At 40.3% G+C, this 65,445-nt stretch overlaps 4 protein-coding genes across 4 annotated transcripts; all 4 read left to right on the top strand.

Moving 5' to 3' along the window:
- The first annotated feature begins 2,109 nt into the window (after nucleotides 1–2,109).
- On the top strand, nucleotides 2,110–2,568 carry LOC139451779 (uncharacterized PE-PGRS family protein PE_PGRS36-like). Its single transcript, XM_071233087.1, has one exon. It carries the CDS (start codon nucleotides 2,110–2,112, stop codon nucleotides 2,566–2,568), a length of 459 nt encoding a protein of 152 aa, XP_071089188.1.
- A 4,225-nt stretch (nucleotides 2,569–6,793) lies between these two features.
- Nucleotides 6,794–16,690, top strand: LOC139452443 (uncharacterized). Its single transcript, XM_071233919.1, has 4 exons — nucleotides 6,794–7,187; nucleotides 8,642–10,198; nucleotides 13,313–13,873; nucleotides 15,748–16,690. Exons 1-4 carry the CDS (start codon nucleotides 7,100–7,102, stop codon nucleotides 16,011–16,013), a joined length of 2,472 nt encoding a protein of 823 aa, XP_071090020.1. The 5' UTR covers nucleotides 6,794–7,099; the 3' UTR covers nucleotides 16,014–16,690.
- An 11,720-nt stretch (nucleotides 16,691–28,410) lies between these two features.
- LOC139452427 (hephaestin-like protein) lies at nucleotides 28,411–40,019 on the top strand. Its single transcript, XM_071233900.1, has 12 exons — nucleotides 28,411–28,544; nucleotides 30,199–30,452; nucleotides 31,009–31,221; nucleotides 31,769–32,096; nucleotides 32,840–32,946; nucleotides 33,532–33,742; nucleotides 34,047–34,324; nucleotides 35,013–35,218; nucleotides 35,614–35,800; nucleotides 36,715–36,927; nucleotides 37,484–37,691; nucleotides 38,142–40,019. Exons 1-12 carry the CDS (start codon nucleotides 28,411–28,413, stop codon nucleotides 39,100–39,102), a joined length of 3,300 nt encoding a protein of 1,099 aa, XP_071090001.1. The 3' UTR covers nucleotides 39,103–40,019.
- A 2,932-nt stretch (nucleotides 40,020–42,951) lies between these two features.
- Nucleotides 42,952–59,829, top strand: LOC139451780 (ferroxidase HEPHL1-like). Its single transcript, XM_071233088.1, has 14 exons — nucleotides 42,952–42,974; nucleotides 44,807–44,923; nucleotides 46,392–46,645; nucleotides 47,814–48,026; nucleotides 48,498–48,825; nucleotides 50,697–50,803; nucleotides 51,901–52,168; nucleotides 52,854–52,974; nucleotides 53,465–53,621; nucleotides 54,420–54,631; nucleotides 55,436–55,616; nucleotides 57,161–57,373; nucleotides 57,867–58,083; nucleotides 58,831–59,829. The coding sequence occupies exons 1-14, from the start codon at nucleotides 42,952–42,954 to the stop codon at nucleotides 59,822–59,824; spliced, it is 3,405 nt and encodes a 1,134-aa protein (XP_071089189.1). The 3' UTR covers nucleotides 59,825–59,829.
- The last annotated feature ends 5,616 nt before the right edge of the window (nucleotides 59,830–65,445 follow it).

Raw genomic sequence — 65,445 nt, forward strand, 5'->3', positions numbered from 1 at the left:
ATTCTAATAAATCAGAGTATTTGCTTGAATATTAATAATCTCTCGGTGAAAGGACAAGTTCCATTATGTCAAAACATTTGATTTTTTAACTTTGTACAGCATCCAGGTCCCTAGTACCGCTTCCAAAAGTTGTATAGTAGCCATGTAATGACCTTTCTAAAGTTGTATTGTAGCCATGTAATAACATTTCTAAAGTTGTGTAGGAGCCATGGAATAACATTTCTAAAGTTGTACATAGCCATGTAATAACATTTCTAAAGTTGTATAGTAGCCATGTAATGACCTTTCTAAAGTTGACACATAAATGTCCGATGCGATATGTTCACTTTATCCCCAACAACTGGTATCACGATAACTTGATAGTCACTCACAATCATGAACTTCGGAATATATAGTCGGAATCGTATAATGAACTCTGCATTTATCAGAAATTTCTTATTGCGCGGATCGATAATCATGATGTCAGTCACTGGATTGTCTGGTCCAGACTCGATTATTTACAGACCGACACCATATAGCTGGAATATTGCTGAGTGCGGCGTTAAACAACTTGAAAGTGAAACTGAAACAGACATCTCTTATGATTATGGCAAGGAATTTACCCCTTGTAATTACACGAGAAGACATTTCGGACAAATATTCCAGCGCAATACGCTAAATCTTAAAAGTAACAAAAGCTTAAAGTAATAATCTTATCCTATTTATTTTTTATCAACCCGTTAGAGAAAATGTTTCAGGAAGTAAAATTGCATAAAGTCGTTAAACCTATTAATATGTCCGTGCATGGCTTTCAGTTATTAAAAGTAATCATTCGGAATTAGCTTGATCATAATCGTTTTGAGATGCCTTGGGTGATTCGATGCTGACTCAGCCCACTTTGTGACGGAGGCAGGCATCGGGCGGGGTTCCAATGAGCAAAAAGTGATTGATCTATTCATGAAGGGCTATCACACCATATCGCGCAATGGAACACGAAAGGAAGCAGTCATCAATCATCAGAATGACCACTTTTCCTCAATGTACATAAATACAGGATAGGGTTTTCAATTGCCACTTCACACCTCCTTCTTGTTGAAACCGTCAAGTGTAAGTATTTCTTCTTATATTTTCTTTAGTGTGTTTGTTTGTTGTTTAACGCCGCACTCAGCAATATTCCAGCTATATATGACGGCGGTCTCTAAATATTCGAGCCTGGATCAGACAATCCAGTTATTGACATCATGAGCATCGATCAACGCAATTGGGATCGATGGCATGCATGAACCAAGTCAGCGAGCCTGACAACCCGATCCCGTTAGTCGCCTCTTAGGACAAGTATAGTCGTCTTTTACGGGAAGTCTGGGTTGCTGAAGACCTATTCTAACCCGGATTTCCACGGGTCTTTATTTCCTTTAGACATTGAGGCGCAGGATAAATTGTCTCCAACAACCTTTAGCACAAATTTAGTATTTATGGAGCGATGCCTCTGGTTTTAAGGGAAAAGCGACAATGACTTTAACACAAATTGAAAGAAATGACTACATCAAACATGTCGCAGGAATGGTCCAAACACATAACGTGACACAATAACACAATGTTCTTAAGATGAGATAAAGAGCTTCACTAATGCTAGACTCCAAAGACTTCAAATGTTTGCTATTACCTATTTATAACTTTTGCACATTTTAATTTCCCAGACTGTGAACCTTAAGTCGGGTTAGCCTTGAGGTTAGAGGGCTCGATTCCCGCAAAGGTACAATGTGTCCATTTCTCTTGGTCCCCGTCATGAAACTGCTTAAATGCGTACAATTATGCTCACTCACTAATATATCACGCATGTGGTAGGGCATCAGGTTTCATCAGTGAAACTAGACAGGAACATGTAGGTTCTTTGTAAAGCTCAACATGTCTGCAGTCAGGAGAAAAAGAAACTATCTGGACATAAAAGTACGTGGAATGATAAGAACTCTTTTGGTTTGTTAAATGAACAATTAAAGAAATTAACTACCTTTAAGAAATTATATCTTTTGTCACCACCTCTCCTTGAAAACGAATGAGAATTACACTCTGCATGTTTTCGGCTCATTACATTTTTATGAACGAATATTTCGTCCCCAGATTCCAGTCATCATGATGAATCTTATCACCATCGCTATTTTTGCCAGCCTAATGGTTGCTACTTTGGGTAAGCCAGCCTATGGTGGTATCGGCGGCGGCTTAGGACATGGTATTGGAGGCCTAGGAGGTCTTGGAGGCTTTGGGGGTCTTGGAGGCGGTCTGCATGGAGGCCTAGGAGGAATTGGAGGTTATGGCGGCTACGGAGGCTTTGGAGGTCTGCATGGAGGTCTTGGAGGTCTTGGAGGCGGCTTTGGAGGTCTTGGGGGTTTGGGTGGATATGGTGGCCTAGGAGGTCTTGGAGGTCTTGGAGGCCTTGGGGGTCTAGGGGGTTATGGCGGCTACGGAGGCCTAGGAGGCGGCCTGTATGGAGGCCTTGGAGGTCACGGCGGCTATGGAGGTCTTGGGGGTTATGGAGGCTTTGGAGGTCTGCATGGAGGTCTTGGAGGCTTCGGCCGTGGTAAGAAATTATAAATACACTGATATAAAAAACAAACATACTGAATACAAAGGCGGTGAATGTACTCGGAGATCAGCTTCTAAGGCGCGTTTTAATCAGCTGGCCGCTGGTTCGAATTACTCTATCATACCACTGTCGTAAATTTCTACAAACTCGTAACTCATAAACTGTTTAACTGGAACTTCCTTATTATTGAGAACAATCGATTCATTCATTTTCATACAAAAGCCACATATATTTGCCACTTTCATCAAATGTTTTATCCTTTTCTTTGCAGGATATTAATCAGGGAGAAGCGGTTTTATCTTGAGAAATCCGACCAACATTTTATAGAAAATGTTATTATACAGAATTAAAATTTGCAAACTGTTCCTTTGTTATTTTCTGTTGTTTTAATGTTGAATCCCATGGACATTCGGGGTTTACAATAGGCCCCCACCAACCTAAGCTGGTCGTAAGATTGTTTGTTTGTTTTCTCACGACGCACTCAGCAACATACACGCAATCAACCAAATCACTGAACCTGACAACCCGATAAAGTCGACCCTTACGTCCACCAGAGGGGACCTTTTCTAACCCGGAGTCCCCGTGGGGTAATAGGCGACTAAATGGACCGGATGGTCGACGTCACTGACAATGCGTGAGTAAGTGAATGTTAATTGACGCCATCGTCACAATGACACACGATCTCATTTTAGTCGACTCTTACGCCAAACATGGGATACAAGAGACCTTCTGCTGCTGAAGGGGACCAGGGTAAAACAGAACCAAAGTTTATTGTCGGATATGTGTGTGTCGGTAACATACAGAACACGTCCCATTTTAATTCTGGAAACCCAATAGTCCAGAAACTCTAGGTCTTTGCACAGTGTCGGTCAAAGGTATTTACAAAATTAAACATGCTGTTTTCATGGGAACATACTAAGGATGAAAAAAAGAAATGAAAAATGGTTCAAAAACTTAATATTTACACTATGTGGCACATGGGCGTGAATATGTTCCTTTACTCAAAACTCTTGGTTTTGTTTCGCAAAAGGTTTGTCACCGTAGTTCGTGTAGTTCGTGGGTTTTCCGCAAGTGGAAAGCATTCAATATAACATCTACACTACTTTCCTCCACCTCAAGCTGACACGCCGTGATACAACTGAGAAACTGCTCAGTGAGGCAACGATGTACATATCTCTATTCATAATTATTTGTAAGGTCCGTTCTTTGACATAAATCTAGTCGATATTTGTAAGGTCTGTTTTCTGACAAAATCTAGTTTATATTTGTTAGGTCTGTTCTCTGACAAAATCTAGTCTATATTTGTTAGGTCTGTTTTCTGACAAAATCTAGTCTATGTTTGTTAGGTCTGTTCTCTGACAAAATCTAGTCGATATTTGTTAGGTCTCTTCTCTGACAAAATCTAGTCTATATTTGTAAAGTCTGTTTTCTGACAAAATCTAGTCGATATTTGTAATGTTTGTTTTCTGACAAAATCAAGTCGCTACAGAACTAAACAGCGTAAAGTCGAGAACAATGATATTTCTTTGTGAAAGACCGTTTGACGGTTCGAATTTTAATCATGAATAGTTTTACTTGTGACGTGAACAATCATAACATGTTTAAGTTTGTTTTTCATTCTGAACCTGATTTCTAATCTTACAATCCATGTTTTAACAATAATAGAAGATTCAAGGACAAAAATTAATCAATAGTTTGCCAGTCACTCGACCTTCGTGTTATATGTATTATCATGAATTTGTGAAATGACGCGATTCAAGGAAACATGATCATGAGAATACCTTCGTTGGAAGAGTGAGTGAGTATGGTTTTACGCCGCTTTTATTCCAGCAATATCACGGCGGGGGACACCAGAAATTGGCTTCAAACATTGTACCCATGTCGGGAATCGAACACGGGTCTTTGGCCTGACGCGCGAACGCTTTAACCACTTGGCTACCCGACCGCCCCCCTCGTTGGAAGATAAGCAATGGGTTCCTTATATATCTACACGTATAACCGACGACTTTGGTATACACTAGGCTAAAACGGACAGGACAATCGGACATTACAATCCTAGTGTTCTTAAGTGAGTATTGTTTTATGCCGCGTTCCGTAATATTCCAGCAATAGCACATCGAGGTACGCCAGAAATGGGCTTCACGCATTGTACCCATCTGGGGCATCGAACCCGGGTCTTCGGCGTGACGAGTGAACGCTTTAACCGCTCGGCTTCCCCACCGCCGTATAGTTCTAAAGCTTCACGAACACCAGCAGTCATATTGTTGTGCAAGGTGTACAAAGCAGACAAAGGTACGCAAACTGCGGACACATTGCCGGTATATGAACAAACTTGATATAGTAATGTAAATATATATAAACCTAAGGAGTAGAATTCGTCGAGTTTTACGCCGCTTTCAGCAATATTCCTAACATATAATGGTTGGGGACACAAGAAAAGGGCTTCACAATTGTACCCGTGAAGGGGGATCAAACGCGGGCCTATGGTGTGACTGGAATGATTAAACAGTTGGCTACACCCATCCATCCCTCCTGCCCCTGTTGAAGGAGAAAACACGTCTTTAAGAACCTTCCTATATATTCACATGTGCATTTCAGCTCTTTGTTGCTGGTTGATCAGTTGAAACGGTATGACGTCACATATACATTACTACAAGGCGTTGTTCACTGTTAATGATATCACAAATTGGTATCATTGCGACACCTTATCGGGTTGAAATATTCTTATTTTCTTTCTTCACCTTTCAATGGATGATATACAGAATAATAATTATACTTTACTTCATGAATGAAGGTGTAGGTTCCATTTCCGAAAGGTGCCTGACTTATAGCTTCACCTTCTTTGGACGTATCACCCTATACTGCTTCTAGAGGTTTTTTGATAGAAGAATGATAGTTCTCTTAGAAACAGTGCTCTCTATATCGCGACAGTTTCGTGTTATGTTTGTGTTTTTGTTTAACGCCGCACTCAGCAATATTCCAGCTATATCACGGCGGTCTGTAAATAATCGAGTCTGGACTAGACAACCAAGTGATTGACACCAAGCGCATCGATCAACGCAATTGGGAGACGATGACATGCGTCATCCAAGTCGGCGAGCCTGACCACCCGATCTCGTTAGTCGCCTCTTACGACAAGCATATTCGCCTCTTACGGCAAGAATTGGTAGCTGAGTCCTATTCTACCCCCGATCTTTAGGTTAATCCGGAAAGTACCGTTACCAATAAAATCATGCTTGGAAACGTATTTGTGACATATTATCTATACATTCAACATTTTACCCACGGTTGATCCATTCAAACGAGTTACCTGACTAACAGTGTCCGATCAAAAGAGGTTTCACTGTACTAAGGGGCGGTCGGGTAGCCTAGTGGTTAAAGCGTTCGCTTGTCACGCCGAAGACCCGGGTTCGATTCCCGACATGGGTACATTGTGTGAAGCCCATTTCTGGTGTCCCCCGCCGTGATATTGCTGGGATATTGCTAAAAGCGGCGTAAAACCATACTCACTCACTCACTCACTCACTGTACTACATTCCCAAGGTGTCACTCATGTATATTGAAAGAGAAAAGAAACTGATCCTGTTCTAATCAATCATATCGTCATTTGGAGAAGCGAGTAAATCAACACTCTTATTTGAACATTTAAACCTTGAGGGCACTGCATCTTAAGGTTTTTGTTGTTGTTTAAGGCCGCAATGTTTCAGCTATATGACGGCGGACCCGACAATCCAGTGATTGACATCATGAGCATCGATCCACATAGAGTGTAGTTGTGAGTAATAAGTATCTAAATAGTCTCAATATATTATAAATAAGACGTGTTCAAGTTACTTTGTCGTTGAGTATACGTGTATGAGCTGACTCGGTATCATTAATATTGTATACACTCGTAATTTTAATATTTGTTAAGTTGCGAAACTTCACAGCTTCCTATGTTGATTTCTTTGAATTAAAACGGATAGCCACAAGTTGATTTTTATAGCATCAATAAAAACAACGCATCTTCACGGGTGGACAGTTAAAAAAAGTGAAATAAAAACAAGACACTTTTCAACTTTGACACCGACACTCATATACAGTTGTTTTCAGCAAAAGCCCCAAAATATTTAGCTTTGCATGGTATGGTCATGCTGGCATTTGAACCCGCATCTTGCGTAATACCAGCGAAAACACAGATTCAACAATCTGAAGCACTTACCTCCCTTGAAATGTTGACGCGGAAGTAAATCAGTGAGGAAAAATTTCAAAAGCAGTAACAGTCAACAAGGAACGTTTTACAAGAGAAACATGTTAAGCGGTTAACCTACGTGTGACAAGCACATGAACATCTACGATCTGGGAATCTACCTAATCACTCCTTGGTATCTGGGGCAGGGTGACTTGAGCCAGATACCCAGATACTCGCTCGATGAAAGGACGCGCGACATTGTACAACAGTCCCACGCTCTGGGTTCACTGAAGTACTGATGCATATTTTAAGGGATGTAATGTCGACGTGTGTTAAGTCTAATATCTGATAAATCATTTTTGCCGAAAATGGAAGAGCGGGTGGACGACCAGGGCAGCTATGTGCCAGGTATAATCGGCAACTTACCCCTCCTCCTTGAACAAGACGACCACCAATGTGAGTATTGTGGATTTGTTTATAAGATTAAATAATAACCTATATTTACAACTGACTTTTATTGACATAAAAATTTATGTTCATGTATGCATCAACGTTAAAGAGGTGTTACTCGTCACCTTGCGGGTCAATAAAACCGTGCAGGTCAATAAAATCAATAATGTTTGGTTTTCATCTAAGTCCTGTGAATGTTAAGATTGTCCGGGTTTTAATCATGTTAACTGAGATGTTTCTAACCAAATTATTCATTAGCATATAATTGTAATGCCAGAGAAAACGCTAAGAAGTAGACTGTCATGCCAGTTTTGACTATAAATATCCTGTAACCTCTGTTTGAACGAGCATAATAATAAATTTGTATCCCTACATCTTGGGAAATCCAAACAAATTAATAACAATATGAAAATAATAACCATATTGACAGTAATATAATTATAGTACATATTTATAAAAAGTAACTATTCTTAAAGGGAAATTACTATATGTTCATTTCTCATTTTTTGGCAATGATACCCCCTTTTTCAATTACATTTGTTTTTCACAAATTAACTTCCAATCCCCATTTGTTGGAAAAAAAGTAATACATTTAATTGTTCTGGAGACCATATTATAGGCCATTTGTGGAAAATATTATAATATTATAAGCATATAGAAGTAACATTAAATCAATACTACCTTGTGCAACAAACACACCATGATGCCATTCATTATATAGTTCTGTGACGAGCCCATTAATGAAGAAACTAAACAAAACTGGACTCAATATGCACCCTTGGCGTACACAACTAGATGTTAAGAAGCACTGTGTTTTACCCGATTGTGATTTAATTAAAGCCTTGTTTAAAACTGTATAAATGAAATGGTTATGCCCATATATGTTTGATAAAGTTTGTTTTTAAATATAACCTTTCATTCATGACTCAGTTGTGAACATATCAACTTGGCTGAAATAATGTTGATGCGACGTTAATTTTTAACTCACTCACTCTTAATGAATACATATCTTTTAGATCTAAAAACTATTTCCCATTGGTGAGAAATAAACATATTTTATTTTCTACATAATAGTAAGCTTTCTTTGGATCTACAAACGCACAAAAAACGACCCCTAAGTTTACATAAATATTTGGAACATAAAGCTTGCAATATAAATAAATTGCCAACCGTTGAATAGTTTTTGCGAAAACCAGCCTGACATTCAGATAGAAGATTCACACCCAACCAAACTCTAAGACGCCTTTCTGCAATAAAAGTAAACAGCTTTGCCCTAATATTAAAAAAATATCCCTGTATTTGCTGGGATCGGACCTTTCATTATCAAAAGTGCATTATACCTGAAGATGGCTATATTTTCTGTTTATAATGTGTAATTATTAATATGTTTACTTTGATGATAATTGCAGTTTATACTACACATATAATAAAGTATTTTTCATTGAATATTGTATTTTCAGTTAAAAGCAACACATACAGACAAAGCATCGATTCAGGTCACGGAAGTGTTCCTGATGATTTTACCATTGTCAAGCTTACAGTATTCGATATGAGAACACAGAGCAATGCGTATGTCAAAGGAGATCTCATTCGCTGTACAGGTATAGAAGATGGCATCAAGAGTCATTTAGGACAACAAAGTCGTATTTGTCCCGGTAACACATTTATCAGAGAGTTTCAAAACAAAAAGATTGCCATAGTCGTTTCCGATGACCAGCTGCAAGAACTACAAGTTGTATTTATGGTAATATCTGGCAGTGACCAGTATCCTAGGCCTGTATGCATTAGTATGAAACAGAATGAAAATATTTCGGACTTATTTGGCATACATTATGATGAAACCGGGCGTCGTGTTGACGCATTGTATATACAAGGCGATGAGAAAACAACTTGCAAAGTCCTGAAAACTGGAGTGTTCGGCGAACTTGCTCTGCTTCAGTTCGATAGATTGAATTTGTTTCTTGACGAACAGTTAGAGTTACGCATCCATAGATTTCTTGAAGAAAAGCGGGAAGAGATCTTGTATGTTAACTGTTTCAAAAGTGACACCATCAACCTATTAAGATCTAAGCTGAAAATAGAGTTCGAGGGCCTTTATCATAGAGGAGTCACGTTTCAGTTTAGTGATTCTGGAGATGTTCTCCAAGGAGACACATTAATAGGACAGATTGGCGGAAGGAATATTATCATGGACAAAAGTGAACCATATGATTTGACTCTATTTTCTACTCGTTCAGACACCATACTCGTGAACTTTAAGTTTGATGAACGACCTTATAGGACAATTATCAACAAGGATGATACGATTGAATGTCTAAAGCAATCTATTTCGAAGATCATTCACAAACCTGCCGTGGGTATGAAGCACTCACTTGGTGAAAGGAATTTGACAGATTTGAGAAAGGTTTCAGATCTGCTAAAAGCAAGACCAAAAGGATTGTTTTTTGTTGAAATGAGGACACCACGGGAAGTGACATTTATACATACGAGTAACAGCGGCGAAACTACCAGTCATAAAGTAACAGCTTTCAAACCAGAAACACTCGAAGACCTAAAAAGTAAACTTGCAGTTCGAATGGACATTGATCCATTCTTTCTTCAGTTGTACAGAAATGGATCTGTTTTGGGTGGCAGTGCAACCGTCAGGGACTTAACAAGTGACGAGGAAATAGAAGTTGTAGTTCATTCTCACCGTATACGTTTGTTTGTGAAGACCCCTGAAAATGCCAAGACATGTATTATTGATGACAGTCATACCTTCACCATTCATCATCTACAGCAGTTTCTCAGCGGTCTTTTAAACAAACACTTGGAAACAGTAGGTGTTGTTTATGATGGCATTACACTTGATCCGTCCTTAACATTGAATGCAGCTGGACTTAAGCACGAATGTGAGTTATCATTCACATATCCTTTGAAAAATGAGACAGTATCAAACATTGATTCGATGGTGGACACTAGAGATGGTGAAATGGAAGTACTGATGGATGTTACTGATCAAAGTCAGGCCCAGTCTGGTATGTATGCCTGTATCTATTAGTTTTCCCCTTGTTTCTATCAAAATCGGTGCAATAGTATTTAGGCAGGTATTTTTTTTATTTCTTTCATTGCAACCTATGCAGTTGGTAAAAGGCGAGTAAAAGGAACAGACTGTGATTGAATGTCGTACTCCGATGGCGTTGATCCGTGAAGTTGCATCCAATATCAATCACTGGTTTGTCTACCCGGGACATGACTAGCTACAGACTACCGTCATATTACCTGTATTTGCTGCGTACGGCAAAAGAGAAACAATTCTTTTAAAAGTCTTATTTAATGTGTGTGTGTTTGTTTGCTTAACGCCGCACTCAGCAATATTTCAGCTATATGACGGCGTTCTGTAAATAATCGCGTCTGGACCAGACAACCCAGTGATTGATATCATGAGCATTGATCCACACAATTGGGATACGATGACATGCATCGACCAAGTCAGCGAGCCTGACCACCCGATCCCGTCAGTCGCCTTGAACTACAAGCATAGAGTCGCCTTTTACGGCTAGCATGGGTTGCTGAAGACCTATTCTACCCCGGATCTTCACGGGTCTCTTATTTGATGGAGTTTAAATGACGTCATTCCATGACTATTTCCCATCATTAGCTGGTAAACGTAAACCTTTCTGAAATAAAATAGGAATCGAATTCGAAATTCTTAAATCACAGAGTTATAGCACTTGGTTTTCAGAAATATGGAATGCTTATCATTATGTCCAATCTGTGATGAGTTGAAGGATATCAGAGTTTCTTTAAAACAAAGATAATAGTTTTCAAATACAATGCAATTGAATAGCTTCCACTTTGTCATATTACCTGAATAGCTTCCACCATGTCATGTCAAGTGTTCAGGGACCGACAATTTGATATATATATATTCGGCGGTGGTGTCGGGGCTGAGATTTTGTATGGGGAAAAGCTATCCTTTCAGCTACATATGCAAAACCTTATATTTGGTTAATTTCAAAGTGAGATTGACCAATCAGAAAGAAGAACTTATAACCCCATATGAGCCCGTATACCTTCAGTACAAATCCAAGATGGTTGGTACTGACCTAATGTGAGACCATATACCGTCAGTAGTAGCCATCACATATTTCACATGCAAATGCTGGTACAGAAATTCATTATTCGACACTGTTTTGTGTTTTCATATCAATAATTGTGATGTGCATGGACATTAATTTTGAAAACAATACGTTCGTGACTGTATTGATAAAGATTATAGTTAAACATTTCAACAAGGTTTGGCCTCTAAGATTGAGATTGATGACATGCATCAACCAAGTCAGGTACGCGGACTTGGTTGATGCATGTCAGCGATCTCGATTGCGCGGATCGATGCTCATGATATCATTCACTGGATTGTCCCATAATCTACTGAACGTTCCAAGGGTTAACGACCCGTGAAGATCCGGGGTAGAATAGGTCTTCAGCATCTCATGCTTGCCATAAAAGGTGACTATGCTTGTCGTACGAGACGACTAACGGGATCGGGTGGTCAGGCACGCTGACTTGGTTGATGCATGTCATCGATCACAATTACGTGGATCGATGCTCATGATAACAATCACTGGATTATCTGGTCCAGACTCGATTATTTACCGACCGCCGTCATATAGCTGGGACATTGCTGAGTGCGTCGTTTAACAACAAACAAACAAACTCAAAGATTTAAAGAGTAGTCTCCCTTTGACCCCTGCGAAAAACACACCAGCCAGTGAAAACGTTTTGGTATAGCAAATTCGTTAGGTGTCTTTAGTTGCCATAAACGGTGTCATGTTATTTGTTTGTTGTCTGTAAATAATCGAGTCTTGACAAGACAATCCTGTGATTGACATCATAAGCATCGATCTACGCAATTGAGATCGATGACATGCATCAGCCAAGTCAGCGAGTCAGACCACCCGATCCCGTTAGTCGCCTCTTACGACAAGCATAGTCGCCTATTACGGCAAGTTTGGGTTGCTGAAGACATATTCTACCCCGTATCTTCACGGGTAGGTGTCATATCAAGTTGTTAGGAAACGACCATTTCATAGTTATATTCGGGGTGGAGGTAGGGGCTGGGATTTTTTTTATGGTAACAAGCTATCTTTTCAGCTACATATTTGTGGCTGATAAGTTATTGTATTTGTCGAGGGGAGGGGAGGGGAGGGAAGTATTTCTCAATTTCTCAATAATGTTTAGACATTAACTGACACCAGTATGGTCAAATTAATGTTAACACACGATGGGGGCAAGATTTCACACTATTGCTTTGTTCAAAAACAGTAGACCGCTTCCATGGTCTATTGGTAGAGCGTTCGCCCGGATAACGGAAGGTCCAGGGTTCGATCACCGGCCGCGTCATATCGGAAGTCATTAAAAGATGGTACTCGTTGTCACCTTGCGACATTAAGGGGCTAAAACAAGGACTAGTCGGCTCGGTGTCAGTATACTAGGATACCATGCCGCAGTTATCCTGGTATCTCAGTGGGCAAGCACTATAAAATCGGCATTAGTCCGGATTGGTACAAGCAACCACACACACAGAGACACAGACACACACACACACACACACACACACACACACACACACACACACATATACGTGCATGCACGTCGCTATAATAGTGCAATAATCTTAGACGCGACGTTAAACCCCATTTCATCTCACCTCTAAAACAGTAGGCTCCACTTTATCGCGTTTAGAAGTGCATCACATTTAAATTATCAATTAAAATATTGGCATTAAATGCCTTGGGAACTTTGCATATAAAATGTCCATGATATTCCTTTCTGTGCAGTCTAGGTAGAAATTAGCGACCAGTAGTTATTTTGGTCACTGACAACCTATGCTGGTCGTAAGATTCGACGAAATGGATCGTGTAGTCAGGTTCGGTTATTTGGTACATTGCGTACCATCGCATCCCGAGGACGGGGATCATGACTCATAACATCAAACACTGGATTTTTTGGTCCATGATAGATCTGGAATATTGCTGAGTGTGGCGTTAAACAACGAACAATTAGCTTACATAGTAGTACAGTAGTACATAGGTACCATTTCGCAGCAACACCGTAGTGTAATTATTCAATGATTTCCTTGTTTTCAGGAGACCTTATGCATGGTTCCAGACATAAAGCCATGCACACGAAAACAACAGTTCATGGCATAAGGGAGGAAAAGACATCAATCGTATCACACACAGGGACATTGAAGAACCCAACTGAACGCACCATGACCACTACACCCCAACCGACAGACTTAATGTCTATTCCAACGCCGAGAGCAGAAACTGCAACATTTAAAACTCCAGGCAATCCCTGGACATTCCCAAAGTGTCCGCAGAATGAGAACCAACAATCAGTTCGTGAATCACAAAACTCTGAAATGTCATCAGTTCATCAAAAAGCTCGGCCAATTACCTTTCCGATTCAGAGGGACAATGGTGGCAATACTGCACAAACGGGGTATTTTGAAAGAGTTACTAGCTATAGTACATCTGTGTACGAACGTTTTCCATCACAGCCTCCTGACGCGCCATTGTCCTTGCCCGGTGACCTCAACCACCTACCATGCACGTCGCAATTGGTACGTCATCAAGGTAATGATATGCGCGGCGCCATACCGTCTTCATCATCCTGGCCGTCATTACTACACGATCCAACCGATGGTATGTATGATATATGTTGTGCATAATGTGTGGCTTTACGTTGTGTGTAGTGATATTCCAGAAATACCACGGCAGGGCCACCCCACGAATGGCCTTCCGGAGAACCGGAAAGGCTTTGTTATTTTCGTTGCTTAAAGCCGCACTCAGCAATATTCCGGCTATATGACGGCGCTCTGTAAATAATCGAGTCTGGGCCAGACAATCCAGTGATTTATATCATTAGCATCGATCCACACAAATGGGATACGATGACATGCATCAACCAAGTCACCGAGCCCGTTAGTCGAATCTTACGACAAGCATAGTCGCTTTTTACCCACCTGAGCTAGAAATAAAAGAGTTGTTTGGTTGGTTGATTGGTTGGTTGTTTAACGCCGCACTCAGCAATATTCCAGCTATATGACAGCGGTCTGTAAATAATCGAGTCTGGACCTGACAATCCAGTGATTTATATTATGAGCATCGATCCATGCAATTGGGATACGATGACATGCATCAACCAAGTCAGCGAGCCTGACCACCCGAGCCCGTTAGTCGCCTCTTACGACAAGCATAGTCGCTTTTTACCCACCTGAGCTAGAACTAAAAGTGACCAGTGAAACCGCCTAATCTGTTTCATATTTTGACCTATGCATAAAGATTCGGAGTGACAAAAGACGAGCTACAAGGCTGTATGAACTTTCCCTTCATGTCGAGCCAACGTCCAGCAGCTACAGTCTTTGGTGTCAACATTTCACATTTCTTGATGTGCAATCCAGCATGGTCATTTTGCGAAGATTTCAAGAGCGTCAAACTAGTCTTGCTCAAAAGTTGTTTTATAAGTGTTACAGCATGTAAGGCCTTGGTAAAACTTTACAAAAGTTCTAAAAGATGACCTTTCAAAAGTCGCCGCATCATCGACAACAAAAATGTCTGATGCAGTTCCCTATTTTCACATACCAGTGTTTTTCAGGTGAACAACTGTCTCAATGTCTTTGTGACTGGTAATACCGGTTTGGCAAGGTATACCGGCCTTATCAAGAACACCTGCTATGATCCGTGTTTTAATAGTGATTCTTAACACATGTTTATGAAATTGTCGGAATCGTACAATGGACTCTGTGTTTAGCAGAGAGTTATACCATTATAAAAAATGTTTTGTTTGTTTGTTGTTTAACGCCGCACTCAGCATTGTTCCAGCTATATGACGGCGTCTGTAAATACTTGAGTCTGGAGCAGACAGTTCAGTGATTGACATCATGAGCATCGATCCACGGAATTGGAATACGATGACATTCATCAACCAAGTCAGCGAGCCCGACCAGCCGATCCCGTTAGTCGCCTTTTACGGTAGGCATTGGTGGCCGAAGACCGGATTGTCACGGGTCCTACGCAAGTGGGATACGATGACATGCATTTAACCAATTCAGCGAGTTTGACCACCCGATCCTCATAGTTGCCTGTAACCCAGGATCTTCACGGGTATTATGAAAAGTGTATGTCTCTTTTATTTTCACGTTATCAAGAACGTCCCAGTAGACCCAACCACCACACCAACCCCCAGAATATGAAATTGTACCGTGAAGATCCGTGGTAGAATTGGTCTTCAGCAACCAATGCTTGTCATGAAAGGCGACTATGCTTGTCGTATGAGGCGACTAACGGGATCGAGTGGTCGGGTTCGCTGACTTGGTTGATGCATGCTATCGTATTCCACTTGCGTGGATCGATGCTCATGACATCAATCACTGGATTTCACACCGCCTTCACATAGCTGGAATATTGCTGAGTGTGGCGTTAAACCAAACAAAACAATGTTGAAACAAGATACCTTGATGATCTTCATACATTACCAATTTATCAGACAATGAACATATTTTACTGTATCTTTCTAGCTGTTCCGGGAATTATCCTTAATGATCTTGCTGGGAGGCTTGGAAATGATTGGTATACATTTGGACTGCAGCTTGGACTTGAGGCACACAAGCTGGACGCTATCAAACATAATCAGAGGGACGATCTGAGGAATCAAGCTTTCAGTATGCTTAACCAGTGGAAGTTAACCCAAGGGAACAAAGCGACTCAGCAAAGGCTATGTGAATTGTTAAGAAAATGTGACCTCACAGCTCACGCAGAATCCATTGAGCAATATTTGGAATAAATTCAATGAGACAAACCAGAAAATGTCCGTATGGGGAAACGAGAGGCCTGAAATATATGTATAAAGTGGTTCGAATATGGATCACAACGATAGAGCATGTATTTTTTATTCAACATTCCTAGTATGGCTGAAGCTGTCAATATCCTGAGATTCCGTGAATTTCCGAGATTTAAATATCTCGTAATCTCCAGATCATCTCATGGTTGTAGTTTTCAGGATTCCATGAGATTCTAAAGGTGAAATATCCCATAATGTCCTAAAAGTTCCCAGGGTTAACGACCCGTGAAGATCCGGGGTAGAACAGGTCTTCAGCAACCCGTGCTTGCCCTTAAAGGCGACTAACGGGATCGGCTGGTCAGGCTCGCTGACTTGGTTGATGCATGTCATCATATCCCAATTGTGTAGATCGATGCTCGTGATGTCAATCACTGGATTGGCCTGTCCAAACTCGATTATTTACGGACCGCCGTCATATAGCTGGAAATTGCTGAGTGCGGCGTTAAACAACAATCAATTAATCAATCAATCCAACGGCTAACGCTGCCATGATCTGAACATCACATGGTTAAAGCTGTCAAAGTTTCGTGGCCTTCTCATGGTAAAAGCTGTAAATATTTTCTCTATGGTATCTTTTTCTAATCCGCATAACAAATGAGAATTCATATAAATAATGAAGTTTAATAAAAGCACATTCATATTTTTTTAACTGTAGTCTGTTCGTGAATGTATGGCTCTCCTACTGCAATTATTTACAGTAAGGGATATTGCTGAAGAGGAAAACTCGGGAGGCGACTGTGCTTGTGTTAAGAGGCGACTAAAGGGATCGGGTGGTCAGGCTCGGTGACTTGGTTGATGCATGTCATCGTATCCCAGTTTGCGTTGATCGATGTTAATCCCTGGATCGTCTGGTCCAGACTCGATTATTTATATACCGCCATCATATAGTTGGCATAGACAAGCATTGTTTGTTGGGACCTATATTCTTTTACCCGGAATCCTCACCGATCCACTCAATCGGGTTACATTGACACATCACCAACCAAGCCACCAAACCTGGACCCCTTTCCATTTACTCCCCTCGCTGAGGATTCAAACCTGGAATCCCGACGGAGTATTGTCATGGTAGAATAAGGAATGATAACCTCCCTCAGTGAATACAAGTTTAATAACGGCATTGTTTACAGTTGTTAGATATTCCACAGCGTGTGATCATAAAAGAGAACAGTTGACAATAAAAGTGATCATTCACTTAAGAAATCAATTAAATACTCAGTTTTCCACATGTAATATACCTTGTCTGTGGTTACTTAATCTTCAATGTCTACAGGTCACGTGACTGCTCATTCTCGGGCTAGCGTGAAATATGAAGGAAGATTTCGAGTTTGTGGGAGGCCAGATTTCCTTATACTTGCCTTTTTCATTAAGTCAAGTTAGATTTTGAAAGCAAAAAACGAATGATGAGTCGGGTAAATAACTGACATTTGCTTTGGGATCACTAAATCATATGATCATCACATTATGTATAAACACCATTATTAATCAGTATATCAGTTCATCATACCAGGGGCGGTCCGGTAGCCTAGTGGTTAAAGCGTTTGCTCGTCACGCCGAAGACCCGGGTACGATTCCCGACAGACGTACAATGTGTGAAGCCCATTTCTGGTGTCCCCCGCCGTGATATTGCTTGAATATTGCTAAAAGCGGCGTAAAATCCATACTCACTCACTCATCACACCAACTGTGTAGACCCGTGAAGATCCGGGGTAGAATAGGTCTTCAGCAACCTTTGCTTGCCGTAAAAGGCGACTATGTTTGTCGTAAGAGGCGACTAACGGGATCGGGTGGTCAGGTTCGCTGACTTGGTTGTGGATGTCATCGTCTCCCAATTGCGTGGATCGATGCTCATCACATCAATGACTGGATTGTCTGGTCCAGACTCGATTATTCACAGACCGACGTCATATAGCTGGAATATTGCTGAGTGCGGTGTTAAACAACAAACAAACTATACCTAATTGATTGCTAAAGGAGTGAAAGAGCAGACTCACTCGGCCACGTTACGACGGTCGATATTGCATCAAAATGATTAACAAATAAAATCAATTAAAGTATTTTTTTCAACAATACATTATTAACCCATTTATGTAATTTCTGTAACGGAATGTTGAATGAAACAGGACAATTATAGCTTTCATTTATGAGATGTTCGTGGTTAAAACGTTGCCTATTCACGTTGTAATCCCAGGTCGGATTCCTTCATGGATAAAATGTGTGAAGCCTATTCTTTCTAAACTCAGAAAAAATACGGACCGCCTTCCATAAATTCATTAGCTTTAACACATCGGTCGGGAACCCCAGCATAAAGCCGTGTTTACGGACGTTCGCCGTACAGGGGTATTTGCACACGTCGTGTTATGCCCTGTATACGTGTGTTTTCTACACCTGTATATCAGCATGTTTTCTTCTAATGGGTGACAACAAGACGTCCAAATGCGTATCTTTCTTTGCCCATTAAAGATCCGGTTTTCCAAAGACAAAGGAAAATATATCATCTTAACGCGCACACCTTGCGGATATTGACAACACTTCAGTCAGTTGTCCAATGGATTCGCCGCTTTGTTGATTGCAAAATTTATGGCTCACCTGTAAACACCCATGTTCTGACAGGTGCAACCTGCCCGCGTAGGGATTAACACATTGTTATTGAGTGGGTGCGCGACTAAATACTAGTATATTGCAAAACAAGTAGGAATATTTACAAGAGTGCGAAATATTACAAGAGTGAAATGTTGAGTGTGTACGCGGTAAATATTTAGCCATACTTCTGAAAAATAGTTCTCTCAACGATAAAGTAAATGACTCTCACTGAAACCGTAAATCACTCACACCGATAAAGTAAATGAATCTTACTGATAAAGTAAGTGACTCTCACCAATGAAGTAAATGACTCTTACTGATAAAGTACATGACTCTCGCCGATAAAGTACATGACTCTCATCGATAAAGTACATGACTCTTACTGGTAAAGTACATGACTCTCATCGATAAAGTAAATGACTCTCACCGATAAAGTAGATGACTCATCGATAAAGTACATGACTGTCGCCGATAAAGTACATGACTCTCATCGATAAAGTACATGACTCTCGCCAATAGAGTACATGACTCTCAACGATAATGTACATGACTCTCATCGATAAAGTACATGACTCTCACCGATAAAGTACATGACTCTCACCGATAGAGTACATGACTCTCAACGATAATGTACATGACTCTCATCGATAAAGTACATGACTCTCATCGATAAAGTACATGACTCTCACCAATAAAGTACATGACTCTCATCAATAAGGTGCATGACGTTCATCGATAGAGTACATGACTCTCATCGATATAGTAAATGACTCTCATCGATAAAGTAAATGACTCTCATCGATAAAGTAAATGACTCTCACCATTAAAGTACATGACTCTCACCGGCGTTAAACAACAAACCAGCCAACCAATATACGAGTACATGAGTGACGCCTTGGGAATGTAGTACAGTGAAACCTCTTTTGACCGGACACTGTCAAGGTAACCATTATGAATGGATCAATCTTGGGGAAAGGGTGGTATAGATAATGTGTCACAAATACGTATCCCAGCAGGGTTTTATTGGTAACAGTACTTTCCGGATTGACCTGGTTTCACTGTGTAACAGCGTCTTAATACTGTACTTACACAGTAGGTTTGGTTTGGTTTGGTTTGTTCGTTGTTTAACGCCGCATTCAGCAATATTCCAGCCATATGACGTCGGTCTGTAAATAATCGAGTCATGACCAGACAATCCAGTGATTGACATCATGAGCATCGATCCACCAAATTGTGATCGATGACATGCATCAACCAAGTCAGCGAGTCTGACCACCCGATCCCGTTAGTCGCCTCTTACGACAAGTATAGTCGCCTTTTACGACAAGCATAGGTTTCCTGAAGACCTATTCTACCCCGGATCTTCACGGGTCTACACAGTTGGTGTGATGAGTGAGTGAGTATGGTTTTTACGCCGCTTTTAGCAATATTCAAGCAATATCACGGCGGGGCCGGGGACACCAGAAATGGGCTTCACACATTGTACCTCTGTCGGGAATCGAACCCGGGTCTTCGGCGTGACGAGCGAACGCTTTAACCACTAGGCTACCGGACCGCCCCGGGTATGATGAACTGATATACTGATTAATAATGGTGTTTATACATAATATGATGATCATATGATTTAGTGATACCATAGCAAATGTCAGTTATTTGCCCGACTCATCATTCGTTTTTTGCTTTCAAAATCTAACTTGACTTAATGAAAAAAAAAGGATTTCCAAATGTATTGAAGAAATTTAATGATTTCATGTGGTTTTTCTCTGAATTGGGTTTGTAATGTATGGAGTCAATAATCTTAAAACTTGATGATAGATAATTATTTTTCATCTTCAGTAAGCTAAACCCTTGGCCCATAACAAACATCCAGTGTGCACTGGTGGAATTCAGAATAGCTTACTCTTATAGGTTATACACAATTTTTTATAAATATGTATCAAGACAAGTCAAATCAAGAAAGATGAGCTGGAAGGTGTAAATAAACATCACTTGCGGCGGTTTCATTACATTACTACGCTCAGTTTCTCAGTTTCATCAATTAATGTATATGTTATGTACTTGAGCGTGCGTTTCACACACAGATACATGTTAATTCATTTGAACGACCCTTTGTATACCAGAACAGTGTGTACTCTCTCACTCCAAAAGCCCGTTAGGAATATATTTAGGTCAGGCATTATAAGTATCTTTGATTATGTTAAACATTAATTTTTATTTATAACAAACGGCTGCAACTCCCCAGGCAGCTTGTCAACAGCGTCGTCGATAGTTTGTACCCGGAACAAGGATGTCAACAGACACGTCAGTCGCCGATATGGGGTCATGTGACACGACTGTGTTTGAGGACGACGATGAGGAAAAGACGCATGTCTTCAAAGTACACATTTAGTTAAGGGGCGATTTTCCTTCCATTGTGACTGTACTGACAATGGCCGAGTACTATGTTGTGCTGATGCCGCAACACAACAGTATGTAAACTGAGACAACAATATTCATAATTACAAGTAGATCCGTGATGGAACTCGAACCATGGTGCCGTTGAACAACGCGATCTTGGGGCTAAGGTGATCGTAACTCCCATACCTTAACATAGACTTACGACAGTAGTACTACTAAGGTTGTTTTGTACAACGACACATAGGTCTGAAGTTAACGGTTTAAGCCACTCATCTCCAAATTGAAAGAAATAATTGTTAAACTCTATATCGAGTACCATAGATGCGTTTATAAGGGATTTGTAGGGTACCTGGATTTGTCTAATTCTGTAAATTGTTCAACATGAATGTACGGTCGAAATCAAACGTACATGCCGTCACGGATTATTATCGTTTATGTATTTGATATAGACTGCCTGGCAAAAATACGAACACCAAAAGTTACAAACATTATCAAAACGTTACTGGGCTGAAACAGTCGCCTAAACACTGCAAACTTAAGGTCCGAAACGCAACCACGATACCCACATTAAATACATCACCATCGAATATCCATTCCTTGTTTGTTTCAGTTTAAGCCACCATCAAACATGGGCGTATACTATAAGTGGTAGCAGGATCACTCGGGCTACATAGGGTTTTATTCGTCCCGCGTGTGGTTTTAAAGCCCTATGCACCCCGAGTGATCCTGCTCACAACGAATTTATCTCACCGACATGTCTTAATATGACATTGTAAAAGAATTAAAACAAATTCAAAATTGATAGAAAACAGCTGTTCAATTGATATTGAGTTAACTTAAGCTATGTCAAGTGACTTTCCTTGACTCGGAAAAAACGTGCGGCTTTTTGTTTCGAAGCGGGGTATAAGGGATTTACTCTGCCTCTCATAAATTAACGTGCAGCCTGTCTTAATCGTGGCGGGGTGTAAGGGATTCATTCTCCCGCTGAGAAGTCTGATTCCCCCCAAGGCGGGATAAATAGTATTTTATCAAGATCACGTGGACGAATCAGAAGTCATCATTCTGACATGGAGGTATGATAATTTATTTGCACGGCAGTTCAGTTGTTCAATGGAACCTCACGAGTCATGAATGCGGTATGTTCGTACACATATATACTTGCGGGGTTTCCGGGACAGAATGACCCCAGTTAATCATGCTGATCTTTAGAACCGACTATTGAAGATGCGTTTTAATGCGTGACCTGGTTGATAGTGAATGAGTGAGTGAGTGAGTTTGGTTTAACGCCGTAGTATTTCAGTTATATCACGGCGTGTCAGCTTGATTTGGGAGGAAATCCAACAGAAGAGATCCGAGGTTTCACATTTTGGAGAAACCCACGAGCACGGACATTGTGGTGACAAAGTGAGACCCATATCTGGGATACGAACCATGATGAGAGGCGTCTTGTGCGCCTCGGGGACTCAGCTCAATGCCGGGTTAATAGTGCCAGCCCACTGAGATACCATGCCGCAGTTTAACATGAATACCCCACTGAGACACAGTATACTGACCGAGCCGACCAGTCCATGTTATAGCCCCCTAATGCCGAGCGCCAGGCAGCGAAACAACAAGTACCATCTTTTTTACGTGTTTTGGTATGACCCCGGACCTTTCGCTCCCCTGGCAGAATCTCGCCAGGGAGAAGAGAAATCAACATTGGATGTACTACTGTCTAAACCGGACTTAGACAGAATTCGTTGAGAATATAACTGGACATTCGATACAAATAATGTATGAAGCGATGCTCGCGAGTGTCATTATTTCTAATGAATATCCAGTTACGTTATCGGACTGAAAATACAGCATCAATATAAAACATACGTTGTAATAAGATTTAAAATAAGCCTGAAAGTTGAAATATATCCATAAATAAATGAAATACATACAACACAAACATGAATCACGGAATTTGCAGGCGGTACAATCGCAATACTTGAGAATCTTGAACTTTGTGAATTCGACATCCGTGCAACATTTGAACGTGCCCGCACATTCTACTGCCCGTGCATTTTGTGCGTTTTGATCGTTGTAGCCAATACATTCGTAATGCGCGAGCTTATAATTACTGCACGAGCTTACAATTTGTATCGCAGAAAGTTGGACAGTTAAGTTTCAATTCGTTACAGATGAATGCAGTTGTTCACGTGAGTGGCAGCCAGAAGATAACCTATGTTATGTTGTTCTACTTTAAAGGGGTTTTTTTTTATTGAGTAACAAACGGGGAAATGACAGACTGTTCTCAAAGTATTGTTTATTAATTCCAGCCATAAAATTTTGGGTTGACAGGTTTTGTAATGATATAATTAATAAAACCTACCTCCGTTTGAAAGATCACATGCTGCTGCTCAAACGGAGCACAAAGCACACTGATATTTTAGGGCAGTCCCACTTCTCCCGACCCGCCAAGATCCGGGATAGAATATGTCTTCAGCAACCCATTCTTGCCGTAAAAGGCGACTATGCATGTAAGAGGCGACTAACGGGATCGGGTGGTCAGGCTCGCTGACTCGGTTGATGCATGTCATCACAAATGCGTGGGTCGATGCTCATGATGTCAATCACTGGATTGTCTGGTCGAGACTCGATTATTTATATACCGCCATCATACAGATGGCATAGACAAGCATAGTTTGTTGGGACCTTTATTCTTTTACCCGGAATCCTCACCGATCCACTCAATCGGGTTACACTGACACATCACCAACCAGGCAACCAAACATGGACCCCTATCCATTTACTCCCCTCGCTGAGGATTCAAACCTGGAATCCCGACGGAGTATTGTCATGGTAGAATAAATGATAACCTCCCTCAGTGAATACAAGTTTAATAACGGCACTGTTTACAGTTGTTAGATATTCCACAGCGTATGATCATAAGAAACTTAAGAAATCAATTAAATACTCAGTTTTCCACATGTAATATACCTTGTCTGTGGTTACTTAATCCTCAGTGTCTACAGGTCACGTGACTGCCCATTCTCGGGATAACGTGAATATGAAGGAAGATTTCGTGTTTGTGGGAGGTCAGATTTCCTTAAACCTAATTGATTGCTAATAGGAGTTACATGCTGTGACGGGATCGGGTGGTCAGGCTCGCTGACTTGGTTGATGCATTTCATCGTATCCTAATGGGGTGGATCGATGCTCATAAGTGTCAATAAGTGGATTGTCTACTCCAGACTCGATCATTTACAGACCGCCGTCCAATATCTGGAGTATTGCTGAGTGCGGCGTTAAACAACAGCAACAGAGAAACAAACGAACAAACATACTCTTCCCACTTAGTGAGAGGCGCTTCACGGAGGGGGTCGGATAGTTTTGTGTTTAAGGCGTCCGCTCGTCACGCCGAAAACCCAGTTTCATTTCCCCACATGGGTACATTGTATTAAGCCCAATTCAGGGGACACACAAACCCCCACCTCACCCCCACCTCACCCCCACCTCACCCCCACCTTACCCCTCCCTCTATGCCAAGTGATACAAGCTAACAACTACAGTCCGTTTGGCTCAAAATAATAAGAATGAATAGCAACATAACACAAAATCGGGATTAGTCTTTTAACTGTCAATACGGTACACGGCAATGAATACCCTGTACCCCAAAATATCTGCAGTTTGTTATTTTTATTCCCACCACGGAAAAAGTTGTTTAAGAAACAATCATGTTGTGTGCAGACGTTTACATCTTGAACGGAGGGGGCACAGCGGTCGGAGGAACAGCGCAAGCACGTACTGCACGAGCAACATTCTCGTTGTTGACTCGACACGATACGCGACTCAGCTGATGGGAAACCGTTTCAACCTGTTTGTCACCTAAAGGTCCACTTAGACCCACACAAAGCTAAAAATTAACTTACAATAACCCCAGCGCTAAATATAGATTATCTTTGTGCAAACGGGTTCAGACTAAAAGCGGGGTACTAATTTCATGGAAATATTAATAACGCGTCATATAATAATACGAAACCACTGAACATATTGAGAAGTCTCGGTGAGTCATGATCAGTCATTCATGAAACACTTCCCTCTCCTCCCTAGCATCTTTATCTATATCTCAATTGACTAACCTACTCACTAAAGTCAGCTGTGTGGTGTCGATATCATATAACGACATATGCTCGGTTGACATACATGGGGTATCCGGTTCAAGTCTATCACGTGTCGTTACCTTAACCTATACGTTGCTGATGCATCGTTTGATTCAGAATATAACCCCGAGTTATGTATATGAATACAATATTCGCATAATTGTTATCCGATACAATTGCATTCCCAACTCTTTTTGATTTGTTTTTTAACTGTGTGTTACTGGATTTGACTACTGTCGGGTAGATGCTAGATCCTGTTCTTTGAAATTCTCCCCGTGAAACTTCCTGGTCTTACAGTAGTACAGCTATGTTTTGTGTCGTCGCCACAGCTGTCTCTCTGTGTGTCATCCTCATAATTATGCGTGTAGAGATTCCGTGTTGACAGAGGGCGTACTCAGCGTCGCCTTATCAAACTCCGCATGCGCCACGTATTTGTAGGAGGTCTTCATATATACGGGTAACCAAGTCGTCTAAAGCGCCACGATTCGCTGGCTGTATAGAGTTGCGTCCCTTAGGGTGGCAGGATCTTATGAGTATGGGATATAATCTCAGATTCACCTCGACGAGGGACCTTGGGTTTTCAGCTATTTAACAACAGGCGTCTTGATTTATTATCCCCATAGAGATTTCGGATCAGAATCGTGACCATTTAATGTTAATTCGTGACAACTTTTTGTTTAGTTCTAAATATATAAGTGTCTGCGGGTTCGCATCAGACACAACTTGGATAGTTACAAGGCTGCTAATTACACGCCCTGTTTGTTACATGACTGTTATGTTGACATAACTTATGATATGTAAGCATGCACCTGCCTGGCATCTTATAATAGAATGAGCCATTGTACACGATTGCGACAGAGGAAATGCCACTTGTAGAACCCTGTATTTATTTACAGAAAAAATCGCTTTACTTTAATGTGGAAATAAATCTTAAATTACAATATTTTTTTATGATTCAGCTAGATTAAGCTAATTTAATGTTGAAAAATGCTAAATGTTTAAAATTCAGTTCAATGGGTTATTCTAAGTTGAAGTCGAATACCATAATATTGTACATTTTACATTTGTTGGTTTTAGATATGTCACTGAACCATTTTGTACAAATATATCAATTAGTCATTGCTCTTAAATGGAACAAAATGTATTTGTTTAAACAGGCTGTGGGTTTTATCAAATGTATCTAATGAATATTTAAGCTATTCTTAAAAACAAGCATTTTAAGATTTGTAATAATTCAAACCAATATCTTATTATTCTGATATTTCTTATTATATGCATTGAATATCTACGGAGGTCGCCATATATATAGTCATCTTTATAATACGTTTACAAAATGTAAGCGTATTTAATATTCCCATATCATCATCATAATCATCATTATTATTATTATTATTATTATTATTATTATTATTATGATATTTCTTACTTTGCTTCCTTGTTCCGCTTAATTTTCAAACATTCAAACAGCCATGGTTTTTCCATGCTACAGGGAGTTATGCCTTATCGTCTCACGTTTGCCTTGGGTCTCAATCAAGAAACGCCTCGGGTGGTATTTAAATATACACCTATATACGGTGGCGGAAATACGATCCAGCATAGGTATAAAAAGCCAATCAAAACTAAGACATCTAAATGGCTACCAGGACATGGACTTTTATAATCAACACGCATTTTATTTTAATATCAACACGCATTTCCGGGCTTTTCCTTGAAGGAGTAATACTAAAAAAAATTACAAATCACACAGTTACTTTTTATATTTTTCATTTTTCAAATGGAGCAATTTTGTCAGTATTTAAGAAAATACAACACTTTAACACTCCGATTTTATCATTGTGGGTCCCTGTGAAGAGTCCGGGGTAGAATAGGTCTTCAGCAACCCATGCTTGCCGTAAAAGGCGACTATGCTTGTCGCAAAAGGGGACTAACGGGATTGGGTGGTCAGGCTCGCTGACTTGGTTGATGCATGTCATCGATCCCAATTGCGTGGATCGATGCTCATTATATTAATCACTGGATTGTCTGGTCCAGACTAGATTATTTACAGACCGCCGTCATATAGCTTGAATATTGATGAGTGCGGCGTTAAACAACAAACCAACCAACCAACCCTGTACAACATGAGAGAAAGAGTTGTTAATGTATTCGTGAATAATATTCATATGCTTGTTCAGAGACAAGATGGACCGAGAGGGGCGAAGAGTAAAATAGATAAGAATATTTATATTAATGATACTATATTATATAACAAATATGTTAGGTAATTGTATAATAAAAGTGCATTAAGATACTTTCTTAAATAAATGGTGAACTAATTAATAAGAAGAGTGAATGAAAATAAATTGTCATATAAACATATGCATCGACATAAAACGATACTTATTACTGATATTCGATAACAAAGAGATTTAGGGTCGCAGAGTAAAATATAAACGAATACTTATATTATGGATATTTCTTATAGTTAGGTAAATATATTATGGAACCTATTTTAATAAAGGGTAAACGAATTAATAGGAGGAATTAATAAAAATGATCAAAAATAAAAAACCCAAATGGCTTTGTTAAACAATATGCATAGCCACACTAAGATTCATGATGAGATAAATCGACACAGTTATAAGGGTGGACAAATAAAACTGTTACAAGAAAGGGTGAGGGTAAATGTATAAATTGATCTCACAAATAGAGATCATGAATCAATAAAAAACAATATCAAATAAACCAAGTATGAATTCATATGAAACGATTCTAATAGTCACACCTATTGTAACGATAATATTAAGCACCGCAGAATAAAAGGTGCCTTTAAGTTGTTTGTATGTGAACCCGCGTCTACCAGGTTCACTGAGTAACCTCTTGCGTACGTGACTCAACACAGGTGGGAGCATATTTCAAAAGCTAAATACTGTGTCGCAATCTACAGGTGAAAACTTTAAAGTTGTTCCTAAATTTAGTTACATATCCGACTATTCTGGAAAGTCCAATACCAACCTCCTTATCACGGATCCGTCCACGCCTTCCTGGTACGTCAACAGTACACGTCAATACAATTCATGTGCCTCATCCGGTTTGGAAAAGCTATAAAATGGACAAACGTTAAGGTTCGGAACACAACGGGCATCGAATCACTGAAAGCTGTTATATAGTTTTAGTTCGGTGATATATTTTTGACATTGCAAGAAAATTGCAATTTGAATTCCTTTCAGATTGAGATTTTAGTTTTTCATGAAATGAAGTTTTTCGTTTTGTTTTGCGTGTTGACGCTATTTAATTTAGCGAATGCTCGAATGCGCGAGTACTGCATAGGCGCTGTTGAAATTAACTGGAACTATGCGCCCAATGGAAACAGGGTGAATAACAACAGGTGGGTACTTTTCGAATGTAAATTATTGAATATTTAATACATGTTCTGTCGCTTGTACCTAAGGATATTATTTTTTAATTGTCCTTGTTTTGTTGCTTTCGAACTTTATTGTGTTGCTAGATTTACATATGACATGCCGGACAAAAGAAAAAAACACAATCAGGTTTAACAGTGGCAAAAAATTAACGAACAAAAAATGGTTATTTTATCGCGATGATTTGATACGGGTTTTATAGTTGTGTTTTGAACAGTTAGTAGTGCTTCGGCGACTATTTTCAGCTTAGTAACGTTATATTATGTTTGTAATATTTGGGTAAAAGGCGACTAACGGGATCGGGTGGTCAGGCTTGCTGACTTGGTTGATGCATGTCGTCGATCCCAAGTGCGTGGATCGATGCTCATGATATAAATCACTGGATTGTCTGGTCCAGACTCGATTATTTACAGACCGCCGCCATAAAGCTGGAATATTGCAGAGTGCGGCGCTACACAACAAACCAACAATGTAATATGTGGGTAAAATCCAATTTTCAAATGTATATTTTCTTTTGCTCGGCAGTTTATATTACCGAGAAAAACGTGGAAAATTATTGTTTTTTCTCTAAAGGCAGATATTTGATTTGTGTAATCCCTCGTTGAACTTGCACATCGTGTCATGTGTATCATGCGTTCTCCGAAACTCTCCATAAAGAGGGGAATCCTTTTTTTCAGTTCAAAATTTATTGAACGTAGTGTATACAAAACCTACATTATGAAGTATTGACGTTGGTCGTAAGCTTGAACACCCCCTTTGCAGATATTTTCTTTGTTTGTTGTTTAACGCCGCACTAAGCATTATTCCAGCTATATGACGGCGGTCTGTAAATACAATACAATATCGACCGTCGTAACGTGGCCGAGTGAGTCTGCTCTTTAGCTCCTATTAGCAATCAATTAGGTATAAGGAAATCTGGCCTCCCACAAACACGAAAACGTCCTTCATATTTCACGCTAGCCCGAGAATGAGCAGTCACGTGACCTGTAGACACTGAGGATTAAGTAACCACAGACCAGGTATATTACATGTGGAAAACTGAGTATTTAGTTGATTTCTAAAGTGTATGATCACTTTTATTGTCAACTGTTCTCTTTCATGATCACTCGCTGTGGAATATCTAACAACTGTAAACAGTGCCGTTATTAAACTTGTATTCACTGAGGGACGTTATCATTCCTTATTCTACCATGACAATACTCCGTCGGGATTCCAGGTTTGAATCCTCAGCGAGGGGAGTAATGGATACGGGTCCAGGTTTGGTTGCCTGGTGGGTGATGTGTCAATGTAACCCGAGTGGATCGGTGAGGGTTCCGGGTAAACGAATATAGGTCCCAACAAACTATGCTTGTCTATGCAATCTGTATGATGGCGGTATTTAGATAATCGAGTCTCGACCAGCGAACCAGTGATTGACATCATGAGCATCGACCCACGCATTTGGGATGACATGCATCTACCGAGTCGGTGAGCCTGACCACCCGATCTCTTTAGTCGCCTCTTACATGCATAGTCGCCTTTTACGGCAAGCATGGGTTGCTGAAGACCTATTCTACCATGGATCCTTTTGGGATATAGCTGGAATATACCAGTATCAAATCTATTTATTCTTTTTCCCAGTGACTTTGACACGTATCTCAAGCCGGGACAGGACCGTATAGGAAGTGTGTATAGGAAAATAGTATATCGGGAATTCACGGATGGGAGTTTCACGAAGCAGCGCCCCCATGCAGCAAGTCTGGGATACCTGGGCCCAATCCTGAGGGCCGAGGTTGGAGACACTATCAAAGTCTACTTCAAGAATATGGCGATGACTGCAGGTCGAAATTTTAGTGTCCATCCACACGGAGTCCAGTACAACAAAGATGCCGAAGGTTAGTTTTATTGTTGAAGCTTTGGTCGTTTTCCTTGTCACAGAGATGATGTTTTTTTCAGATGTAGTAGTATGTTGTCATTGATGTAGTGATGGCAGTGCTGCCTTGTTTCTTTCTTTGTATATCCCCGCTGTCATCAATATTGCGGTTACCTCACGGCTTATGGAAAGTATTTTGGTGTGGACTGGAAAATCCAGTGGTTGATAGTATGAGCAACGTCTCACGGTGTCAGGGTTCGATGACACGCAACGAGTCTGACCACCGGATCCAATTAAGTTGCCACTCAAAAGCAATAGAGTACTGCATACTTAGTCTAACCAGGGTCTCAGCGGGAGAGTAAGCCAAGAGGTTATATATCTTAAAAACTTATTATGGTGATAATGATGATGATGAATACCAATACTACTCATTATGATTATTATACAGATTAAAATGAATAAATGGAGCAAGGAGAGTTTGGGTGATCCTGGCACAGTCAGGCATTATTATAATTATTATATATTATTATTTTCATTATTATGTTTGTGTTTTGTTAATTTGTTTTTGTCATTTTAAGGTGCACTTTACGTGGACGCGACGACAGGTTCAGACAAGAACGATGACGGTGTAGCTCCCGGGGAGACGTTCACATATGTCTGGCGGGTGACGTCCAACTTCGCCCCAACAAGCGACGACTCGCGGTGCCTGGCCTGGGCCTATCACTCCCACGTGTTGCCGGTCCAGGATGTAGACAGCGGATTGGTCGGCGTTCTCATGACCTGCAAGAAAGGTGAGTACGCATGCTCGCAGCAACAGAGTCTGATTTAACGCCACCAAAAACAGTGTATCATTTACATATTATGGAGAATGAGCTTACTGTTTTGGGGAAGGCTGACACTGCCTGACACATGCATATGTCTGGATATTGGGAAACGAACACACGATCAGCTGACCCTGGCACTACTAAGGGGCAAAACTCTTTTACAAAATCTTTACCCAAACTCATGCAAAAGGGTTTAATACTTATATTGCTGCAGTTCTACTTTATCAATATCAAATGATATACAAAATATTGTATAATTATTAACTACACTTCTCTAATTTGAATTATTCCAGGCTCATAATTATTAACGGTATTTATATTCATCCCAAATTCCTGCCTAATCTAGCATGTATCACGGGGTTTCAACATATGTATGAATTTATGTATGTTTGTCTCGGGATTTCAACATACATGTATATACCATAACAAATAGTCGGTCCCCAGCGGCTTTAACGTCTCTTGTAAAACACTAGACGCTGGACAAAACGTCAGTATATGTCTTTATATATTAAAGGAACGCTTCGTTTTGGCAACAAACGCCGTGACATTGACAAAGAATTTGTGCTGTACATGGACCAGACGAACGAAGGACGGAGTTGGCTCCTCTCCCAAAACCTGGACAAATGTGGCAATCCTTCCGCATGCTTGTCCCTCAGCAACAATAACGATGGCTCCTTCCAAACGTCCAACTTGCTGTTCCACGTTAACGGCTATATGTACGGAAACCTGCCTGGCCTCGATGTAAGACAGCGTGATGACGTCGTCTTCCACTTCCTCTCACTGAACACCGGGATTCAGAGTGCCCACTTCAGCGGACAAGTCCTGACGTTCAGAAACCACAGGTACGTGGTATAACTAAAACAAGATGGAAGTCGATAAGATAAGCCTAGAGACTATATTCTACTGTCTATTCAATACCAATCTTGGACTAAACGTTGTGTTTCGTGCCTTGTGATACACCTAGACACTGTGGTCAAGCTCGGTGACTTGACTGATGCATGTCATCGTATCCCACTTGCGTAGGTCGATGCTCATCATATCAATCACTGGATTGACTGGTCCAGTCTCGATTATTTACAGAACGCCGTTATATAGCTGGAATAGTTCTGAGTGCGGCGTTAAACAAACAAACAAACAAACAAACATTAAATAAGACTCTAAGAAAAGTGTTTCTCTCTCTGCGGCACCAATCAACAAACAAACGAACTAAGACACTGTCTATATGTTAGCTGTGGATTATTAACAGCTCCAATATATATATACATCTTAAAGATTGCGTGATCAAACAAAGTGCTGTAGCAATTTTAACCAAAATTGATCAGACTGTCAATGTGCTCGAGCAAACTTCCCTTAAGGTGGTTTCAGGAAGCTACCAAAACGAAAACGGTAAGGGGTGAGAATTCCACATCCAGTGACAAAGCTTTCCTTTAGATATATTCTAAGGTTTAGTCTTTCTCTTGTGACGTTTTGATCTGATTCTGACGAGGTTCAGTTCCATACCGTAGTATTATGAGTAAAACCCAGAATCTTGGCCTTACATTGACCATCTGTACTCATAAGTACCTATGTTCTGGGTCTGCTACAGAGTGGACACGGTGACCTTCTACCCAGCTACGTTTGTATCAGCTCGTATGACGCCCATCAACACAGGCACGTGGCTGCTGTCCAGTAGGATCGCCGAGGCATTCGACGGTAGGTGGAATTCTTGTAACAATACCTTCCTTATTGTGTCGATTCACATCAGCCAATACTTAGATGTTAATCAAGGAAAAAATGTGGAAATATGGATTTTATCCCCCAATAAATTAATGTTATGAATTAAGGGGCGGTGAGGTAGCCTTGTGGTCAAAGCATTCGCTCGTTATGTCGAAGTCTCGGGTTCGATTCCCCACATGGGTACAATGTGTGAAGCCAGTTTCTGGTGTCCGCTGTGATATTGCTGGAATATTGCTCAAAGCGGCGTAAAACCATACTCACTTACTAACTATAAGGTTAAACTATAAGATAGATATGAACAAACAGGAAGAAAAGGTCCGTAGGTTTACAAACGTTCGACTGGTTCGAATCCGTACTATTTCTAGTGTCCCCCGATGTGTGATCTCCGCCGTTATGTTGCTGGAATACTGTGGTGTGAAACCATTTTGAATCATTCACTTTCTGAAGATAGTTTACAATGTACGTGTATTTTAACATGTCAGTCGTTTCGACATATACGTAAAGACGTTTGCAATCCTTTATTTCTTATTAGAAAAAGGATATATTTCTCACTATCCTCAGGTGGCATGCACGCATTCCTGAATGTCAACCCTCGCAGCGGCTGGCGTGGGAAGAGACATGTTAGTTTGTTCGAATCCCCGAGGCTTCCATGGGGGTACGGCAGATCCAGGAACAGGAAATACTATCTTGCTGCGGAGCTCATCGAGTGGGATTATGGTCCTTCCGGTAAAGATTTGTTCAATGGAGGAAATCTCACTGGTGATTCTGCAGGGTAAGCACTATCATGTTATTAACGTCAAGAAGAGAACATGTTTTTAACACACGTATAAAAGGTGTCTGCACTCAACGGTTTGTCACCAAATTTTAGTCTGGGTCTTGATTTCTGTAATTCGTGACATGAAACTGAGGCATTTCTCTGCTCAGTTTTCCTAATATTAACCACACGATGGATATGCATCATAAAAAAAGTTGAGTGTATGATATAGTTTTTAACGGATATTGGCATTTTACCTTGGCCTAGCTATAGCCCTCCTTAAAATCACATATATTTCAAGTTTGAATGTTCAATGTTTCAGCATCGCGAGCCAGTATTTTACCCGAGGACCAGACCGCATAGGGGGAGTGTATCAGAAAGCTGTGTATGTGGAATATACTGATGACAGTTTCCGGACGAAGAAACAACGGGAGGATAACGAGAAACACTTGGGATTCATGGGACCTGTCATTGCAGCCGAGGAAGGGGAGACAATCGAGGTCGTGTTCCGCAATAACGCCGATAGGCAGTACTCAGTATATCCACACGGCGTTATGTTCACAAAAGAAAATGAAGGTTTCCTTTACAAAAACCCCAAGAGTAAGTATAGAGCTTTTTTCGCTAAAACATCCGACTTGGTTCAAGCAGTTTTAATTTGCTTCATTCAAGATCAGTGTCCATGTTGTTCAACCCGTAGTTCATGGTATAGAGTTGCGTCCCTTAGTTGCTGAGATCCGTTGCACTTTGGTTTAGTTGTGGCCGGTCACAACTATGCCTTACTCGTAAGTTTCATCGAAGGGGTACCATCTTCAAACCGTGCTATTTGAACTTTGCTCCAACTTAAAGTGAACACGCCACGAACTTACATAGATGTGGTTCAAAGTTATATATTTATTCTCTCAATAATCCCTAAAACGTACTTGAATTACATAATCCGATTGTCCGAGAAACAAAAGCATTGTGTATTCAAAAGACACATCGTCACACATTGGACAAAAACTAACCACCTGCATACATGATCAACGGCAAGCAATCCAGTTCTTATGGAGAATATTACTTGTTTACTTTTTAACTCAATAGGGATTCTGGACTATAATGAGACGCCATTACCCTAAGCTTGTCTTAATAGCCGATTCAAATGAGGATCTGAGTATAACAGTGTGTCACCTTGCTGAGAATGTGGCATTAATCTCTCGGGGCGTGGAGGCGCGGCGCAAAACAACATTCACTTTCTCACGTTGGAATCTGTATTACCATACGGTATACATTTTAGATGTTTTCGTTTCAGGCAATCAGACAACGGGGAAAGTAGCACAGCCAGGGGAGACAATCACCTACAAGTTCCGGGTCCCCCAGATTATGGGACCTACACGAGATGACCTCGAGTGTTTGACGCTCACGTATCACTCCGCGGTTGACCCAATCAGAGACGTGCACTCAGGCCTCCTTGGTCCTCTCCTCGTCTGCAATAGAGGCCAACTTAAAAAACGATCGGTGAGCCGGTTACTGACATTTTCATACCAGACCACTAATTTCTTCATATTTCTATCGACATAATTTCTTTACTAACTGAGAGTGACATAACATATTGAAACAAATCCTTTTACAACTGGCCGTATATACTTTTTATCCAAATTGCGTAAATTGTTGTTGCCCAACGGGCACCAGAAAACATGTTGGGTGACATGTACTGCAAATGTCTTTTGGAAAAGGAAGGGTAGTCAGTTGGTTGAAGCTTTGATGAGTCAACAAGGAGACCATTCCCCCCAAAATTACATTAGGTAAAACCCATGGTTATTCTTGGTGCCCGCGAAGTGATATGGTTGTGAGTGTTGCTAAAAACAGTTCAGAACCACACCTGCTCACTCACAAACGCCTTTTCCTTTCAGTCTGGGTTCTTGTTCAGAAGGAGACGACCCACCTGGTACAGTCGTCTGACCCACCTGTACCTTTTGTTCATGACAGTGGACGAGAACAGGTCATGGTATATTGACCACAACATCCAGACCTTCACAACTGACCCAGCGTCCGTCAACAAGGATGACCCAGCCTTCTTCGGCTCAAACCGAAAACATGGTACGTGACAAAAATCAGTACCAGTCCTTGTAGAGCTGTAGTCGACGAATGAGTGTTTAAAATGATATGACATACATGTACTAGTTCGGACTAATGTCTAAACCAGACGAAAGTGGTGGTATGGGTAGTAGTAGCTGCATCATCCCGAGGCAAGAGAGTTAACTGGCTTTAAAAGTCCAGTTTCGACCCTTGCCGAACTAGGCTGGTATTATGGACTAACGAGTCTATGCATAGTCCAATCAAAATCTCGCAACGAAATCGAATCGAAATCCGGTTCGCAAACTGTCGTGCAGATTTCGGTCGATTGCAGGATTTGGAAAGCATGTGCCCCGCCAACTTGTTGTCAACAGATATTTTCCAAAACTTTTCATGTTTTTAATCACTTCGCGATGTAGACCCGTTTTATCACAATATAGACCTTGATTATCGATCAGATCGTCTTGTCTGGGCGGTGCCATTTTGTTCGAAACAAATGCAAGTAATGGAATCGGATTGGTTCACAGGAGAAACTCAGAAGGGACATAACTCATAACATCCCCTGGTGGCGCTACGATCGAGCCCAGGAATTCCAGCCTAGTTCGTCAAGGGTGGAAACTGGACATTATAGTCAGTTAACTCCCTTGCGTCGGGAAGATGTAGTAACTGTTGTAAAAATGCATTATTTTCGACATATTGATTCCATTACACACAAGTACATATTTGTATATATCTATTGATATGAACGGTTATCGTTTATCCATGCCATCGTTGAATATGTTTGATAATTTTATGTATCAGAAGGACGTTAATTTGTCAGAGCAGAGATGTATATATGTTGTTCATGTGTGGAAGTCATAAAGAGAAAAAGATCTATCGTGATACTAGGAGGGTTGTGTTCGATTTATGCCTATTCAATATTCCTTTCTTCATGACAGCCATCAATGGGCGAATGTTTGGAAACCTGGAGGGTCTGGAGATGTGCCAGGGGGATGAAGTTGCCTGGCATATCATCGGCTTTGGGGGATGGTTTGACATGCACGGGGTGAACTTCGACGGACAAACGCTGGATTATCTGGGGACAAAAGTGGAGGGCAAAGAAATCATCCCTGGCTCAGCGGTTACCCTGTTGTCATCACCGGATAAAGTTGGTCAGTGGCTCGTTTGTCAGTGTCCGTCACGGGTTTATTGGAAGCTGGTTATATTGACAATGTGATATACTTAACTAAGTTGTCATCCCAATTAAAAGATTGCAAATTCCAACAAAGTTCATGTGGTATCATTTTAAAAATTAATTACGTTATGAATAATTACAGCAATGAGAGCATCTCCAATAATGTAGTGCTAAACCAAAAGAGGGCGCCTGATGAAAGCCGGGAGGCCGAATGCTTGGGACCTTGTATATCTATGTATTTATTTGTATTCCCCTATGGTAAGGAACACGAAAGAAGATCGATAATTACTGTTTCAATCAAGGCTAGAAGATTGGTCCATGCCATTGACATGAATTTATATACCTGGAATCATAAGGTACACCATTCAAATACAGATTCATTTGTTGATATATTTGGCAATATTGATGAAAATGAGACTTGATGAGATTATCATGTCATATCCTCTCAGAAACAACATGGTTGTAGCCAGTTGTATATGTTTACAAGCAAATATATTCCAGCAATGTTTGACCCTGTTATATCTCATTCCTAGGTAAATGGGCACTTGTATGCCGGACTAACTTCCACTTGAAGACAGGGATGGTTGCTCTGTATGACGTCAAATCGTGTGGGGCCCAGCAGAAGCCTTTCGTAGCCAGCAAAACTCGGAAGTACTTCATTGCTGCAGAGGAGGTAGATTGGGACTACGCACCGATCCAGCGAGATCTCGTGACAGGGGAGAACTTGACAGATCCTTCTTTGTAAGTGTAACTGAAACCATATGATTAGTTTACATATTTTTGTAAATGGTTTGGGAATATCTATCATATGTACATGTATATTAGAATATATCACTGGAATCGTATTGTATTTGAAATGTGCATCTTTTATCTTTAGAAATATGCACCTTTATTGCAGTATAAAAGATGTTGTACATCTACTGAGTCCTTTTCACGATTAAAATCTAATCATCAAACCCCAACGGTGCCGGCGTGGTACGTTGCTCATGATATCAATCACTGATTTGTCTGGTTCAGACTCGATTATTTACAGGGCAACATTGTATACCTGGAATATTGTTTGAGTGAGGTGTTATCGAAAATCCTTACCTGCCTTGGATTAGGAGTGTACACACACAAGCACAAGCAAGGTGTGTGATTTAACGTCCGCTTCTAAAAACGTCTCCCAAATGCTTTTCACTTATTTTTCAGGGCAGGAAACTTGTTCGTCAAGGAAGATGACTTTTTCATTGGTAGTACCTACAAGAAGGCTGTTTATCGGGAGTACACAGATGCAACATTTAATACTCGCAAAACCCGCACAACCAATCAGGAACACCTTGGGGTTCTCGGACCCGTCATCAGAGGTGAGGTCGGGGATGTCATAGAAGTAGTTTTCAAAAATAAGGCCACCAGACCGTACTCTATTCATCCTCAGGGGGTCCGGTACGACAAAGGCAATGAGGGGTCGCTTTACAACGACGGAACCAGTCAGAAAGGTGACGACGGAGTACTTCCAGGTCAAACATTCACCTACCGTTGGGAGGTGCCCAGTAGAGCCGGTCCTGGTAAAAATGACCCTGACTGTATATCCTGGATGTATTTTTCGTCCGTGGACTCTGTCAAGGACATGAACAGTGGTTTGGTTGGTCCGTTGATCATCTGCAGCACCGGGACTCTGGATTACGATGATACAAGACGTGACGTTGATCGAGAATTCGCCATCCTCTTCTTTGTGTTTGATGAGAACGACAGCTGGTATCTCCAAGACAATGTCAACAGATTCGCACCGCAAAGAACGGATCTTGGTGATGCTGAGTTCCGAGCAAGCAATTCCATGAATTCCATCAACGGTCGTATCTATGGTAACCTGGATGGTCTGGTCATGGATGAAGGGGACTGCGTTGACTGGTTTATTCTTGGACTTGGATCAACATTTGACTATCATCCCGTTCATTTCCACGGACAGACGTTCCTGTTTAGAACGGACAAAGTTCACAGAGGTGACGTTATTGAGGTATTCCCGTCGACGACACAGGTAGTGACGATGCTGACGGACAACCCCGGCACGTGGATCCTGCATTGTCACTTCAGTGAGCATGTGAAGAACGGCATGGAAGTAACGTACACCGTTCGCCCATCGCCACAGTACGCCGGTAGCTACACAGCGTGAGTGAGTTAGCGACGCATTTTGTCGTGTCTGTTGAATGGGGGAGAAAAGTCCGAAGAGACATGGATCGTGTACGTCACTTTGATAGTGCACAATTAATGTGGCGCCGGATTTAGCATCGCATAATATTTCTTACCATGTGATGTTTACATGCAGTGCCAGTTTAGTTGTGAACTAAAAAATCGTTTTCATCATAGACCTACCAGTAATATTACGAATTTATGTTTATGTTATCAAGTGTTCCATACCACAGTATTCATAATTTAATGTCCTTTCATGAGCATTAAAGTGTATGCGTTTTCAGTATCTCTCAAATGCGAGCAAATGGTCTTTGTTGAGCATGATAGAATTACGAAATCCATTACATTTATTGAGAGAAAAGTGAGTGAGTGAGTGAGTTTCAAGCCGTAGTTTAGTGGTATTTCATCACCACTGTGGTTTTCAGAATCTCTCAAATATGGGCAAATTGTCTTTATTAAGCGTGGAAGAATTACAAAATCCATTAATTTATTAAGAGAAAAGTGAGTGAGTGAGTGAGTGAGTTTCAAGCCGTAGTTTAGTGGTATTTCATCATCACTGTGGTTTTCAGAATCTCTCAAATATGGTCTTTGTTAAGCGTGAAAGAATTACAAAATCCATTAATTTATTGAGCGAAAAGTGAATGAGTTTTAAGCCGTAGTTTAGTGGTATTACATCATCACTGTGGTTTGATGTAAGAATCAAGACAGGTTGTAGAAGATCTTAATATATGGACATCGGTTCCCAGTATAGTAGAATCACAAGACAATTGAATAGAAAACATCTTCAAGTTACAAGTCAGCATCTCTCATTTTCTCATGAGCTCTCATTTTAAATTTTGAAGATTTGTTGTCAACATTATATTACATCATGCTTACTTATTGCTGAGATGTTAAACTCGATCTCCCATAATCAGATTTTTATAACTTTTATGATTTTGATTTATGCGCATTTCATTATGAAATGGATGATTTAATCGAATTTTATATATTATTATTGGTGTGATTGCTTGTCAAGTGTCGTGAATATAAATATCCGTATTTTGCAATATTTTCGATTTGTGTAATATTTATATGATCCAAGAATATTCTGTGATAATGTTGCATATAAATATTTCTTTGTTACGAATGTGTCATAATATATGTTATGTAGTTTATTATATGTCTCATTCCAAATGTGTTCACAAGATATCAGATACACTGATATCTTTTTCTCATAATATTTTATTTTAACGTTTTTTTGCAATAAAGAATATTTCCTATGCTGATTGTTGTTATTGAATGAGGTGAACATTTATTGCATTATCATTCGCAAACTTAAGCAAGGGGAAACGAGGTTTGCTGCTATGTTTGATGGTGCTGAAAATGAAACAAGAAATGGTTATTCAATGGTGATGTACTTGATACAAGTATCGTAGTTGTTGTTTTTACCTAACGTATGCAGTGATTCGGAGAGTGTTTTAAGCCAAGCAAGTATACGTTTGTACTTGTTTTGGTCAAATACAAGTTTCAAGTGTATACTTTCTTTTGCCCGGCAAGGTAACTACGATTTTGTCCCTGCGATAACACGCGTGGATTAGAGCAACAGAGCCTGAGGGTATAAATACTCTGACGTTCTCCAATCCAGATGAGAAGCGCATGGGTGCACATCCATCCCTCTACATTCCAACCCAGTGTGGGCATTCTAAGCATTCATAGATTTGGAAGATTTATCGGTGAATTTTATTATCATTAACGTATTGGAACTCTTCAACAATATTATTTATAGATATAGTTTTGCTCTTTCTACCAAGATTCCAAAGAGCATCATACGACTCTTGCTCAGAAGTTGTTTGATCAAGGTTACAACATTCAAGGCATCACTAAAGCTTTCAAACGTTTTATGGTGGACATGGCATTTCCAAATTTGACACATCAGTGACAAAAATTACGTCCGATGCAATTCCCTAGTTTAACATATACCATATGTTTCAGGTGAACAATTGACTTGCCTTTTGATATGTTTGTGACGCGGGTGCACCTCTGGGGCAGGATACGCTCACCTTTTCGCGAACACCTGGTATCATCACTATTTGATAGTGATTCAACACATGCTTACGATGAAGTCGAAATCGAACAATTGACTCTGCTTTTAGCAGATATTTCTTATGAATATGGGAAGGGTTTTGTCGCTTTTGTATTTATATAATATAATACAACGGGTAATTCAAACCGAGCGACGTGTATACACGTGTATGAGTGTGTACTGGTCCGGTCTATTGTTGGTTTTATATATAGTGCTATCCAACTGGGATACCATGCGCAGTGTAACATGATACCCCTCTCAGACACAGTACATTGACTCAGGGCCGACCATGCCAGTCCTTGTTTTACCCCTTAAAGACGAAACAACAAGAACCATTTGTAACTAGTCTGTCTCACAGTCCCTGAACCATATTATTTTTCCTTCTCCCCAGCCATTTCTGAAATACAAAATCCCCAAATGAAAAATGTCTGAATTAATCTCCCGTCCCACTGGGGCTCCTCTTCAATTTAAATGGAATTATTTGTTCCCTTCAAAAATATATTTTTTCAGGGACTAAGCGTTATTCTATCGTTTAACGTATTTTGTTTTAAGGCAGCAAACCCTCTGCTCTGCGGTAAGACGTTCTATACACTAGACCACGCAGGCTGACCTTAGTCTGTGATGAAACACGAGATCACTGCGTGAGACTCGACAGCGTGATGTATGTGGATATGCTAGAATATGTTGGAATATTGAAATATAGCAAACCAAAATACCTGTCTGTGAGATGCAATCACTGTACAGAAATGTAATCAAAACAAAGCACTTTCCCCATCACTACAGTCGGGAATGTTAAACTGCAAATTGTGCTGTAAATGTAGTGGTTATAAAACTTCTATATTTAGCTTTTTTGAAGAGGATGGTGAAATAGTCATAGAGAAAGAGCGATTGGAAGTAACTCCAATATTTATGTCTGGGCCAGGCAATCCAATGACTGATAACACGAAGAACGAACCACACTGTACATGCGGGTGCGGGAACTCAAATCAACCAGGTCTCATTGTGTCCTCCCAAAATGCAGGCCACATATGATTGACACATAAAATATGGAGCAAATGGCATATACTGCTACTGACTTTGCAGTCATAATACATTGGATTGACACATAAAATATGGAACAAATGGCATATACTGCTACTTACTTTGCAGCCATAATACATTGGATTGACACATAAAATATGGAGCAAATGGCATATACTGCTACTTACTTTACAGTCATAATACATTGGATTGACACATAAAATATGGAACAAATGGCATATACTGCTACTTACTTTGCAGTCATAATACATTGGATTGACACATAAAATATGGAACAAATGGCATATACTGCTACTTACTTTGCAGCCATAATACATTGGATTGACACAAAATACATGAAACAAATGACATATACTGCTACTGAATGGCCATTGTGTTGACACATAGTAAACACCCTCTAGAATTTTGACAACATGGGTCACTGAACTATTCCACCTTATTTAATTAAATGTACCACAACATCTAGAAACTCAACAGGAGTTTTCTGACCGTTTCTCAACTGTTATTTGAGTCGGAACACCCTGCTGATGTTAGTCTAATACACTTTTAACGTAAGAGTGGGTAGAATATGAGAAGCTAGTAGGTGTCTTAATCTCATATATGTTGATAACAATTATATAGAGATACTAGTAAATCATAGTTTCTTTCAGGTTAAACAATAGTGTTTTTCAACTTATAATAATATACAAGAAAAGTCGCCATTCAAGGTTCAACAGAATGTTCTTAAGGATGAACAGAAAAGAGACGCCAGGGTATGATTTATTACAATGTTTGGGGGGTCTATTAAATAATTGGGGTGACTCTCATCTGTTATATATTCAACTTTACTACTTGGTCTGCCTTTTGGAAGGTCTTCGTTACATGGTGACCCATCCTCATTTTAAATACAAGCATGCATGGAATATTGGTGACCTATTCTCGAGCTGATCCGTAATCTCCGCGGGCTCACCAGGGAGTGAGGGAGGTTGGGTTTGATTTCAATGTTAATTTCACCCCGGTGTGCTGTCTGTTTATTCTGTTTCATTCGTTAGGAATTCAAAGAGAACTGGTCTTTTTTCTGAAAATCGCTCATTTGTTTAAAAATACCCATGAGATCTAGACTGGATCAGTCAGTATACTATATATAGAATACCAAAAGAAAACTTTTAATACACAAAGTGTATCAGACGAGAGTAAATACTCAATGGCTCAGATAATTACCAACAGCCCTGAAATTGTATATGAAGGTAATAATTGTTCACATTAGGTATACCTATCAGCTGTGTACAGTTTGCATACAACACCTGTCCCGATGTGGGTTAATATCAACTTAATGTATCATGGATTCTTTACTCATATATATTGTGTTTTGATAACAAGTAAAAAACAAGAAATTGCAATTTACTGTGCTTGCGTGTATGTAAAATTAAATGTTCTTTATAGCATGTACAGAAAGAAGAGTTTGCTTCATGAAGGTTGTGAGAAACGGACATATTGGATGGAAGAAGCGTCGAACATATACATTTGTGGAAGATGTATATATTATCAACTAGCATCACAAGTATAGTTAACAGATATCAACATTGTATTAGTATTGATGCACTTTGAGAACAGTAAAACAGGCATCACCTTTAACAATGGGTTATTGGATATATTGCAAGATCACGTGTATTGCGAATTTATTTCTCCCCACAATTAGCTATTGATAAGGTTTACAAGACACTAGACACTAAATACAAATAAACCCACAGCACAGAAATCGTCCAATTGCACGCCCCTCAAGTAAAAGCGTCATCCCGCATTACCAGATTCAGATTCAGCCATTTAATGATATGGTTAACCGCAGCAGGCGTCTTGTCTGACATTACATCTAATGGCAATCAAAATAGTTACAGGTTTCCTACAAAGAGGGCAAAGTAAGCCAGAGGATTCAAGTGTCCTTTCATTTACTTCAACACGGAGTATTACACTCTCGTAAACATCAATCACGCTAAACCCTTGTTATAAATGCTGCTGCATGCGCAGATCCGGGAATGTAGGAAGGCTGTAATAACTATCCACCATTGCGATGTTTTCAATGAAACGGAATGTCAATGAATCACGTATGCATTCTGCGCACTGTTTAAGCCAACAGATAACGAAACATCCCAATTGCGGCTATTATAACGAATTCAATGTCAGTCCGACTGTGCATAAATCTCATTGACAAATACCCATGTAAAGAATATTAATGTCAAGGTTATAGGACAGGCTTCTCTATACATTAAACGCATAATGCAATAGCGGTGGACATTATTGAGATTTAAGGTATGGCTATTCTATTTCATTGAACGGTCCTACACCTGTTAGTTATTTAATGAATCGTGGAAATAGAATGTGGTATATTTTATTACTTTTCTATTGTCCTATTGCAATATATAAGGAGCTGGGAATATTGAACACCAAGCTCTACCACCCTACTTCCTCGCGCGCATCATGTTGTAAGTACTTATACACTGATCTTTGCGATTTGGTTTGTTTCGGACAAACAATTTAGTTTTGTCGAGTCTCAGTTGACAGTCAATATGTGGGTAGTGTTAGTACTGTATTCACTATTTCACCTCAGCTATGGACATCCTATTCACACGAGTAAAACTATTGGAAGAACCCGAGTGATCAACATAGCAGCTGTCGACATTGACTGGGATTATGCGCCTCTTGGTAACCTTGTCAACGATGACCCGTGAGTATGATTCAGCAGCTTGTTGATCTCTTTAAGTGTTTTTTAGATTGTTTGTTTGTTTGTTGTTTAAAGCTGAACTCTACAATATTTAAGCTATATGACGGCAGTCTGTAAAAAAAATCGATTGATTGTTATCATGAACATCGATCCACGCAACAGGGATACGATGACATACATCAACCAAGAAAGCGAGCCTGACCACCCAATCCCGTTAGTCGCCTCTCCGACAAGAATGTGTTGCTGAAGGACTACTCTAACCCGTATCTTCACATATTCCTTGAGACTGTCCTGTCCACATCTAGTTAATCATTCGTATCACAATTATTCAGAAAAAACCCGCTTGATATAGAATTTTAAAATTACGTTCCTCAAACTATAACATGACTTATGGTGGAACCAAATACTCTCACTTACGGTGCAAAAACAAGCCCCCCATGGAGTATTGAGGTGCACGTAACTTTAGGCTAAACTGGTTTTACCTGATGGAAATAAAATTCTTTTAACTATATTGGTGTCTATCTGAATGTTATAAAAAAGTGAAACAAAATTAACATTTGCATGAAGATAAGTAGCTGTTATTTGAAACCTGACCTCCACACTTCGGTCGAAGGGAGCACACGAACATTTAGCTTGTAGAGTCCCCTGCACCCCGTTATGACATTCATATTACAATACAAAATTAAGTGCTTATATTATTAATATAAGCACTTAATTTTGTATTGATTAACTGACAAGGGGTGAGGACGTTCTAGAAATTTAAAACAATTTAAACAAGAACATGACAGCATGACAGGAAAGCCTTATCATTATCAAATTTCATCCATCAATTAAATTGAATACATCTTTATTATGAAATGGACTTTAAACTGTAAAATCATATTTAATAAACAGGACAGATGTAGCTTATACATTACTGATGTCGGTATAAAATACAATAATATAGCGTAATAGAAGATTATCATTCAGAATTTGTATTCCGCACCTAACCATACATCCGATCGATAACATCATTGTATGGAAAACGCTCTGTGAGGTATTATATACATGTATACCATATAATGCATTAGCTACAATTCGAAATAACGATCGATACACTTTCCTTCGGTCTTATAGTTATGCAATTACACTTTAATGATTATTATTGTTAAATATAGACTAAGTATAGTTTACAGGATATATATGGATGTAATTATATAAAAAGTTTACCGTTACAGTAAGTGTTAATATTGGATTCGGTGAATGCATACATTTGTGCAAAATATTTATTTGATTCATAACTATTCGAACTTAATCTTTGTTAAACATATCCTTTAATAAGATATAGTTTATGCATATTGTCTATATTTTCAAATTTTAAATATGAAACCGGCAGTTTAAAAAAGGCATGCTCATTTCTTGATACGTTTTTTTGTAATTGTTCTTTTTTAATTTTTAATTTGTGAGTTCATTCGGTGATGCTCTATTCCAGTGTTGCAAATAACTTCATCCAACAAGGTCCGAATCGTATAGGCAGCAAATACAAGAAGGTTGTATATAGAGAGTATACAGACAACAGCTTCTTGTATCAAGCTCCTAGGCCTGCCTGGTTGGGCTACCTTGGTCCAGTGTTCAGAGCTGAGGTCGGAGATACCATCCTCATCAGATTCGCCAACTTGGCCTTCAGATGCAACCAATCCTTCACTCTACACTCTCATGGAATCTTCTATTTGAAGAATGCTGAAGGTGGGTGAAACACACTTTCCACGTTAAGTAGCCTGGCGTCAACGATGAAAGGGAGATCTGTGGTAGTCGAGTCACTGGAGGAATCTCCGAAGACCCGGGTACGATTCCCCACGTAGTTCCACTGTGTGTATAACTTGAAGGGCCTGGTTATAGGTTTAGTTTTATTTCAATCACTCAAAGTTTGAAATAAGATCCGCAAACAAATCAAGAAAAAGCCTGAGGGTACGACAACAAGATACCCTGAAGTTTGTGAATTATTAAGATTTAAATACAAATTTCAATATGAGGTCGTTGATGGGTTACTGTAATAGCTGTTGTTGTAAAAGTTTAAAACATGTTTGCAGTATACGAAATAATATGATGAAGAAATGCTAAATAGATTTTCGGAAGTGAAACAAATTATTTAACTTTTATGTGTGGGTAACATTTGTATTATGTATATGCACCTCACACACACACGCACGCACGTATGCACGCACGCACACATACACGCACACACATATACACACACATACATACACATATACACATACACAAACATACACACACATACACACATATACACACATATATACGCACATACACACACACACACATACAAGTGACTACAGGGACAATGACACGTTTCCTTGAATAGCTCAATCGGAATTATATCAATCTTTGTACAGCACTAGGGATATCATGATTTGTTATTCCGGACAATTTCAAAAGTACACCGTCCGGATTAACGGGGCTTCACTGTGCGTAGGTAGGACATTGACAGACAGGCAGATGATAAAATGATAAAATACATGTACATGTGCCACTCCATACGGAGTTAAGAGACTCTTCTAAAACGTATTCACATATTTACTATACAGAATAAAAATAAAAGCTGACTAGCAACTGTATAAAACACGTTTAATTTTTTGGGTAAAATATCATTGCAGGATATAAAATATTATCGGACAAAATATAAGCTGTTTTCTGAACATCACACAGGTTGATAAAATTTGAGTCCAACTCGTGTCACTTGTTTGTGAGACAATGTCGGTCAACATTATACACTGGACAATTTAAAACAACAGTTTTCGTCTTCAACAACATATAGACACTGAAAGATGCCCTGTCGTCTCAAGGCGTGTTAATATATTGCCCTGATTCAATTTGGATTAACATCTCACCACAGGTGCCAGATATGAGGACAACACAAGCGGCAGCGACAAGCTTGATGATGCTGTGGCGCCTGGCCAGGTGTATGTATATGAGTGGGTTGTTCGCGAAACGTTTGCCCCGACTGCCGAGGATGAGAACTGTCTACCTTGGGCCTACCACTCACATCGTGTATCTACCAGGGATGTCGACACCGGCCTCGTCGGCATGTTCCTCACTTGCAAGAAGGGTACGTGTGTGTGTGTGTGTGTGTGTGTGTGTGTGTGTGTGTGTGTGTGTGTGTGTGTGTGTGTGTGTGTGTGTGTGTGTGTGTGTGTGTGTGTGTGCGTGCGCGCGTTGTTCACTGGCTGGACTGGCTATATTTAAATATCAGTCACTTACATGGCCCATTAAAGAAAATATTTTTCAAATTTCCTGCGCCATATGAAAAATAACCTGTTCTCCTTAAAATGCCTTTCTTGACAACTGACTACAGAACATTTTTCGATTTGTGTCGATATTCTTGATGTGAAAGCATTACAATCTCTCATCACTTCTGTTTCAAAAAAAAATAAAAAAATTAAAAACTTACCCCTTCTTACTTGTAAGAGAAACGTGTCCGAGAAACATTTAATTTATTTTAGGTAGCCTAAACAAAAACTAAACCACAAACATGTGTTAAGATATGAGTGTCTATCAGGTTTAAGTGGTTACTTTCCAGGAACACTTGACTCCAGTGGAAGACGCCATGACGTCGACAAGGAGTTCATTATATACCAGGACGTCGTTGAGGAACAGAAAAGTTGGTGTATCAGATCTAGCCTCAACAACTGTGTCAACGTCACCGAGTGTACGCGACTTCTCGACAACGAGGACGCCGCCTTCGCTGCCTCAAACACCATGGCTCACATGAACGGCTACATGTACGGCAACCTCCCTGGCCTCGTGGTGAACGTCGGCGAGAAAGTTGTGTGGCATTTCTTCTCTCTCAACGCTGGCTTACAGAGCGCTCACATCAACGGACAAGTTTTGTTGGTTCAAAATCATAGGTAAAATCGCAAACAGTAAATGTCAGGTTTTTAACACCGAAGAACCGGGTCGATTCGCCATGTGTACAATTTGTTAGGTCAAGTTGATATAAGCGGCGTAAAATCTGAGATTTTGTTCACAAATATCTTACATGTGGCGGGTAATTCACTTCAAACACCTCGCAAGTGATGCAGGGTTAAATATAGACTGACATTTAGTCCCAGATATAAAGTTATCTTAATTAAACATATATATCCACAATATAAAAAAAACCCCATTAAAATCCAAATCCAATCCATAATTTCAGAGCAACTGAGGCAATCTGAATTTGCCAAATCATTCTAGACTGGACTCTCTTTTTTAATTTATTCTCTAGGGTCTGTGTGACACACAAGGTTAAATACACCTTGGGTCGTAGCAGTATATTAGTCTAACCATGGGCGTTCGTAATGAAAGAGCCCCGGGGGATTCTGGGGGAAAGTAGGCCGCAAACTCCATGCTAGTTTAAGAGAGGACCAAATAGGATCGTGTGGCCAGGCCTATGTCAAGGCTAACTGCATGTCTTCGAATTCGTATCCCGACTACGTGGACCGTTGCTCATGCGCTTGTTCTGTTATTTCCAAATCGCCGATATATAGCTGGAATATTGCTGACAGTGCAAGTAAACAAGAGATTCATTCACTCACTAAATCAAAGAACATGATTTTATTCATGATAGGCGAAACATCATTCTAATCAGCAATAAATTAATTTATTAATAATAATAATGATAATAAAAATAAAAATAATAACAACAATAATCATCATCATCATCATCATCTTCATCATCATCATCGTCGTCGTCGTCGTCGTCGTCTTTGTCATCTCACAATGAGGTAGTAGGGATTTACGCTGCTCTTAACAGTATGACGATTGGTACGCCAAGAATGGGTTTCACATGAACCCATGTTTAATATGTTATACTGAAGTATTTAAATGTGCGCAGCACCATCCCTGAGGCCCAACAACAATGAGAATCACAGCCCCGTGTTTAGTGTTGAACACAACAGTAACGATCAGTTTACACCATAAACATCCCCAGCTTGTAATATGACCGAGGTGACCCCTCCCATTAGATGTATGTGGGCGCCCACTGTTTCAGGGTGTGTCACATAAGCCGTGGCATTTATGACCATGCTGTGACCAGTGGTCAGAATACGAACTTAGACACAATTGACATGGGTTGAATATTGTCTATCATTATTTATATTGCCCTTAAAATACATATAAAATAGTGCACTGCACACATATAATTATACTGTCATAAAATGTTCGCAAATACATGCTATAAATTCAAATGGATATATCATATATTTGGTATCATAACTGGATCTGATGAGAACTAGTAACTTTAACTATTACTCACGTGGAAAGGAATGTTGCTTCGAACTTGGAGATCTTTAAAATATTTTAATTACAAACATTACATCATTTCAATTTTAATTTTAATCAGTTTAAATCTAAATTTAGATATTCCATAATTTTAGGTACCCCAAATCAAATGCTCCCATGACCCTTTCTGACAGCCCAAACTATAAAAGGGATAGTAATATTCCTTGTAGGGTAGGGTGGTGGGTAAGCCAATATGTGAAGCCCATTTCTTGTGGCTACCCAACCTCTGTAATATTACTTAAGTATAACTAAAGCGGCGTACAGCCGCACACACTCACTCACTCGATATTTGTATCATTGTTAATGAAAATGACGATATGTCGCATTTTGTCGACAGTATTTTTGCTTTATTTATTTTTGTGTATGTCAGATATCGATGTACATGTATATTCCTGTACGATCACTTCACTATCTACGTCATGAGTATTGAATATTTCTACTATTGTATGACGTGTTTCAGAATGAACACAATCACGTTTTATCCCGCCACGTTCCGGTCAGCGCTGATGATACCCGAAAATCCAGGTGTCTGGCTCTTTGCGTCCAGAATCTCGACCTGGTACAGGAGTGAGTATTTCGCCCAGGCGATACATAATATTAATTTTTAATTCTTAGTGTAATTATATAAGTTAGTTCATTTTAATACATGCCCCTCCACACCTTACATACAACGTATATCTTGCACAGACGTTGATAACATCATCACCAACAGAATCAGTGTATTGTTATATAAGGAGATTCACAACCTGGTGGAGGGATATACAGTGTGTCCTCCCTATTCCAGACACCGTTAATCCGGGAACCCGTCTTCCGAACGATTCTTATTGGGAACGTGTGTCAGTAGTAATAGGACAGACTTTATAGTCTACCTATCACTGATTTGTTAATTTGAAAATTCATGTTCCGGGCGATTTCACCGGTAACGGTGCTATCCAGATAAATGAGGTTTCACTGTATGAGATGGACATATAAAGATATGATGGGAAAACTCCACATGATATACATGACCGTTTCGATATTTAATGTCACAAACATTAATTACATACACTAAAACCCAGTTAATCCACACCGTTCTCAATGAACTCAGTTTCCTGCTTCTTCAATTATGGGTACATTAAACTATCCCTTTCAGTAATATGTGGACTCATCTTCCCCAGGCAAGGGAGTTAAGTGACTATAACAGTCCTAACAGGACCTTTACAGTCAGTCAACTCCCTTGCCCCGGGAAGATGATGTGAACCTCATAAACAATAATTGTCTAAAATGTGGGTTTCTGATATAACGCAGTCTGGACTAACGAGGTGTTATTATGGATGCGATATATTGTAGACAAATATACTGTATGTAATATGATATTTAAAGGATTGAATGGCGGATAAATTCCTGAACTCTCTGCTTGCTGTAAGAACGGTCTAATGGGGATCGATGGGTTACGATGTGACGTCACAAGTTGCTCATGCTGTCAACCACTGGTTCCCGTTGTTACAGGATGTAATACTATAGCTGTCATTTTGCTGACTGCATTGAAACAAAACCATTCACCCTCTCCTCATATATGTATGATTGAATACATGTAAAGATCTCTGCGCTGTTTACTTGACCAGAATGACGTTCAGAAAGAGCCACTGTGTAATCAAACTAAGACCCAGGTACTATTGTTATAGATGGCATGCAAGCATACGTCCTCATTAAACCACGACAGAAAGGCGGTTACGGTTCTCTGTCGCCTTACTATTCCGCCAGTGACTTCCTGTCACGTGACCATTTGCCTGGATTATCTATACATGATGGACATTCCGGGAGTTTCCTCCCTTACCACGATGACATCCGGCCAGTCAAGCGGTACTTCATCGCAGCAGAGAAGGTGGTGTGGGACTACGGTCCGTCTGGCCAGGACCTGTACTTTGGAGGGTCGCTGACGAACCCCAACAGGTGAGGCAGGAGATGGAATATCTTTTGAAGACTTATAAGAAGGTGCTGAGGTGTGGTGAAATGGAGTTTAACGTCGCGTCCAAGTTGTCACTTATATAGCGATGTGAAATTGCGTATGTGTGTGTGGCTGCTTGTTTACGTCTGCACTGATGCCGATGTTATAGTGCTAGCCCTCTCAGATACCATGCCTCAGTTTAACATGAATACCCCACTCAGACACAGTATACTGACTCCGAACCGACTAGTCCTTGTTTGAGCGCATTATATCCGAGCGACAGGCAGGGTAACAACAAGTACCATCTTTAAACGTCTTTTGGTATGATGCGACTTTCCCCTCTCCGGAAATCTAGTTAGAAGGAGTCTGGTATAAGTGTAGAGGCATGAAACTGAAGTGAGAAATACGACAGTACATGTAAATATGTAAACAATAATCTGAATAACAAATATGATATGAAAGGGTTGTTGATGTTTGCCCTTCAGTGAAATCCATGTGAACGGGTATGGTGATGAAATTTATGCCGGCGATCATCGTTTCGAACAACAATTAGCTGATTCTGGTGCGACTAAGGGACGATACTTTACACAGCAAACTTCGGTGCCAGTGTATATACCAAAGCGTGGGCATGAGTTGGAATTTTTATACACGGAACAACATGCAAAATTACATTCACATTCTACTCGACAGCACGGCATCGACCTACTTCACCCGCGGCAACAGCACCATCGGCGGTCAGTACGTGAAGGCTCTGTACATAGAATACACCGACGCCACCTTCACGCAGAAGAAGTTCCGGACTCCAGACAAGGTAGTCACGGGAACACTTCCTGTATTTCTTGTAGTTGGGTGGTTTCCAGGATACCGCTGTGGAACTCAACATTTCGTTGATTCATTGATATGTTAGTTGATAAGTGTGAGTGAGTTGGGTTTAACGCAGCTTTTAACAGTATTCCAGTTATATCGCGGCGTGTCAGCTTAATGTGGGAGGAAAGTCCGAAGTGATGCAGGCCTCAGACGTTTACCACTTCGGTGAAACCCACGAGCACGGGTATGGTGCTGACAAACCTAGAAACATAATCGGGGCGAACCGGGATTCGAACCCACAACCATAGGTTTCTGGCATGTCCAAGGGACGCAACTCTGCACGGCGAAGCGCGGCGCCTTAGACGACTGGGCCACCCGTGCCCCCCAGTTGATAAGGATGCCTTATTAGGTGGTATTGCATGTACCTTATACATGCCATTGGTTTAGTATTTGTCAAATGCATTGTCTCGTGATCCTAGTCATTCGTTTCTCAGATACATCTTGGGCTGCTGGGTCCTGTTATCAAGGCCGAGGTCGGTGAGACAGTGGAGATAGTCTTCCTCAACAGAGCCGACCGCAACTACTCCGTGTACGTCCACGGAGTCACCTTCCCCAAGGAACAGGAGGGATTCGTCACAAAAGACCCTTACAGTGAGTCATGAAATCAGGATAGACAGTTGTGCTCTTATTATTCATCATGCAAAGGACGGACCCAGGTAATTCTTGCAATGTATACCTTTTTGGTACCGGTCTTCAGCAACCCATGCTTGTCGTAAGAGGCAACTAACGGGATGGGGTGGTCAGGCTTGCTGACTTTGTTGAATCATGTGAACGTATCCCAATTGCATAGATCGATACTCATACTGTCAATCACTTGATTATCTGTCCCAGACTCGATTATTCACCGACCACCGTCATATTGCTAGAATAAGGCTGTGTGTGGCGGTTCAATAACCCACAAACAAACTTACATACTCCCTGGATCGGCTTTATGTTAAAGCCAGACTGTTAAATGATTGCACCCAAACGAACATTAAATGTAACAACGTTCCTTCCACATAACATTGTCCTTTGGAACTGAAATGTTTCTTTTTCTTTATTAATAAACGTAATGTTGAAGACTTAAAGACTGAATGTAAATTGTGTTTGGAGGCGTGTTTGAATGCATTTGATGTGGCTCATTTAAATCTCAACTATGGCATTGGTGTTCACAATGTCATGTAGATATATAAGATATACCAGTCATCCATTTATCAATATATGGAGATTGAGAGACCTATTCTGTCTTTTTCCCAGATATCCCATGCTTGTCATTAGATCCGAGTAATAATGATTGAGTGGATCGTTGTTCATGCTCTCGACAAATGTTTGTCTGATCCATATTCAGATCTACGATATTGTTGTCTATATGGCGGCAAAGAACCTCATTCTCTGTATGTTTCTGTGTAGGCAACGGGACAGTGGGTAAGTTCGCACGACCTGGTGAGACAGTGGTGTACAGGTTCGAGGTGACCGACAGTGTGGCCCCCACCGAGGATGACCCCCCTTGTCTCACGTACACGTATCACTCCGCCGTGGACGTTGTCAAGGACGTGTACACCGGACTCATCGGACCAGTGGTCATCTGTAGGAAGGGACATAGCTTTGACTGGAAGTCCGAGGTATGTATCTGAACGTTTTCTTTGTGAATGGGTAGTACAACAGCGCCAGTGATAAGACGTTGACAACAGTTTAAAGTTTCTTTTTAAGTTTCGTAAGTAATTAAGTGAGCAAGTAATTGATTGAGTGGATGCGTGAGTGAGTGAGTAATTAATTGTGTGGGTGCGTGAGTGAGTGAGGGAGTGAGTAAAGTAGTGTGTGTAAATATTTCATTGTTATGAAATAATAAATCATGTTTATTTCAACATGTACGGTTAAAACACGTCGATACAATTGAACTAATATATTTATAATGAAATCGATTGAATTTTTTATGTTTGGTCCAAAATGGTGTAGTCGCGCTGTGGTTTCCGTCTCAAGGTGACTGGTCGGTGACTCAGTGGACTTGCCAGTATCCGCTAATAACGGGTTCACATTCAGATTGGTCTGTCACCTCAGATTTCAGTAAACTTACCCCACCTGCGTCCCTTTAAACTTTTTGCCATCAACACACTGACAACGTTTAAAACAATGGAATACTGGGGATATTTCTGCCCCTATGAGCTAAACCATATCTTGCTGTGGTCAAGTGGGGGGACCCCAGCGACTTCAGGCTTGTTTCAATACAAGAGCCATCTGCAATGGATGGTCAGACTCTGAAGGCGTCTGCCCTCATTGCGTGCCATCCTGTTCCCATGTCGTAGATTTTTTATCGCGTTTTCCGTCACTGGTTTTGCTGGTTTTATAGTGATGTAACTGGAATGTTAGCGCTTTCGCCGTTCAACACTATTGACTCACCCACTCATGTTGACCTCCAACCCCCGCAGGGTGGACCAGGACACTGGAGCAGCACTGGGTCCCCCACAGACCGGGAGTTCTTCCTCCTAATCCTCACCCTCAACGAGAACGAGTCCTGGTACATTGACGAGAACATACAGAGATTTGCTCTGAATCCCTCCATCGTCGACAAGACCAATTCTGGGTTTATACTCTCAAACACCATGTTCTGTGAGTTAAGATAAGAGCATAACTATTCTTATAAGAGCTATCATGTATGTAAGATTCCCTCCTATTATCGGACTCAGATGAGTGTGATATATGTCTTAAAAATAAATACAATAATGATTCATGAAGAATTGAGATTCTGTATGGATGTCACTGACCAAAGCATAAATCTAAAAAACAAGAATAGAAAGGTGCCAAAGATAGTGAAGGGAGAAGAAAGGGCGCAGAGAGTGAAGGGCGAAGAAAGGGCGCAGATAGTGGAGGGAGAAGAAAGGGCGCAGATAGTGGAGGGAAAAGAAAGGGCGCAGATAGTAAAGGGAGGAGAAAGGGCGCAGAAAGTGAAGGGAAAAGAAAGGGCGTAGAGAGTGAAGGAAAAGACAGGGCGCAGATAGTGGAGGGAGAAGAAAGGGCGCAGATAGTGGAGGGAGAAGAAAGGGCGCAGATAGTAAAGGGAGGAGAAAGGGCGCAGAGAGTGAAGGGAAAAGAAAGGGCCAGAGAGTGAAGGAAAAAGACAGGGCGCAGATAGTGGAGGGAGAAGAAAGGGCGCAGATAGTGGAGGGAGAAGAAAGGGCGCAGAGAGTGAAGGGCGAAGAAAGGGCGCAGATAGTAAAGGGAGGAGAAAGGGCGCAGAGAGTGAAGGGAAAAGAAAGGGCGCAGATAGTGGAGGGCGAAGAAAGGGCGCAGATAGTGGAGGGGGAAGAAAGGGCGCAGAGAGTGAAGGGCGAAGAAAGGGCGCAGATATTAAAGGGAGGAGAAAGGGCGCAGAGACTGAAGGGAAAAGAAAGGGTCAGAGAGTGAAGGGAAAAGACAGCGCGCAAATAGTGGAGGGAGAAGAAAGGGCGCAGATAGTAAAGGGCGAAGAAAGGGCGCAGAGAGTGAAGGGAAAAGAAAGGGCGCAGAGGGTGAAGGGAGAAGAAAGGGCGCAGATAGTGAAGGGAGAAGAAAGGGCGCAGATAGTAAAGATCGCCTAACGGCACAGATAGTAAATATCGTCATGTGCGCGAATAATTAAGGGAGTTGAAGAGCGCATTTAGTGAAGGGTTCTGAGGACCCAGATTGTAAAGGGTACGCAAGGGCGCGGAACGAAAAGCGTGTCCAAGGGCGCAGATAGTTAAGGGGTATTCGGTCGCAGAGAGTAATTGGTGTCAAATGCACAGAAAGTAAAGCGCGTTCAATGTCGCGGATTGTGAAGGGTGTCCAATGGCGCAGGTTGTGAATAGAGTCAAAGGCCGCAGAAAGTAAGGGATGTCAAATGTCGCAGATTGTAAAGGGTGTCTAATGGCGATGATATCCAAACATTCAGATGGTAAAGTAAATCACCACAACAATAGAACGGGCAGCATCCATTGTGTATCACCATGACGACAATTGGCTTCTGTCACGAATATGCGAAATGGGTCATTGGTCCTTTCTAGACGAACAACATCTAACAGACACATGGCCTCCAGAAGAGGGTCTGAATTACCCCTAAGATACGTCAGCGCACCTACTGCTGAACATACAGCACATTATATCCATTCGTTTAACACGATTCCTTAATACTTCAGCAATAAATGGCCGAACATTCGCCAACCTGCAAGGACTAGATATGTGCGTTGGTGATCACGTGACATGGCACCTGTTTGGCTTGGGGGCTTTCCGGGACAACCACGGCGTCAACTTCAACGGTCAAACACTGGAGGTGGACGGCAACCACGTGGAGGGGAAGGTCATCATCCCCGGGTCCGGGGTCACTCTCCATTCCATTCCGGACAGTGTTGGTCAGTATGTCGGAAACTCGGTATGCCACCGAGTCTTGTGTACAAAATATACAGCTGAGACGGGCGTAGAAGTAATTCGTCAGTTTGTGTAATGGCCACGTCAATTTATCTGCAGACGTGTAAATATCGATAAATATGATGAAATAACAGGATATACAACCGGATAAAGGCACAACAACAACATATTTGTTGTTATTGATAAATCAATCACATGACATTTGTCAAAAATGTCCGAAGAAATGTGGTTCGTTGATGTGTCTTAATGCCACATCATGTTTATTACTTGTGCTTGTTATCTCATTTTGCAGGGAGCATGAAACACATTTTGAAAAATGCTTTTTCTTGATCTTTCATATGCCCGTTTTGAAAAGGTTTTTTTTCATCCTGAATTGTTTTTTTTATAAATCTTACCTCCCGCCCATGTTCATGTTCACCAAGAAAATCCGTTGAAGCCAGAACAAGCATTTTGTCACATTTTTATTATGTTCTTCAGGTCGCTGGTCAGTCCACTGCCGCACCAACTTCCACTTTACCAACGGCATGGTCGCTCTGTACGACGTCTTCTCTTGCGGTGCACACCACTCCAAGCAGTGGGGGCATGAGCGACGTCATGTACGACGTTACTACATCGCCGCTGTTGAAGTTGTGTGGGACTACGCCCCAGTCCTGATTGACCTGGTCACTGGACTGCCCCTGACCAACACCTCACTGTGAGTATCGTGCTTCTGTACTAGTAATATGGATCCGACCGCCTCCGTGGTCTAATGGTAGAGCGTCCGCCCGGAGAGCGGAAGGTCCGGGATTCGATCCCCGACCGCGTCATACCAAAAGACGTCAAAAGGTGGTACTTGTTGTTACCCTGTCTGGCGCTCGGCATTAAGGGGCTGAAACAAGGACTGGTCGGCTCGGTCTGAGTGGGGTATTCATGTTAAACTGCTAGCACTATAAATCGCCATCAGTCCGGACTAGTACAGGCAGCCACATACACACACATACATGTGCAATAATCTTGGACGTGACGTTAAACCCTATTTAACCTCACCTAATATGGATCCCGATCTTCAAAGCGTTTGTAGCGCTACGATAGGCCATGCTAATACATAGGGCCGTAGTCGTATGGCTACGAGTGCCTTCTTAACCGTGGTCAAGGCTCATTGCGCAAAGCCTTCATCCACAAAGCGGTAACGAAACGACAGCCGTAAGTCTAATATAACTTAGAACATCTGCTGTAATCACTGATTTTCACAGCTAGTTTTCCCTTTACGCCAAATACAAACTGTTTCGGCGGATAATCGAGACTGGTTATTCTCTTCCATTGACGTATATATTTACGATAGTCTTAGCGCTACAATGGTTTTGTGGATCTGGACCCAGTTTGGGCGAAAGAAAAATGTTACTAAGTATTTCTTCTGAAATTAAATTGCGAATGTCTTAAATGGCTACCTTTTATATCACAGGGACGGATACAAGTTCATCAAAGGCGGCCCAAATTTCATTGGCAGTAAATATAAGAAGGCGTTGTACCGTCAATACACAGACAGCACCTTCACAACACAAATACCACGCGGACCGGAAACAGAACATCTAGGAACACTTGGGCCGTTTATTCGAGCGGAAGTAGGGGACATCGTTGAGGTTGTCTTCAGGAACCTGGCCACAAGAGCCTACTCGATTAACCCCGAGGGATTATTTTACAACAAAGCCAACGAAGGAGCACAGTATCAAGATGGCAGTACGTTTACTGGAGACAATGCAGTACCACCAGGTCAGACATACGTGTACCATTGGGAGGTACCAAAGAGGTCAGGTCCTGGCAAAAATGACCCCAACTGCATCAGCTGGTTGTATCATTCGTCCGTTGATTCGACCAAGGATATTAATAGTGGACTGGTCGGACCCCTCGTAATCTGTAGACGGGGGGTGTTGAACGCTTATGGTAAACGTACCGACAAGATAAACCGCGAATTTGCTCTTCTTTTTATAATATTCAACGAAAACGATAGCCATTATTTGCAGGAAAATGCTGCGACGTTCGCACCAAATAGAACTAGCGTTGGCGATGCCGATTTTAGAGACAGCAATCAGATGCATTCCATCAATGGACTTATATACGGGAATGTTCGTGGATTAACCATGACGGAAGGAGAGTCTGTTGCCTGGCACATTCTTGGTCTCGGCAGTTCTGCTGGCATTCATCCTGTCCACTTTCACGGTCAGACGTTTATACACCGCACGGACAAGGCTCACCGCAATGACGTCATAGAGGTATTTCCTTCCACAACCGAGACGGTGGAGATGTTCACTGATAATCCCGGCACGTGGCTGGTGCACTGTCACCTTGGGGATCACGTGAAGTTTGGAATGGAGGCTGTCTATACAATCAAACCAAAAAATAGAATTGTCGGCCCACACCAACTCAATCACTATTTATTTCGACAAAATCATTATTAATTGAACCGTAGCTTAATCATGTATCATACGTCATATGAGACATCATTGCATCTTCAATTGAAAATTAATTATTTTTTAATTGGAATACATTTCAAAGAATCTACATATATGGACATCTTTGTTGATGATTTAATTGCATTTGCTTGACTTGGATATAATGAAACAATTGAATTTCAATTGAAAATGTCTAAAGTTAACGATATTATATCCAAAACATGAACTGTACTGGCGCTTAGTCAGCACTCAAAGAATACTTCTAGGTGTATTTTTTAAAATATAATTTGTTTTAAAACTTTCAAAAATAAAATAATAATGGACAAAATATTGCTGATGGCTTTTTTTGACATAATTTGGAACATCTGAAACATGGTGGGAGTCATGTAGTTGCAGGTTCCTTTCTCAACCCAGACTCAATTGAAACAGTACACATCTACACAAAATTACCCAGCCACAGATTGCCGTTCACAAATCTCTACAGAGCGGTGCACTTTGGATCTCCATCTCCTCCGTTAATAAACGTGTACATATAAGGTAAATACGAACTGTACAATATAATCCTCTCTGAAGTACAACTCCATGCTAGTGTAGCTAGTTACTTTGAGTGTGTATCAAACTTAATTACACATAACACCCGGTACTTAATACAGTTGCTTCCTATAATATTGTGATTAACTTTGTCTACATGTACAATGACATGTTGCTTTTCAGGTTACGTCATTTGTACTCTGTGTAAATAAAGACCTGCCAAATATGCCTACACTACTGGATATATTTTCATTATTTATTCTCTGACATTTGGACTGCATTACCTCATATATGGAACATTTACTTAAAAGTCATAATTTGGGTTCGAATCCCAGTTCGCTCCGATTATGTTTCTGGTTCTGTCAGTCGTGAACGTGGGTTTAACAAGATGGTTAACGTCTAAGACCACACCACTTCAGGTTTTCCTCTAACATTAAGCTGAAACGCCGTGATATAACTGGAATATTGTTCAAAGCAGCGTTAAACCCAACTCACTCACTCACTCACTCACTACTATGACCTTCTTGAATACACCTGCTAATGAGTTTACGTGGTGACTAACGCGTTGTCAGTGCACGTTGATGAATTGTGAGAATAGTTGGATTATTGTGGAGTGATGCGTTAAACAACAATCAATATGAAGCAAGGTTTCGTTTTTCACTGTCTTTTGTTGTTGTGGCTGGAAAGATGGAATCGAGATTTCAATCAATACACAAGCGTACGTCATTGAATAATTTAATACATATGACTGACTGGTGCATTACCGGGTATGGATACAGATTTTTGTTTCCTATTTCTCACTAAAGTTTCGCTTATAAAGAAAAAGAAAATACCAACTCCTTTTAAAACAGTTCTGTTATTGTTTACATTCGGCCCCACCAAACGGATTACGAAGTACACACAACTATGCATGTAAGTACATGGTTCGACATTGCCATCCAGTCACACTCAAGAACTTCATTTTAAGCACGTGCATCCCGAATACACGTGTACGACATGGTAAGCATGCCTCCAACAATATTCTTGTTTCTTGTTGGGAGGGTTGAATGTTTGTCTTGTTATTTCTTTATAAGTATATAGATCCATAAATGTAAACCTGATTCTAATTTGTTACCGCTTTTAATAATGTCCCCTGCATTTCAATCAGATGTACTGGCCAACAATCAATATACTGATGTACTGACCAACAATCAATATACTGATGTACTGACCAACAATCAATATACTGATGTACTGACCAACAATCAATATACTGATGTACTGACCAACAATCAATATCCTAATGTACTGACAAACAATCAATATACTGATGCACTGACCCACAATCAATATCTTGATGTACTGACCAACAATCAATAATTTATTATACAGATGTACTGACCAACAAGCAATATACAGATGTACTGACCAACAATCTATGTACCGATGTACTGACCAACCATCTATATGCCGATGTACTGACCAACAATCTATATTCTGATGTACTGACAAACAATCAGTATACTGATGTACTGACCGACAATCAATGTACTGATGTACTGACCAACAATTGTGTACTGATCATGTACTGACCAACAATCAATGTACTGATCATGTACTGACCAACAATCAATATACTGATGTACTTACCAACAATCAATATACAGATGCACTGACCAACAATCAATATACCGATGTACTGATGTACTGACCAACAATCTATATTCCAATGAACTGACCAACAATCAATATACTGATGTACTGACCGACAATCAATGTACTGATGTACTGACCAACAATCAATGTACTGATCATGTACTGACCAACAATAAATGTACTGATCATGTACTGACCAACAAGCAATATACTGATGTACTTTGCAAGAAAAGCAATATACAGATGTAGTGACCAACAATCAATGTACTGATGTACTGACCAACAATCAATATACTGATGTACTGACCGACAATCAATATACTGATGTACTGACCGACAATCAATGTACTGATCATGTACTGACCAACAATCAATATACTGATGTACTGACCAACAATCAATATACTGATGTACTGACCAACAATCAATATACAGATGTGTACTGACCGACAATCAATGTACTGATGATGTACTGACCAACAATCAATATCCTGATGTACTTACCAACAATCAATATACAGATGCACTGACCAACAATCAATATACCGATGTACTGATGTACTGACCAACAATCTATATTCCAATGTACTGACCAACAATCCATGTACTGATGTACTGACCGACAATCAATATACTGATCATGTACTGACCAACAATCAATGTACTGATGTACTGACAGACAATCAATGTACTGATCATGTACTGACCAACAATCAATGTACTGATGTACTGACCAACAATCAATGTACTGATCTACTGACCGACAATCAATATACTGATGTGCTGACCAACAATCAACGTACTGATGTACTGAGGAACAATCTATATGCCGATGTACTGACCAACAATCAATATACTGATGTACTGACCAACAATCAATGTGCTGATGTACTGACCAACAATCAATGTACTGATGTACTGACCGACAATCAATGTACTGATCTACTGACCGACAATCAATATACTGATGTACTGACCTACAATCAATATACTGATGTACTGACCTACAATCAATGTACTGATCATGTACTGACCAACAATCAATATCCTGATGTACTGACCAACAATCAATGTACTGATGTACTGACCAACAATCAATATACTGATGTACTGGCCAACAATCAAAATCCTGATGTACTGACCAACAATCAATATACTGATGTACTAACCATCAATCAATATACTGATGTACTGACATACCCAGTCTACACGCTTCACTCTTTATGGTTTTATCTAGGTTTTATCCCGTCCCTCTCGCTTATAGGTATGTCAATAATATGACTATAGCACGTAGACATGTAAACTTAGGTTTATCAGTAATGGTAACAGTATCATCGGCATAGAATACAACCAAAAGACGCGTATTGTCATCAATCTGGCAAGGAAGTTACAGATATCCAGAATTTGGCAACTGGACTGAACACAAATATTCATACCTTCGTCCAACGTAATAAAAACTGTTTATCACTGATATTGTTGGAATTACTTTTTGTATTTGCACCTCCGAAAACTAAAACTTTCAAACTACAAATTTCTCCCATGTTTAAAGATTATGGCTGCACCAAAATATATTATTGTTTTACGAATTCTCCTCGATTTGACGTTAAAGAAATTAGTACTGACGTTAAATTCCGAAGAAAATTAAAATATTTGTTGGGACAAAAAGAATATATTCAAAACAAACATATTGTAAATGAACTACGTCATTTTTTGGTTGTTCAGTTTTCTTGTACGTTTCGACATTTAGAGCATGCTCATCGCTAACCGAAGACAGATATTGGTCTGGGCTTTTGCCTGCCTGAATGTTCATCTCACGAGGGAAGAACCAGCAAGTACTGAAACCTAATCCTCCCTGGCTGGTCTAATCCTCCCCATTCCTGTGTGATTATTCTGCATCTCATTCGTCCACCCAGGCGACCTATTACATGTGTCAGTTTTGAGCTATGTTCAAGCTCACATTGATCAGCACAACCACCGGACGCCACCTAGTCCATGCGCTCATTCATCATTGCTTAACGTTATGGCAGTATCAATGCTGGCACTGTCCAAGGACTCTTTATTCACAAGACTTTTAGCGTCCTGACAGTGTGTCTGGTGTGTATAAAGTTTGAAATGCGCAAGTTTTATCATTCCAGCATTAATGCAGCTTCTTTGATCCACGTTCTTCCGTGAACACTTGACACACTTATAGAAACCGCCCTTCCTAAAAGCCACGTATAATAAATTTTAATTTCTACGCGATCTTGTTTTTCTTACCTTCTTTGATAAAATCTGAAATGCAAAATAGAATATGATAATAAATTAGACATTTATAATCTTATATTATCCAGCTATCCAGATATATTCCTGGCTTAAACGACCTCCTGACATCGACACTAATTGGAGTATTCATGGTACATGTGATGGTATAATGATTACAGAATATTGTTATATATTGTCTACTGTACATGTACATGCATTCAGAAAATATCGAAGTATTAAGTTCTTTGAGAGGCATTAAGAAGTTGGAGTATTAAATAATGATAAGATATATAGATGAACTACTTTATTACAATTAGGAGCAACGTATCAGTGTAGGCTCTTATCCAGCTGTGATACAGCCTGAATAATGCTGGATGTTGCGTTAAAGAATACTCACTCACTCATTCGACATTGAGTAGTATTAAAAACTTCTAAAGCATATCTGACTTGAATGTGAAAAACTAACTCCAATATTTGAATTTATAATAAACAAAACCAAATCCTTTTTTACTCTATCAACGAAATTCTGGAATTTTAAAGTTACACGATAAACTGACAATATGGAACGTGTGGTAGTTTTTTTTATAAATTATCTTTGTTATTATTCATAGCTCTATTATCGGATTAAACCACCGTCATCATGACGATTAGGAAAAGTTCCAGATGGAGGGTGGAAACGCCTAACGATGATAATGACCATGACCTATTGCTCGTGATCTGTGCAAAACATACCTGATTATTTACTTGTTGATATACAGTTAAATATCTTTTTAGTAATTTCACTGCCGTTCATATTATCCACTTTGGCACGCTATTAATGTGTGTGAAGTGTAGTTCAGATACTGTCCGTCATCATTTCAACTTAAATATTCCGTTTTTGTCAGACAATATCCTTTTTTATTAATGGTGAACACAACAAATATGTCCGGTTCACGAAACTATCATAATTTTGCATAATTTGTAGTTCAGTAAAATCAAATGAAAGGACATATAACTTTAAGAAAATCGAAGACCGATCCTCACTTGGACACGTCATGTCCCACTGACCTTCACTCAAAAACAAGCACTCAATGACGTTTACGTGAATCTTAAGGAGGTATTAATAGAAAGGATTGGGTTGAGGAAGACAGTATACATTATCCCATATATTATTTATTTCATTGGAGCATTCCTTCAACCATGCCTGGAAGTGCAAATGTTTAAAACCTCTTGATGACGTC

Source organism: Haliotis cracherodii, unplaced genomic scaffold, assembly GCF_022045235.1.
Source record: "Haliotis cracherodii isolate W230 unplaced genomic scaffold, xgHalCrac1.p SCAF_9, whole genome shotgun sequence".
Lineage (NCBI taxonomy): Eukaryota > Metazoa > Mollusca > Gastropoda > Lepetellida > Haliotidae > Haliotis > Haliotis cracherodii.

What these genes read in the sequence shown, in the direction of transcription:
- LOC139451779 (XM_071233087.1), top strand. Translation starts at nt 2,110, where the DNA reads ATGATGAATCTTATCACCATCGCTATTTTTGCCAGCCTAATGGTTGCT.
- LOC139452443 (XM_071233919.1), top strand. Translation starts at nt 7,100, where the DNA reads ATGGAAGAGCGGGTGGACGACCAGGGCAGCTATGTGCCAGGTATAATC. An exon ending in TGAACAAGACGACCACCAAT is followed by an intron (nt 7,188 to 8,641) that starts GTGAGTATTGTG and finishes TTGTATTTTCAG; the next exon opens with TTAAAAGCAACACATACAGA. An exon ending in ACTACACGATCCAACCGATG is followed by an intron (nt 13,874 to 15,747) that starts GTATGTATGATA and finishes GTATCTTTCTAG; the next exon opens with CTGTTCCGGGAATTATCCTT.
- LOC139452427 (XM_071233900.1), top strand. Translation starts at nt 28,411, where the DNA reads ATGAAGTTTTTCGTTTTGTTTTGCGTGTTGACGCTATTTAATTTAGCG. An exon ending in CTGACGTTCAGAAACCACAG is followed by an intron (nt 32,097 to 32,839) that starts GTACGTGGTATA and finishes GGTCTGCTACAG; the next exon opens with AGTGGACACGGTGACCTTCT. An exon ending in GCCAACTTAAAAAACGATCG is followed by an intron (nt 35,219 to 35,613) that starts GTGAGCCGGTTA and finishes TTTTCCTTTCAG; the next exon opens with TCTGGGTTCTTGTTCAGAAG.
- LOC139451780 (XM_071233088.1), top strand. Translation starts at nt 42,952, where the DNA reads ATGAACAGAAAAGAGACGCCAGG. An exon ending in AATCTCGACCTGGTACAGGA is followed by an intron (nt 50,804 to 51,900) that starts GTGAGTATTTCG and finishes CTATTGTTATAG; the next exon opens with ATGGCATGCAAGCATACGTC. An exon ending in CCCCTGACCAACACCTCACT is followed by an intron (nt 58,084 to 58,830) that starts GTGAGTATCGTG and finishes TTTATATCACAG; the next exon opens with GGACGGATACAAGTTCATCA.